General features: G+C 41.0%; 9 protein-coding genes and 1 long non-coding RNA gene across 15 annotated transcripts; 5 read left to right on the plus strand and 5 right to left on the minus strand.

Annotated features, from left to right (window-relative positions):
• Window positions 1-1,410: 1,410 nt before the first annotated feature.
• LOC102704132 (type IV inositol polyphosphate 5-phosphatase 7-like) lies at window positions 1,411-6,926 on the plus strand. 5 transcript variants are annotated; one of them, XM_015834730.2, is made up of 14 exons: window positions 1,411-1,713; window positions 1,836-1,926; window positions 2,293-2,358; window positions 2,472-2,559; window positions 2,654-2,758; window positions 2,881-3,378; window positions 3,560-3,698; window positions 4,279-4,472; window positions 4,583-4,691; window positions 4,802-4,950; window positions 5,052-5,303; window positions 5,420-5,499; window positions 5,847-5,881; window positions 5,980-6,926. In XM_015834730.2, exons 1-11 carry the CDS (start codon window positions 1,684-1,686, stop codon window positions 5,278-5,280), a joined length of 1,698 nt encoding a protein of 565 aa, XP_015690216.1. In that variant the 5' UTR covers window positions 1,411-1,683; the 3' UTR covers window positions 5,281-5,303; window positions 5,420-5,499; window positions 5,847-5,881; window positions 5,980-6,926. The 5 variants fall into 5 exon arrangements, with proteins under 5 accessions (XP_015690216.1, XP_015690217.1, XP_015690219.1 ...); XM_015834731.2 differs by having other exon boundaries at window positions 5,983-6,926; XM_015834733.2 differs by having other exon boundaries at window positions 3,563-3,698.
• Window positions 6,927-10,119: 3,193 nt separating this feature from the next.
• Window positions 10,120-12,408, minus strand: LOC102704406 (63 kDa globulin-like protein). Its single transcript, XM_006650318.2, has 5 exons — window positions 11,886-12,408; window positions 11,615-11,790; window positions 11,438-11,518; window positions 11,023-11,310; window positions 10,120-10,936 (listed from the first exon to the last, which is right to left on the minus strand). Exons 1-5 carry the CDS (start codon window positions 12,406-12,408, stop codon window positions 10,355-10,357), a joined length of 1,650 nt encoding a protein of 549 aa, XP_006650381.2. The 3' UTR covers window positions 10,120-10,354.
• A 716-nt stretch (window positions 12,409-13,124) lies between these two features.
• On the minus strand, window positions 13,125-16,288 carry LOC107303915 (leucine-rich repeat extensin-like protein 3). The gene is made up of 3 exons (XM_040522699.1): window positions 15,853-16,288; window positions 13,902-13,973; window positions 13,125-13,796 (listed from the first exon to the last, which is right to left on the minus strand). Exons 1-3 carry the CDS (start codon window positions 16,220-16,222, stop codon window positions 13,534-13,536), a joined length of 705 nt encoding a protein of 234 aa, XP_040378633.1. The 5' UTR covers window positions 16,223-16,288; the 3' UTR covers window positions 13,125-13,533.
• Window positions 16,289-25,306: 9,018 nt separating this feature from the next.
• LOC102709916 (non-specific lipid transfer protein GPI-anchored 15-like) lies at window positions 25,307-26,583 on the plus strand. Its single transcript, XM_040521788.1, has 2 exons — window positions 25,307-25,401; window positions 25,537-26,583. The coding sequence occupies exons 1-2, from the start codon at window positions 25,307-25,309 to the stop codon at window positions 26,234-26,236; spliced, it is 795 nt and encodes a 264-aa protein (XP_040377722.1). The 3' UTR covers window positions 26,237-26,583.
• A 1,643-nt stretch (window positions 26,584-28,226) lies between these two features.
• Window positions 28,227-29,354, plus strand: LOC102710196 (non-specific lipid transfer protein GPI-anchored 15-like). Its single transcript, XM_006651599.3, has 2 exons — window positions 28,227-28,789; window positions 28,880-29,354. The coding sequence occupies exons 1-2, from the start codon at window positions 28,438-28,440 to the stop codon at window positions 29,212-29,214; spliced, it is 687 nt and encodes a 228-aa protein (XP_006651662.2). The 5' UTR covers window positions 28,227-28,437; the 3' UTR covers window positions 29,215-29,354.
• A 331-nt stretch (window positions 29,355-29,685) lies between these two features.
• On the minus strand, window positions 29,686-33,120 carry LOC102704687 (protein CDC73 homolog). 2 transcript variants are annotated; one of them, XM_006650321.3, is made up of 4 exons: window positions 32,120-33,120; window positions 31,083-31,165; window positions 30,876-30,997; window positions 29,686-30,007 (listed from the first exon to the last, which is right to left on the minus strand). In XM_006650321.3, exons 1-3 carry the CDS (start codon window positions 33,069-33,071, stop codon window positions 30,911-30,913), a joined length of 1,122 nt encoding a protein of 373 aa, XP_006650384.1. In that variant the 5' UTR covers window positions 33,072-33,120; the 3' UTR covers window positions 29,686-30,007; window positions 30,876-30,910. The 2 variants fall into 2 exon arrangements, with proteins under 2 accessions (XP_006650384.1, XP_006650383.1); XM_006650320.3 differs by having other exon boundaries at window positions 29,686-30,225.
• A 207-nt stretch (window positions 33,121-33,327) lies between these two features.
• LOC121053999 (uncharacterized N-acetyltransferase p20-like) lies at window positions 33,328-33,960 on the plus strand. The gene has a single exon (XM_040522818.1). The coding sequence runs from the start codon at window positions 33,354-33,356 to the stop codon at window positions 33,915-33,917; it is 564 nt and encodes a 187-aa protein (XP_040378752.1). The 5' UTR covers window positions 33,328-33,353; the 3' UTR covers window positions 33,918-33,960.
• Window positions 33,961-35,752: 1,792 nt separating this feature from the next.
• LOC102710483 (uncharacterized N-acetyltransferase p20) lies at window positions 35,753-36,657 on the plus strand. The gene is made up of 2 exons (XM_015835114.2): window positions 35,753-36,162; window positions 36,307-36,657. The coding sequence occupies exons 1-2, from the start codon at window positions 35,809-35,811 to the stop codon at window positions 36,529-36,531; spliced, it is 579 nt and encodes a 192-aa protein (XP_015690600.1). The 5' UTR covers window positions 35,753-35,808; the 3' UTR covers window positions 36,532-36,657.
• Window positions 36,658-38,183: 1,526 nt separating this feature from the next.
• LOC102710774 (FCS-Like Zinc finger 8) lies at window positions 38,184-42,226 on the minus strand. Its single transcript, XM_006651601.3, has 3 exons — window positions 41,724-42,226; window positions 40,688-41,606; window positions 38,184-38,538 (listed from the first exon to the last, which is right to left on the minus strand). The coding sequence occupies exons 2-3, from the start codon at window positions 41,587-41,589 to the stop codon at window positions 38,460-38,462; spliced, it is 981 nt and encodes a 326-aa protein (XP_006651664.2). The 5' UTR covers window positions 41,590-41,606; window positions 41,724-42,226; the 3' UTR covers window positions 38,184-38,459.
• Window positions 42,227-67,678: 25,452 nt separating this feature from the next.
• Window positions 67,679-68,507, minus strand: LOC121053898. Its single transcript, XR_005811395.1, has 3 exons — window positions 68,299-68,507; window positions 67,901-68,202; window positions 67,679-67,811 (listed from the first exon to the last, which is right to left on the minus strand). It is a non-coding gene; the product is annotated as an uncharacterized LOC121053898 (long non-coding RNA).
• Between the last annotated feature and the right edge of the window lie 583 nt (window positions 68,508-69,090).

Raw genomic sequence — 69,090 nt, forward strand, 5'->3', positions numbered from 1 at the left:
TAGCTTATTTTTTTTAGCAGCCTTTGCTTGTAGTCATTGAGAACACGTATATAAAAGTTTTATCTGTAAATATTTTTTTAATCCAATAAGCTGTTTTGCTTATACTTAATTTCAACGAAACAATGACTCCAACCCACATATGAGTATATCTCGTCATCCACGTTAGTAAACACATGCTTATCACAATTAAAAAAACAAGATCATGTAAGTAAAACTAATTTTGTTATATATATACACATGTATTTGCTCGTAGGTTATGATAAAGTGCACATTTTTTCAAAGTAAATACTTTTCTTTTTTTATAGAATGACGCTGAACCTTATACGTCCGGTTAACATCATATATCTAGAATATTTTAATCTTTATTGCATGAGTCTTTGTTATGTAATGTAAACAGGTGAAAATCCATAAACGAATAAGAACACAGATGTCCCGATAAAATAATTGGTTAGACAAATATTTATGCATTCTAGGTTTACCGTTATCCTATAATAAATAATTATGTCTCTTAGCGATGAAAATACAAGCCAACAACTAACTTTCTCTGCACACTTTTTCCACGGTTTTATTACCTACCTAAAATGGCACCAAAAAATATTTAGCCACATAAAAGTAAAGCTCCCTGATTAGCAGGCTGTTTTCATCGTATAATTAACGAGAAATGAAGAGAAACCCCTGGAAACTCCATTAACCCCAGAAAAAACCACAGGCTTTGCTTTGGATTTTGAGCTAAAGAGCAAAGGCTACATAGACTAGAGAGAAGGGAAAGCGAGGAGGAGGAGCAGCAGCAGTAGCCGAAGAGGAGGCTGGCGCTGGCCCTGTTCGCTTTATTCCCCCTTCATATTTTGGCCTCCTCACTCCTCTACTGGCTAGCTAGCTACTCCCGGCCTCCTCCCTCCTGCTGCTCGTATGCTATACTTGGGCGCAGAGAGAGCTCGCAGCAACAGCACAGCTCGCTCAGTGATTGGTGTCCTTGCGTTGTCCTCTGCACCACCCTGCGGCGGGGCTCCTCCCTCTTTCCCTCTCCGGTCCTTCAAATCCTCGGCCCAGCTGAGCTCCTGGGTTCTTGCATTGCTCGAGGTGGTTGCCTCCTCCTGTGTGTGTCCTCGGCGCCGCGTTTCTTGGATTTCAGGTGCTACGGCCATTTACTTCTGCTGCCCCCTGGCCGGTTTTTTTTTTCTGCGAGGCCGGAGGCATTAACTGCCACTGGCATTGATTCGATCCCCGTCGCGTGGGGCTGACCATTCCTCGGCCATCTTTGATCCTGCTCTTGGTTTGCTCACTGAATCTTGCGATCTGTTCTTGGTGGTTCTGCCCGATTGTTTGATTCCTCTTGCCCCCCCCCCCCCCATCAATTCGGTTTTTGGGCGGCTGCGGCGGATTTCTTGCTCCCCTTTGAGCTGACACTTGGATCATCAGCTCATTACACGATTAGCAGAGGAATTCTTGTAGATTCCTCTGTTCTTCTTTCCATAGCTTGGAATATCAGGAGCTGGCTTGGAATCTTCTAAGCAAGGGGGAAAAGTTCTCTGGGATAGGGAGAAATAGAATCCTGTTCTCCTGCTTTTTTTACCCCTAGAATATACTGCTCTGAGAGGAGCAATAGCGAGGCATAGTTTGGAATTTGGAGGTTTGAGGAGGGAGGAAGTAATCTCTAGAGCTGTATGAGGAGGCATTGAGACAATGAGAGATGAGAATTCAAACAAGACCAAGGTGAGGGTGCCCACCAGAGCCAGAGCTAATCTGTTCATAATCTCTATGTTGGTCTCTGATCTTGTTTTTGTCCTGATTGTTTCTGATCTTGTTTTCTTTTCTTTTCTGAATTGGCCTGGAAGAAGCTGTCCTGGTCCAAGACCTTCGTTAGGAAGTGGTTCAACATCAAAACAAAAGCTAAGGACTTCCATTCAGATTGTGCATGTGAAGAAGGTACAACTTATTGACTTAATGCCACCACTTTCACTTCTGAATTGATGAACTTGAGTTACTAGGTGTTTTTTTTTCTTCTTATTTTCTTCGATATCATTTCTTCTGAATTAATGAGCTTGATTTACTATGTGTTTTTCTCCTTATTTTCTTCGATATCATTTTCACAACCATAAATTATGTTATTTTGGTGTTGAGCAACAGACTTACAGTGACTATCCATTCCAGAAGCAATTCTGGTCGCTTGCTTCCAGTTCCCTTGTACAGTGAAATATTATTTATTATTGCAGAAACAACCACAGTATGTTTGAGACCTACAGAAAGAATTTTGTTTTGGTGTGTTTGTGCTAACTCTTCTGGTCATTTCAGTAGGCGTGCAGTGGAGAACCAGTTTCTCGGAGAGAGATGTATGCAAAGCCAAGAAAAGCAGAACAGGTACATTTTGCTTGCCTGTCATAGTAAATATTGTATTATTACATCTCTCACGTTTGTGAATCACCAGCCACTGTCGTCCTATGCTTGACTGAAATAGTGACATATTTTCTCAGAGAGGTTGCCTAGGAAGAATGCGGATCGAGATTCTCGGGTAGGAAATGGATTTGACCGTGCTTATATCACAAATACACAAGACTACAGGTAAACACATCGTGCATTTGTAGAAGTTAATCAATCCAGTAGTCGTTGTTAAAGAATTTCTCTGATATGACAATCCATATGCTCATATGCATAGGGTCTTTGTTGCTACATGGAATGTGGGTGGAAGGTCGCCATCGAGTCATTTGAATTTGGAAGACTGGCTTCATACTTCTCCGGCTGCTGATATATATGTCATTGGGTATAATCCAAACTCTTGCAATATCTTAATCAGATATTGTTTGCTTTACAAAATAAGATCCATCTCAAAACGATCCGGTATGCAAAAAAGGCATCTGTTGACATTTTTTTTTGTTATACCAGATTACAGGAAATTGTTCCTTTGAATGCTGGCAATGTCCTGTTGACCGAAGACAATGGTCCAGCAAAGAAATGGGTTGCACTTGTTAGAAAAACCCTGAACAATTTAGATCTCCAAGGCTCTGTTGTGTATAACTACCACACCCCCTCACCGGTTCCAGATCCTATTGTTGAGCTCAATGTTGATTTTGAACGATCATCAAGAAGACCAAGGAACTCTTCTTTCTTCCATCGACGCTCATTCCAGTCCTTCAACCGAAGTTCAAGAATTGACATGATGGATCCTCACTCATTAGTGGACCGTCGTTTCAGTGTTTGTGATCGGATTAGCTTTGGGAGTAGGCCAAGTGATGCTGACACCAGTATGAGATATGGTGGGTCATCTGATGATGAGAATATTGACGAGGAATCGCCTAGTGGTATATACTTCTCACCAATGCCATGCGGTTATGGTGCTCCACTATGCTATGATGATAACAAAAGACAGTTCATAAACAATAGGTAGGTTTCCATGGGACTCTGAAGATACAGTTCATTTCTGGTTCTGAAACAAGCTAGCTGTTGTGGTTGTCACTTCTATAGTTCTATGCTATTAACAGTTCACTGAAATTCCTTCCATCATTCATTACTGGAATGATTACATTTTTTTGCACTAAAATCACTTTTTTTTCCTGAAACACAGCAGATATTGCCTAGTTGCCAGCAAGCAAATGGTTGGTGTTTTTCTCATGGTTTGGGTACGAAATGATATTAGGGACCATGTGAAGAACTTGAAGGTTTCGTGTGTTGGCAGAGGTTTGATGGGATATCTTGGAAATAAGGTATTGTTTGTGCCTTGCCTTTTCTTTTAATTGTGTGTTACTCCCTCCATTTCAAAATATAGAGCGTATTTTGTTTCTGCTAGCATAAATTTTTTACAAAACAGAATTGATATTATTATATTGGGGTTTTTGCAAATTTGCCACTGGTTTTTTCTAAATTGCAAGGATGCCACTTGAATGATAGTTCTAGTGGCATTTTTGAAATTTTCTAGTGGCAGTTTTACAATAACGTTTTAAACCAGTGGCAAATTTACAATTGTCCCTATTATATTTGTATTCGAAAGTACTTTGTTATGATTATACTTTTGTGGCACATAAATAATATATTAATAGAGTAATCTTTATTCAATCACTTGTTCTAACGAAACAAAATATGCCCTATATTTTGAAATTGAGGGAGTACTTAGATCTTATATTCATCAAACTTTGCAGCTAATAACATTCCTTTCTGTCAAGGAGTGCACATGAATTCTCATTTATGTTTAAATTTCATTTGACATCCTATTAGCATGTGCATTGATATGTTTGTTTACATGAATATGTAGCTCCTCCATTCTCACTTTTCCCCCTATAATATCAGGGATCGATATCGATCAGCATGTCTCTGCATCAGACAAGCTTCTGCTTCGTCTGCACTCACTTAACCTCGGGGCAAAAGGATGGTGATGAACTTAGAAGAAATGCTGATGTCGTGGAAATTTTGAAGAAGACCAGATTCCCTCATGTTCATGGTGCAGGTGACGAGAGGTCACCAGAGACCATTCTTGACCATGAGTAAGTGTCGTGTTGTAGTACTTTCAACATGGATTAACACACTGAATAGAACAAGATTCAGAAATATCTGAGATAAAAGTCATGGCCTATTATTTATTTTGTTTTCTCAGTCGCATAATATGGCTTGGAGATCTAAATTACCGAATAGCTCTTTCATACCGTTCGGTGAAGGCTCTAGTGGAGATGCACAATTGGAAACAGTTATTGGAGAAGGACCAGGTTAGCTATTCTTATAAAAATGTTAACTGTACCATGTCTTTTAAATCAACTAGTATAGCTACAAAAAAAAATGTTCTTTTTTTTTGTCATGTGTAAATTTTCTGTAACAGCTTCGAATAGAGCAAAGGTATGGTCGGGTATTTTCAGGCTGGAAAGAAGGGAGGATTTATTTTCCTCCCACATACAAATACTCCTACAACTCTGACAGATACGCAGGTGACGACATGCGTCCAAATGAGAAGCGAAGAACACCGGCATGGTAAATCTAATATTGCTACAGCAAACCATCTACCCTCTTTCAGAGTTTACACCTTCATATGTTTTGTTTGTTTTGCTTATTGTAATGATATTTTTGTGAAGGTGTGATCGGATTCTATGGTATGGGAGAGGATTGAATCAACTATGTTATGTCCGCGGTGAGTCTAGATTCTCAGATCACAGACCTGTATACAGCATTTTCACAGCGGAGGTTCAGATACCAAACCAAACCCAATTTAGCACCTTTACTCGTTCTACCTCTCTAATGGGGGTGGATGAACTATCATACCCAACTTATCCACGCAGTTACACAGATATCAATTTTTATTGATTGTGTATCTCGATGGAGCCAAGGTTAGTGTTCTTTATCTTATGCAGTGTCGCATTGTTTGTGTTTGTTGGTCTGACAACTTCTCTGAATTCCATGCGAAAGTGCTCTATTCATCATAACTTCCATGTGTTCATTGCAGACATTCTTCAGTCCCAGAATACACCTGATGAACTTCATTTCTCCCAAGATTCCAGCAATTGGAATATTCTCGGCCAACAGGTGATCCCTGAACTATTATTTATTTTGCCTCCTTCATTTTTTTTGCAGCATCATGTGCAATGTATGAACATTAGTGGAAACGGCATTTGCAAATAAAAAAATAATTTGTGAATAAACCTTTATATATGTATTTTTAGTGATCTAAAAGCAAAGACTAGAAAATAAACTTAGGTGAACCCCTCCCTCACCACCCAAAATCAACTCCAAATTTAAGTTTGAAAATTCAAATTTTGGCTTATAAGCATAAGCAAAATACAAAAATAGGGGGTGTACATGTTTGTCTAATAGGAGAATTATCTTTGGCAAGTTTACTGCAACTGACACCTCAATTCTGACCGTTGTTGCAGATACTCAAGGAGATGCCTTCTAATTGTAAAATTAGGTATGTTCTACAGTCTACACGACTGCTTGGACTACATTACTACCGTATATGCGTGTCAGAAGTATAAGTATGACTCAGTATTTTTTTGCACTTGTCAGCAGGGAGATTTGATCAGTGATGCGGAAGTTTTGAATCTAACGATCCGCGAGTACCAGTTTACAACATAAAAAAAAGAGAGGAGAGTTTTAGTTCCGAAATAAGCTAATCACTAACAACTGAACCTGATTTGCAGTGTGCTTTTCGATACCCCCACCATCATACAGAATTCCTTTTTCCTTAGCCATTTGTACCTGAAAGGCTTAGTTTCCTCTTTTTCTTTGTTTCATTTTTTTTTTAATCTTGGTCTTCTGCTGTAACAAGAGCCCCTTGGCCCTGATATTTAATTGGAAGAAGAAAACGGTGCACTATCATTTGTACAGCATACTGTTGATGCCATCATGGGGGTATTGCAGTGTGCCATGGTTCATGCTTGCCAAGAAATGATCACCAGCACGCAATTTCACTGAGGCTTGTGCACAAAGCAAGGTGCTGAAAAAGGTAGTATAATCTGCCTGCCTGCCTCTGCCTGCCCCATATAGTAGTAGCTGTTTTCTTTTGCCACATACTTTTCCTTTACCATGAGAAGGGGAAGTAAAAGCAGCAGTAGGGAGGAATCACTGTGGGCAGGTTAGGGGACATGAAAGCAGTGGGAGACATCAACCAAAAAGCACAAGGCTCAGATGCAGACGATGGTAGTAGTACACTCCTCTCATCAAGGGGGAGGGTTGCAGCATGCCAAGAAGGCGAGCATGGCATGCATGGCTTGGTCATGGATGGACTAGCAGGCTGCAGGTCAGGCCAGGAGTACTACTACCCATGTATCCGAGACCTGCTTTCTCAAAAGAATGGAAACAAAAAGAGAGGGAGAGACACCCTGGTCCAAAGTCCCAAGTAGCATCTCAGTAGGGAGCTGAGCTTGGACCACCTGTGTTCTTTTCTCCACTCTTTTGTCCCCACTGCTTTTTTTTAGGGGTACTTAGTTGGTGAAATAAAAATTTTACATTTGATCGGATGTCGGAAGGTGTTTTTGATATGAATGAAAAACGAATTTCACGGCTGGCTGGCGTGGAAACTGCAAGACGAATCTTTTTAGCCTAATTAGTCCGTCATTAGCATATGTTAGTTACTGTAGCACTTATGGCTAATCATGCGCTAATTAGGCTTAAAAGATTCATCTCACAATTTTTCACATAACTGTACAATTAGTTTTTCATTTTATCTATATTTAATACTCTATTTAGGTGTCCAAAAATTCGATAGGCGTGAAAATTGTTGTTGTTTCGCTAGGCTGATTTTCTCCAGGTCTGCCAAGCCAAGAAAAAGGGAAGAAAGGAAAAAAAAAACTCACACTCTGACAAGGGGAGGGAGGAGCAGTTGGGTGGTGAAATCATTCCATTGGGATTAGCTATAAACACCTCAATTTCAGCAAGTAATCAGGAGTGCTGGCAGAAGAGAACATCCCGACGCTCGAGGTGTCGTTACACCATTATTCCCTCCGGTTCTGAAATACAGGTCGTTTAGGACAAGGTTTAGCATATCAAAGAGTCATTAATCGGTTCTTAGTTTTTCATATTTACCCATATTAAATACATCTTGGAGCTGCTACCACACAGCACCCTCCATTCACTTGATTGGCTAGCGCAGCATGGTTGAATTGTTGAGATCGCGGGTTCTGAGTCCATGCTGTGTTCTTTTGCGTGCGAATTTTTTTCTCGTTCACGCCGATAGCCCGCTACCGCCGCGAGTTCCCGTCCATGGCGATGGCGAGCGAGAGAGACGAGAGCAGCTGCGACGATAGCCCGCTACTACCGCGACGAACTTCGAGTTCCCGTCCATGGCGACGGCACGCGCGGCGAGCGAGAGAGACGAGAGCAGCTGGCAACGACGCGCAGCGAGCGAGAGACGCGGTGCAGCAAGCGACAGCGTGTGGCGAGCATGAGAGGCGGAGCAGCAAGCAACAACGACAGTGGCAAACGAGAGAGGTGAAGCAGCAAGCAGCGGCAAGGTTTAAAGCGTTTCTGGGAAGAGGAGAGGGCAGCACAACAACCAAGAAGAAGAGAGCAGCACGAGGTGCAGTTTAATGCATGCATGTTACAAGGAAGAAGAGAGAGCCGCACGAGCCTTGAAAATATCAGACGTACATGCATGCTGCATGGACGAGGGCAAAAAGGTTCAAAATAGACTAAAAATCTGAAAACGAACTCAATTTTAAAATCACCCATTTCACCAGGACCCCTTGTATTCTAGAACCAGAGAGAGTACGCAGCACAATAGTACTAGTACGTACTGTGTAGAAGAACTCATCACCTCATCTCATCTACATCGCCGTTGCGTGTGAACGGTGTTGGCGATTGGTGCCGTGGCCATGTCACGTGTAGGCCTGCTAATGGGACGGATGAGAATGAGTTAAATGAGTTGGTTTTAATTTAGATTGTGTTTGGTTAGGTGCAAATAAATTGTCACTTTAAATGATTTGAGTTGGGTTATAGAGACAAATTAATTGGTATGGACTGAATTTAGTTAGGTGATTTTAGGTTCTAAATGGATTTAACCCGTGAAGGGTAAATGGATCGCTTAATTGGGTAGCTAATGGATAAGAGAATAGATATATGTGGGACCCAGATGTAGAAATCGATCAAAATTTGCATAAAGTTACTTTTATACATAATATATCATCCCACCAAATTTTAGTCAAATTCAATAAATTTTTATAGTGTGAATGTGAGTTTTAAAATTTTAGGTCTGAGTTTATACATATCAAATGCTGCATTCATTCCGCAAGAGTGAATTGAATCCATTTTAACCAAATGGATTAGTTAAAATCAAAATTGTATTGATTTTGATGAGATCCTAATGAAGAATAATTAATGTGGATTGGTTTGGTAGATTAATTAGGAAAGAAATAGATTGAAGTGGATTTGGATTGGATTGCAATCCACTAGCAGCATTAGTCACGCGGACGCCGCCACGGCATCGGCAGGGAGACCGCGCGCCGGCGCCGCGGCAGCCGCCAGCGCCATCTCCCGCTCCGTGATCCCGCCGGCGTCCCGCATCGACGTTGGCAGGTTGTGGAAACGGTCCGCGCGGCGGTTCGACCGCACGGCACGAGGACGGGGGCGGGCTCACCAGCAAGCGTGGACCGCGCCGTTGGTGTCTCGCCAACGGGGGAGGTCGATCTGGCGACTCTCAGATTGGGCCTGGTGTGGGCCGGTAATTGCCACGGCCCATCTCTGTTCTCGTAGTTTGGGCCATCTTTTTACGTCCGTTGCTCCACGTGAGGTGACTACGGCCGTCTTCGGAGACACGTTTTACAGAGCGCTAAATGATATATGTTCTTAAAAAAATATATAAAAATTGCTTTAAAAATTATATCAATTATTTTTTAAGTTATTTTGTTAATAATTAATTAATCATATATAATAATCCATTGCTATATTTTTTGAGTAAGTTACTATACCCATAAATGAACACTATGAAAGACAAATGGGGAAATGCGAAAATTCGGCTAAATGGCACGAGTTCCATTGAAAGTTGATTTGCAAATACTCTTTTCTAATTTATTTTGGTTTGAGGTTATCTTCTATCATCGTTGTTCACATATTTCTCGTTGTATTTTTTTTGTTACATTGTATATGACCAAATGCACCTTATGGTCAAATTAATTGGAACATTGCGAACTGCAAAATTTTCCAAACACAAAACATGCAATGAGAGAACAAATAACGTATATTGTCGCATACGGACGTACGTACGTACGTACATAGAGACACCAAAGTCACGCGAGTCTAATTACAAGTACCTAATTAGAATACTTGTTAAGTTATGATCTAAATCTAAATCTTTAGTATAAGAGACCGATTTTGACGGAGTGAAATCCCTAGTATAAAAGACCGATTTTGACGGAATGAAACGAAGGCCCGTTGCCTTGCGGAGTATATCTAATTACATGTTTTGTTACAGTCGACTATAGAAATTATATTTTAACTTGCATATTTATACAGTATATATCTATCTTAATAACTTTTTATATTTTTAGTGACTATTTAGTATACAACAGATGAAAAGTCGATGAGAGGATAACCCTCGAGAGCTTGTACAGGTGATCCTCCACAGAAGTTACAAGTGTTGCCGGCAAAGGAAGGCAAAATCAAGAGCATGAGGAAGATGGAATAGGTGAAAATTGAAGGCTGATATCACCGGCAAACTCTTCTTTATTTACTTGCTTACATGGACACGCCTTATTATACATCATCGCACGTAGAGGAGCCACCCACTTATTTTCGCTCGTTCCCGCCTACTTACAAAAGCTTACAGGCACACACGTCACGCGTCCCAACTCTCACAGCTCGGCAGCTTGGATGGCTCACGCACGCACTCGCGCATCACTCTGCGCGCCGCTCTTCGCCGCGGCGCGGAGGAGCACGTCACGGTCACTCACACCGCACCGGCAGCCATCCGCAGGAACGTCTCCACCGCCTCGCCGCCGCGCCCGCGGTGGCGCCCTTCGTCCTCCTGCTCGCCGCGGCGGCCGCTCTCCTCCGGGCCGGCGACGAAGGCGGACTCCTGCTGGGCATTGAGCAGCTCGTCCACCTCCCTCGCGCTCGTCGCGAACGCTAGCTCCTTGGCCTGCGCGTCCAGCTTCTTCAGCACGCTGTTCGTCCCGGCGAGGTACATCCTCTCGTTGTTCTCGGCGTGGACGTCGAAGCAGACGATCTGGAGCGTGCTGTCGCGCGACGACGACACCACGATCGGGTGGCCGGCGGGGACGACGATCACCGAGCCGCGGGACAGCCGACCGCGGATCGTCTCGTACCCCTTCCCAACTTGTTCTTCCTCCTCCTGCTGCTGCCCTTCCTCCTCTTCCTCCTCACGCCACTTGCCCTTGCCGCGGCGCCCCTCGCTCTCCTCGCCGCCGCGCGACAGGTGCGGGCACACGATCTCGGCCTCCCCCTCGCCGTCCAGGACGTATGCGACCTTCACCGACCGGGTGTTGTAGAACGGCGCATTCATGGAGCCCTGCATGCATTCACGCAAAGAATTATCCAACCTGTCGATCCAACCTCAATACGCCGGCGCCGGTGCATGGCGCAACGACGACGCACCGCGGTGATGTTGACGAGGGCGACGCGGATGTCGTGCTCGGCGAGGTCGTGGAAGCTGCGGGCGTCGGCCTCGTAGAGGCGGCCGTGGCGGTTGGCGAACCGGGGCCTCTGCTCCAGGATGTTGAAAGGCCCGCGCGACGACTCGCCGAACGGCGGCAGCGGCCAGTGCGAGCCGTGGCCGCCCTCCGACGCGTGGCGCCGCAGCTCCCGCACCTGCTCCTCCGACGCACGGATGATCACTCCCTTGTCCTGCTTCCCCAGCAGCTTCTCCAGCCTCTCATCCGAAATCTAGACACGCACCACAACACGTCGATTAATCACTTTGGCTCTCTAGCTAATCATGTGTTAATTGAGTAATTAAGTGACAGATCGATCGGGTGCATGCATGCTGATTAATGCAGAGGTCAATACGTGCCTTGAAAGCAGCTCTCTGAACGCGCTTGCTGAAGCTCGACAGGAACGACTCCGGGTTCCTCCCGCCGGCGCCGAAGAAGAACTGCCAGATTAATTAATTAGAAAGCTTTCAGTAAAAAGTGAAAAATTGAGTAGATTAGAATTTAGAAATTGGGAACTGATCAAATCGTGGTCGTGCCTGGATCTTGCCAGGCACGGAGATGGTGTGGAGAATCTTGGTGACAATCAGCTTCCTCCGGCCGTCGGTGTTGGCCAGGTAATTGATCGTCCCTGCCGGCGCCACGAAGATGTCGCCTTGCCGGATGGCGTACGACCGCCTCTCGCCGTTCTCGATCATTGCCACCACACCCTCGCCTACGCCAAAGTACCAAACAACGCAGTTAGGCGCCGGAGTCGAAACAGATCATCGAAGGCACGCCGGCGATCAGCGAGAGAGAGAGAGCGAGTACCTTGGGCGACGTAGCAGACGCAGTGCGCGTCCGTGTGGCTCGGCACGACGAAGGAGCGGGGGTTCGCCTCGAGCACCGCGACGCGGTAGTTCTTGATTCCGCGCAGGAGCCTCGACGCCTGGTGGAACGGCGGGAGGAGCCTGACGGAGCCCTGGTCGCTGCTGACGACTTGCCGGAAGCTGCGCCGGCCGAACACGTAGGGCCGGCCACGCCTCCCCTGCTGGCGCTCGTCTTCTTCCTCCTCCGACGAAGACCGACCGCCGCGCCGGTCACGGCCGTTGCGGTCGTCGTCATGCCTGCCGTGCTCTCGTCGCCGTTCCTGCTCCTGCTGCTGCTGTTGCTCTTTGCACTCCTGGACACACCGGGCCCGCTCGTACCGCGGCCGGTCCTCCTCGCACCGCTGCAGGCAACGCCCCAGCGAGGTCTCGCCGCGGCGATCCTCCCTCGAGGCTGCAGCTGCTGCCGCGGCAAAGAGGACGGCCGCGAGGAGGACCAGGGTCATTGCTCTAGCTCGGGTCGCCATGGCTACTGTGTGCACCCGCCGCTGTGGTGCTCTGTGCTGCGAGTGAGGAGAAACGAAATTGGCGCCAAAATTTATACTGGCGCGCGGGTGGTACGTGGCGGGAGGGACGCGGCTACGTGGAAGGAGTCCGCCGTGGCTGCGGGCAGCCGAGTCGCCACGTCTCATCGCGATCACCCCGAGTGCTTATCCAGGCCTCGGCTCGGTGCGTGCCAGGGTAGGTGGCCGTGGGTACATGGTGTCGCGTTCTGCGGAGGCAGTGTCGTGGCAGGTCGAGTGGATGACAGTGCGCTGGTCTATGAACCATAGGGGAATCTACTGCGTGACAAATGACAGTGTTACCTTTTGACACGAAACATGGAGCAAGCTGTGGGCAACACTGGGGATCGGAGCTAAAGATATAAGTGGATCGATCCGTTAACTATTTTATAGATTAATTAGACGAATATTTTATCGGATCACTTATTTAATTGATGTATAAGCGGGTTTACGGATTGAACCAGATGATTCGTTGCTGACGAAATGTCGAGCTAGCTGAAAACGCGAAGCTAAGGAGCAATACGACGCTGTGCGCCGTCGAATCGAGCTTTGCCTCCGGGTTGGCAAAATGGCAAGTTAATCCAGAACTGCGCGCACATCACAGATCACAACAGCGCAACACCACCGAAGAAACCAGAGCATGCAGCATCTGAACGACGCAGAACAGAGCAAGTTGGTAGAAGAAATCTGAAACCCACACTGCATCCATTCACTTCATTGCAGAATTCAGATAATATACTTGTTCAGCGACTGGAGATCGAAAGTAAGAAGAACTTAGCAACAATGTTCTCCTCGACCACATTTCATGCTGGGCTCACATCGGCCATGCCAGTGATCGATCAAAAACGGCGGACGCTCTAGAGAGACGACGTGATCAAGGAGACATCGGCATACTACGTACTAGAGCTTACTACTCGATCTAGGCAAACTGGTACGTGCTAGGTGCTACAGCTTCAATCATCGTCTTCCGAATTCACGTGCAGGTGGGCAAGCCATAGAACGAAGCAAAGGAACAGAACGAGAAACACTACGAATGAATCATCGCTGAGGGGCGCGGATGCCGGGGCCGGGGCCGGCGCCGGCCCGTCCTCAGTACTGGGCGGCAGCGATGAGGAGGGTGGTGGCGAGGACGGTCGTGGCGGCGGCGAGGGGCCCCTGGAGCGAGGCGCCGGACCATGGTGGTGAGGGGGCAGCGGTCGGGCCGGTGGGCGGGGGCGGCGGGGGCGGGGGGGTCAACGGGGGTCGAGGGCTCCACCGGTTTGGGTCGTCGCGCTTGTTGTGGTCGGAGTCGTCGTGCTGCTGAGGCGGCGGGGGGAGCTTGTCGGTCGGCGACGGTGGGGGAGGTGCCTCGCCTGCAAATTAAGCATCCAGCAAGTTAATAACAAATCACAATGGTCACAGACTCACGTACAGTACCCAACAATAAGTAGATGATCAGGGGGATTAATCGGACGTACGTGCCGGCGGTTTGCGGCGAAGAGCGGCCGGGGGCGGTGGGGCATTGATGACGGAGGCCGAAGGCGCGGGAGCTGCAAGGCACGAGCACAGATCGATGTATGCGGCATTAGAAGTTAGAACCAGTAAAAAGAACATCCACGCCTAGAAAACATTCAGAACCTCGAGAAGTCCCTGGAAGCTTATGGAAACGAACGGCAGCGGAAGAACAGCTGTGCAGCCATAACTTGCGGCCCACGAAATAGAGGAAGGCAGGGGGTGAAATGAAACGGAACAAGAAAATGTGACAAACAAGGAGCTCTTCCAAAAGAAAAAAAAGCTGCACGATGCACTGCCATCTTTCTGCACGCAGCAGGCAAATGCTGCAGAAGTATAAACCGAGGCTCTCCAGTACCCAAAAAGTTTTGGGATGGATGTACATAAACGTTGGTCGTATATTTTTAAAGTATTAAACTTAGTTTAATTATAAAAAAATTTTAGATTTTAGCTGAAAACCACGAAACAAAATCTTTTGAGTCTAACTAATCTATCATTAACACATATTGGTTGCTGTAACACTTATGATTAATCATGTACTAATTAGACTTAAAAGATCCGTCTCACGATTTTTATCATAACTGGTGTATATTTAATGCTTTATTTAAATATCCAAAATGATATGATGTTTTTAGAAAAAGTTTTTTGAGAAGTAAACAGTAACCGAATCAAAATAGCAAGACTTGCAAGAAAGCAGCATCTGTCATAGAAAAACTGATCAAGAACAGCAGGGGTTGCACTGCCGCAACATTGCGACAACGATCGTGTTGGGGAGGAGCGCAAGCGCGCAGGGTCTTTTTGACGGAGAGCGTGTGTCCAAAAGCTCTGCGAAGGACGGTTCAGGGGCAAACATGCATGCAAGCGAGAGATTCAGATTTGACCCATCCTTTTTCACGAAAGAGGAAACCTCCAAAACGAAACAGAGAAAAAACACTTCAATGCACCAAGAGCGGTTCGAAGTTCGAACCGGCTCCCGAAGATGACCAGCACGGAGAGATGAACATGCACGGCGAGGAGAAGAGGACGAGAGAAAAGAAACGAGAAATTAAAAGGAGAGAGAGAGAGAGAGAGGAGAGGATGAATTGCGAGTAGCTCTGCGCCTCTGCATGCACAGCACGTTCATCGCAACAAGTACTACTGCAGAGCAGGCGCATGGCGATCCGAAAGCGTTGATCACAAACACTATAAGGGAAACGCAAAGATTACACGGAACACAGAACAAAAGGAAAATAAAACGCTCGTCTCATCGGGTGGGGTTTTCTTGCAAGTTCAACACAAAATCCACTCAAGACAACACACTATGCATATGTTAATATGTATGGTATATTGGGAGAGTTTATGAGGCAAAACACCAAAAGAATCACGATGTGGCCCAAAACCCCCTCGTGGCGTTGGTGCTCTCTTCTCTCTCGAGCTTAAACTCGCGCAATGCGTATGATAGATTTGTGCTATAACGGAGTGCAAGCGAGAACACCGAACGCGTTGTTTCGCACGTAACACTGAATCAAAAATCCGAAATAAAGCACAAGTCATCTTTGATCTGTTCGCTGCTGGATCTCGCACGTGTGCAAGCGTTTCGAGCAATAACCACAAGATCAGCTCGAACATCCAGAGAAAGGAACCAAAATCAACCAAACGCCGCTGTTAATCTTCGTCCAAGTTGTGAGTTTAGCAGTGTATATACGAACTCAAATCTCAGAAATAGCATCCAAACCGAGTAAACCCGAGGCCAAATAACACGGGGTGAGATCTAAGCATACGAGAGTGGGTCGACACAGCAAACGTCGGCAACTCGTTAGAAGCTTGGCATACCACACGAAAAAAGCAGCGGACGCAAGGCAACAACTCCATCCACGATCAAGACGAAAAGAGGAAGAGAGAGACAAGGGAGAGAAGGAGGCTGTGCCATATGCGTACCTTCACAGGCGGCGGCGAGGCGAGGGCCTCCCTGGCGGAGTCCTCCGCAGGCGGCGTACAGCGTGAGGAGGTGGGTGGCGTTGAGGCCGGAGATGATGAGCTGCGGCTCGGCCGCCACGCGGCAGAGGCAGGGGACGCCGCCGCCGAGATCGACGGAGGCCACCACTGGCTCGCAGCACTGCGCGGTGGGCATGTCGGGCGCGCAGAAGAGCGAGACCTGGGTGGCGAGGACGGAGGGCTCGCACGACGCCTCCGCCGTGGTGGTGCCCGCCGCCAGCTGCGTTCCCTCGGCGGCGGCGGCTGCGGCTGGGACCCCGGCGGCGAAGGCGAGGAGGCCGAGCAGGACGGCGAGGTGGGAGCGGTGCTCCATGCCTCGCTCCCTACTCTAGGGTTTTGTGTGTGCGTTGCGAGAGGAAGGCTCTGGAGAAGGTAACGGGAGGACGCCGTGGGGAGGAGGAAGCGAGTGCGGGTTTATATAGGCGGAGGCGGCGATGGGGACGAGCCGCGCGAACGTGGAGCGATCTGGTGCGTCCGTGTGAGTGGGGACGGGCCAGCTGTTGCAGCGGACGGTGCCGATTCGGTGTAGTACACTGGCGCGCTGGGCGCTGCGCGGGCAGCGCAGCACGTGAGTGGTTACGATTTGGGTAATAAAAATGGGCAAAGCTGCTGAATTTGTGCGGTGCTCTACACGAAATATGTGTGTCTGCTTGTTTCAATATTCGTGCAGTGTAGATAGAGATGACGGAAGCAGTTTTTTAGCACACGGGTGTATATACATCCGTTGCTTGTATGCCAACTAAATAGTTATAAAAATATGAAAAAATTTAACAAGATAGTTTAATATGAGTTATATCATTTCACCAGCATACAAGTTTAAATTCACCTTATACAAGTTATAGCAAAAATAACAAAAACAATTATAAATATACGTATAGTTAGTTTCAGTTTTATTTGTTTTTTTCTACAACTTGTATAAGTTGAATTTAAACTTGCATGTTTGTGGAATGATATAACTCATATTAATCTATCTTGTCAATTTTTTTTTAAATTTTTTCATGACTATTTAGATGTCATGCAAGCACACAGGTGTAGGTACACCCGTGTGCTAAAAACTGTTTCCCTAGATATGACAACTTAATGGTATGACCATTTTCCCATCGTTTAGAAGTTATTATGAGGTATCACTGTTTTTTATGTAAAATTTGGTATTTTTTAATATCTAAGGTACCAAGAGGTATCAAATTTTATATAGAAAACAGTGGTACATACTGGTATTTTTTAAGGATGGTAAAATTATCTAATAATATACACAGTGCTCTTATATGACAAGTAGTCTTAGCTTACTACTTAGCCGCAATAGCATAACCTCAGCATCTAAACCCCACAGAGCTACTCGCGTCTTTGTGCCCTCGACTCTATGCATGCGACCCGATGAACTGAAAGGAGAAAAGAAAGCACTAGCATGTACATTTTTTAGGTCTATCTCAAAAAACCGCGTTATAGTAGTTATATCTTTACTCGGATCTTCATCTACTTTTATGTAGGTGGTATCTAGCACTACTAGTTGAAGACTTGAAGACCTATAGTATTGTTCATGCCCTTACTCATCCAATTTTTTACCTCATACTCATACCCATAAATTAAAAATTCCCACTTTAACACCCGTATCTACTGGGCGGTGCATGGTTTCTCTCATACCCAAACGCATGCAGTTAATGTGATGTGAGTGGGAGTATTCTCTCTTGGTGGCTAGGAGCTTCCTTCCTTAGCTCCTGAATTATTATGAACTATCTTCTTCACCTAGGCCCTGAACATCCTTTATCAGAATTATCATTAGCTATCTTCTATTCTTGTTCATTATCCATTGTTACCTTTTGGACCTTCTTTTATGGTGCCAAGGGGATACAACAGTGGTTCAGTTGTAGCCAAGTAATATGCTATTACAAGGACCATTTCCTTCATCTTGCTTTTTAGGGTAGCAATTTAATGCACCTGATCATTTCCTATTGACACGGTGTGCGACGGGACTACCGATGCCAAAGGCGGGTGGTAGCCTTACGCAAACTCCTCGACCCTCATGAGCCACACTCTTGGGTATGGATGGAGGAGGTAGCCCCCTACCCACGCCATTGGACATCTGATTGGTGACCTCCACAAGTCAATGAAAACGAAGGGCAAGAGACAATTAACCAAGACTAATGTCGTTTGTCAGCCACCGTAAACTTGGGTGATGATGCTGCCAAGATTGAGGGGACCCGACAAGAGGCACCCCTATTTTTCACACATGTCCAACTAATGAAGGGCACCTTCCTTTCACACATAATGATGTTGTGTGGTATAGACAGTGTCAGGCCCGTGCATGGCAGACACTAAATATGATAGGTGAGGTGTTTATTCGCCTTAAAGCATTATCTTGGCAACACACCAACCAGCCTTCAATAGTGTGTCATGTTGGCGAGCACCGGCTGCCTTAGCGCCAGCTTGCTCCTCGAGGGGATGGATCGAGGCAGTCCAACCCCTCCCAACTAGGCCTAGAACCCTTGGTTTCCACATCATTGATACCCACGTTCCATATTATAACATGTTTTATCTCTATATATAGATATATTCATGAATCAATGAATATAAGATGCACATATATATATATGTGCGCGCGTGCGCGTGTATAAATAATGGAATTAACTACTGCGGAGTTTAAAAATCTACTTTTGAGATAATGAACTGTATATAAGAAGCCTTTTTAAAAAAACGCAACATTTAATAATTTAAAAGACGTAAGCGCAAAAGCTGGAAAAACTAAAAAAAATATAAGAAGAAGAACACATCCTAAATGCACACTCTCATCTTCACTTCTGGCATACCGAGAGAAACTACAGCGATGAAATAAAGCGCATTAAGAAAGGATGGCCGTCCAAAAAACAAAGTAACACTACTACAAAACCTAATGATATTGAAGAGGTTATTTATGACGGAACGCAACAGCCCGTCACAGATCAAATCATCTGTGACAAGCTGAAATAAGACCCGTTGTAGATGACTCTACTAGACTCGGTCCATTACCCAGTCATCTAAAATCAAAATGTAGGCTAAACCCTAATTTTCTCTCATCTAAAACTCATCAAAAATATAACGAGAGTATACCCCTCGATATATCTTTATATCCTCAAGGTGGCTATACAAAGTCCACGTATCTAGTATGAATTAGAACGCTCAATTCCATGGGAAACCCTTCCTTAATCGAATCCAACTCATCTAAATCTCTGGCACAACCAATCTTCCCAAATTTGGACTCCCTTCCGAAGTCGACTTTCTATTACCATACGCACAAAATTTCTCTTGTATGTCATATGGAAACGTCATCACCACGTGCATTGTTGTAGTATCTCGCATGATATCATGATCCCTGGACGTCGACTTCACCCTGGCCAACTTTGATTCATCACTAGAATACTCTCCTGATTCCGAGCACAAGTTCGTTCAACTTGACTCACATTAGTATAACAGTAGTACTCATACGTATAAAAATCATATAGACGTCGAGTACTTGAAAAACAAATCGGAAACCAAAAAAGATATTCAAAACGGCAAACCTCGAGACCAACCAGGCAAAATGCTGGTTAGACCGCAGGCCTGCTGGTCTGACCACCACATATCGTGGTCTGACCACCACCCGTTTGGTCTGATTGTCATGGTTAGTACATCAAAAAACACGTATTCATAAGACATCTCGAACACAAATTATTCATCACCAAAAATTATAAATCAAGATATTACGAAAGGAAGAAAATTTTGAATGGCACTCCGGCAATGGTGGAATATTGTAGAGTTTTCACAAGGGCGTGTTGAAGAACATTTGACATTCCAATTCTTGGATTTCATATTTATAAAGAGACTGTATTTTTGACTTTATTCTGTAGGAGAGGACTAGCCTATCATTTCAACAACTCTACCGGATTAGGGCCAGTTATACCCAAAAAATTATAAAATTATGGTCAGTTATTGTCACGCCCTGAGTTTTACCCTAGCCAAGAAATAATTAAATAATACACTAAAAATAATTTGTTTAATTAAAGTTCAGGAGAAAAACCCGATGTAAATTAATTTAATTTAATTAGAATATTTTTGGATATTCTAAAATGTCCCGGAAGCATTTTAAAATTATTAACAGGATTTAAACTTGAATTACAATCAATAAAATTTGCTCAAATAAACTTAATAAAAATCGGCAAAATTGAAGGCAATTTCTTTTTTCCCTCTTTCCTTTTTCTTTTCTTTTTCTCTTCTTTCTTTTTCCCTTTTCTTTTTCTCTTTTCCTTTCTTTTCCTCCCTGGCCGAACCCCTCCTCTCCCCCTTTGCCCGTGTACGATCTCCTCCCCTCCATGCGTGAGTTAGCCCAACTGCCTCCCCCTACCAGCCGTGAGCCACCCCTTCTCCACCTCTCTCATGTCAAACTAATTCCAATAAATTAGGACTCCAACTTTTATCCCTTTGAAACATTATCTATTCATTTTTAATAGGGGATGTATAACTAGATTTATCTCTAGCTCTCCCCTATAAATATCCCCTAGAGTCTCACCTCTTTTCCCTGTCTCCCTCTCCTGTGCACCTCGAGTCGCCTCTTGCGCCTCCGCTACAGCTGTGCCGCCCCCTATCCAGCAGCTGCGCAGCAAGCCGCTAGTAGCCCTGCTGCATCCCTGTTCCCAGCAGCGAAAGCCGATCTAATATGTCGCCAATCTTCAGGTTCGCATATATTTTATTCTTGCGAATCAATCTAAATTAATCTACAGTTTAATCGTTTTAGTTCTGTTATGCGAATACGTGTTCTATGCGCAATTTCTCGAGTCAGTCTAACCCGCGCTCGAAGTCCCCATCGTCTCCCTCAGCCCACTCCTCCTTTCCCTCTCCTCCCGGCCAGCAGCCCGCTGGCCCAGCCAGTCCTTCCCCCGGCCTAGCTTGCCCCTTCCTCTCTTCTTTTCCCACCTGGGCCGAACAGGCTGCAGCCTGCTCACCCGCGCCCTCCGAGGTCCAGCTCACCTCCCCCCTATCCCTCGGCCACCGACAGGTGGGGTCCACCTGTCGGAGGCATCTTCATCCTTCGACGCCGCGCTGTGTCATCGGTCGCCCTCCGTCGCAAGCGCTGCGCTAGGCTGCATTCGCCGCCGGCCGCGCATCGTCGCCTCGCGCCCGTGCTGCCGTCGCGCTACGCCGCAGACCCATCGCACAAGCATGCCATCGCGCTGCCTCGCGCCGCAGCGTCGTCACCGCGCCCGCGCATGCGCTGTCTCCGTCGCGTCGTGCCGCCCATCGTCCGCGTCGTCGTGCTTCAATGTCGCTCCCGCGTCACGTCCCTCCGTCGCCTCACCCGCGGTAGCACCGCCGTGCCCACGCCTTGCTGTCGCACACCGCCGCCGCGTCAGCACGCCCGCTCACCCACGCAATGCGCGCCGCCTCCTGCAAACCCACCGCCCGTGCCGGTGCAACAGTCGACGCCATTTTTCCCGTGCCGGCCGCCGCCCAATCCGTTTCTCGACGTAACCACCTCCCCGCTTCTCCCGGCGCCATCCCCTTTCCCGCGCCCGCCGCCAACCACCTCCCCGCCCTTCCCGTGAGCGCCGCCTCCTCCCACTCCAACTTAATTCCCCTGGCCGCCGCTCGCTCCCCCTTCGCCTCTTCCTCGCGCTCGACCTCGCCAACGCGCTGTGCCGCATCGCCATGCCACCGGGGATCGTGCCATTGCTTCCCCTCCTGTCTCACTGCCAAGTGGGGCCCAGCTGTCGGTGCCAGCTTCTCCTCTACTGACGTCAGCGCCTCCAATAATTGCGCAATAAATTCGTTAAGGTTTACTGTTTAGTTTAAAAACACAGTTAATTTTCTAAAATTCATAGTTAATTCATCTAGTCTCCGTTTAGGCCCATTCTGGTTTCATTAAATCCAGAAAAATACCAAGAATCCATTAAAAATATTTTCTTTCTCTGTTCAGTAGTTTTATAGTCTGTTTTTGCTTGTTTTGCCTTGTTTATCGTAGGTTTTGACCCCGTCGCAGCGCCGTTCGTTCTCGAAGTCGTCGCCGAAGTTTCTCGTGGGTCCAAGAAAGGCAAGTGGCACCCTTTTTTGAACATATTGATCCCATGTTTATAAAATCCCCGCTTTATTTTCAAACATGCATTGTTTTATGCAAATCTATTTATTTTATTTATCTATGGGCAATTACCAATATATCCGTTGATTCCCACTCATTATTATTGTCATTCCAGGGTTAATTTGACTAGAATTAGGGTTAGTCAATGCTTAGCCATGCTTAGTTCAACTAGCTCACCAATTATTATTTGATTATTGATTACCTTTAATGGTTGTGATCATTATTAATCTCCCGATGTGCAGTAATACAACTAAAATATTGCTTATGGTGGGCTATGGGTGCATGGTTTTGACAGTCGTACCCATAGCAATTAAGGACCGGTTCTCGGAAAACCCTGGAAGTCTTACACGTACTAACCATAAGCCAGAATGGGCAACGGTGAGACTCGTAATCTAACTTGTCCCTATTCGACGTACCAAGGCAAGGGTGAACGTGATGAAGTATGGACGGGCAATCGTGGTGTAACGAAAGTCTCTGCTGCTTCTGGATTCACCAAGGCACAAGAGGGGACTACCCGACTTGGTGTAAAGGAGGGGGTGAAACCTGAAGTTCAGTGCGATTGTCTAGGGAGGGTTAGGTGAAAGGTCTTATCATGGTTTCCGTACTGAGGTATCGTGGTGATACGTTGGGGCATGGTAACATGCTTGGGAGCCATGTCTTGTGGGTAAAGTTGTACACCTCTACCGAGTAAAACTATTCGAATAGTCGTGCCCGCGGTTATTGAGCGAACTAACAGATTCACTGGGATTAGTTGAACCGTTAACTTGATTAATCTTGAAACTGGTTTGACCTTGTCAACGTGGTGTAACGTTGGCAGTGGTTTGGGTCTGTCGCAACATAGAGTAGCGTTGGACAGAGGGTTGACCTTGTTGGAGTGTGGTGTAACGCTGGACAGTGGTTGGGCTTGTTGCAACATGGTGTAACGTTGGACAGTGGATGTTTCTTTACTTTTATTTCAGTCTATTTTATTTACTGTTTTGCTAAATTACGGCTGCTTTTGTGCAATTTAACCTTAGCCTATCCGTGTACCCTATTGCATTCATTATTTCCCCTCTCTTGGGTGTTACTTGTTGAGTACGGTGGTTTGTACTCAGCCTTGCTTAATTTTTCCCCCACCAAAGCAAGTGCCAGAGCCTGAGTCAGAAGTCAGAAGAAAGTTGTTCCTAAGGTTGAAGTAAGGTTCAGTCCGCCGTCGAGAATGGCTGTGGTGTGGAGCCGTCATCGCCAGCTGAAGCTGAAGATTAGATGGTTTAGTCTTGTTTTTCTTTTCCCGCTGCATTTCGATAGATAATTGTTTAAATTTATTTTTAAGTCGTGAAACTGTGTATTAATTTGTCATAGTGTGTACTCGGGCTGATTTCTGGACCGAGATTCTATTGTTCAAAACTTTTTGTAAATTTCTGAGCGTGACAGTTATTGGACCGATATGATAGATACATAGGCCATTCTTTTCCATATACACCCTGTTGGATAGGAGATATATAGTTCCGTGCAAAAGGTAATGGACATAATTACCTTTATTGATATTAGAATACACAGTATTGTAAAATTTATGGTATATACTTCAGTAATAAAATTGATGGCATGTTGTGCATAAAGGTCATTGTTTGGCCTTTTCAAGAAAAAAGTGAAATGACATATTTATAAATAAAAATAATTTATGAATTAAAATTTATATATATGTGTTCTTAGTAATCTAAACTCTAAGGCTGAAAAATAAACTACGATAAACAAGAAACTCAAAATCAACTCTAAATTTAAGGTTGAAAATTTAAATTTTGGTAAAAATATGATGGTGCATCATGTCGGTAATTATAAAGCTTGACACACTTGTTGATATTTAGAGAATATAAAATGAAAGACAAAAGTCCACGTTCGGTCCCTCTACTATGTCATTGGTTTGGTTTTGGTCTACTAACTACAAAAATCTGTCAACTCTTGAAACCGCCTATATTTGTCTATGGATCCAAACAAATGTGGTTTTTGTTGACGTGGTGCCATGTGCCATCGTAATTAATCATTTAAAATATATTATATATAGTATATTTCGGATAATAAGGAAAAGTAGACAAGATATATTTACCGTTGTAATATTTTCTTTGTTTTTATTTTATTTTGTTTGTATTTACTATTTATTACTATGTTGTTTGTATATACTATGGGCATGTTTGGAGGATCTTTAGATTCTGAGAAGCTGCTGCTTGGTAGCCATCTTCTGAAAATCTGAAAAAGCTCCTAAACACAGCTTCTGGATTCTTACTTTATTTTCCAGAATCTGTAACTACAGATTCTCAGAAGTTGTAGACTGTTTAGGTAGCTTCTAATAGAAACATTTTTTGAAAAAAGGTGCAACTAAACATGCCCTATGTCACCGAAGACCACATTGGTTTGGATCTATGGACCAAAAGTGAATGGTTTCGTAGTTGAGAAACCGAAAGCGAACCAATGGCATAATTGAGGACTGAATATGAGGTTTCTCATAAAATAGAAAATTTAAGTTGAGGACTGAATATGGGGTTTCTCATAAAAAAGAAAATTTAAGTTGAGACACTCGGGGTCAAGTTTTTGCCACTGTACCGCTAGTGGAGACATATTTTAATATGGTGTACATAGTTATAAATAAAGAGACTGTTGTCAGATAAGGGCATGATCAAAGGTAGAATCTATTATCGACTCTTATCTGATCCACGTCAGTAATAAGAACCTATTTTACAATGATACGCACAAAAGTAGAATCAGATATGATTTCTTTATTAATGTAATAAAATATTTTTATTATACTAGTTTTCTTTTTATCCACTCTCCTGCAAGAAAATTTTCTTCGCCGACTCTAAGCCATTACCGCTCATGACAACGGCTTTTCTATTTCCTTCGCTCTCTTTTTTCTCCACATCACTAAATTTGCTTACGTGACGATTGAGAGAGTCAGCTAATAAGTAAGTTTGAACCTGCCCCAAGGGCAAGACCATGTATGTGGGCCGGTTGGCAATCAGAGTAGGACTTATGGTAGGTAAAAATACTTAATTGTAATTTCTACAATGATGTGTCCGTATGAGGAGAGTGAGGTGGGGCCTGTTTGGTCCCGTCGAAGAAAAAAATACCACGCATTAACCAACGGATAGAAGGCAACGGTTAAAATAATGTGAATATTTATTAGTGTAAACAGCAAAACAGCATTGTATTTTTTTCAGCTTCTTGCCACGCCGTAATCTTGAAGTCACCTTAGTTGCATGTATGTATGTTATATTTTTATGGTGTACTCTCACAATTGTAACTATTGTTGTGGCAATCATTGTGGATGCCCAAATTCATCGTATGGTAGAGCCACTTCGTGTCTCCATCCATGCATTCTCCAACTGGCCAGTGTCATATTTTCTCACCAAAAAGTCGCTGGGAAAAGAGCGTGTCCGGTGAAAAAGTGCAATCTACCTCTAAACTTTCAGGTACTTAGCCAATGTTAAGAAGTGACAAGGTGCGGTTTGTGTTAGATAGAGCAGTGCACCTACTGCCCTGGCTTGATCACCTATTTTTCCCTCGAAACCCAGCCACGAATTGGTGTCAGTTCGTGCTGGTGCGTGTGCCTCCCAGTTCATTCCGGAGATCTTGGAATTGGTGGATCGATCGATGGCTCGGCGGCAGCGTGGCGCCTCGTTCACGGCGACTGGCCTGCTGGCGCTCGCCGTGGTGAGCGCGGCGATCGCGGCGTCCTCGGCTCAGCCGCAGCAGCAGCCTCCTCAGCCGCCCGGTCAGCCGGCGAGCGCGCCGAGCTGCCCGCCGGTGCAGGCCTCGCTGTCGCCGTGCGTCAGCTACTTCATTGGCAACTCGTCGACGCCGTCGGACGCGTGCTGCGAGCAGATGCGGGCCATGCTCCAGTCGCAGGCGCCTTGCCTCTGCGCCGCCGTGGCGTCGGCGCCGTCGTCCCCGCTCGCGCCGGTGCTCGGCGGGGTGCAGTCGCTGCTGCCCAGCGCCTGCAACCTGCCTCCCAACGCCTGCGCAGGGTCGACGGCCGGCTCTGCCTCTTCTCCGGCCGACGACTCGACGGCGCCGCCGTCCTCGGGGACAACAACTGCCGCCGCGCCGGAGCCCGCTGGCACGGACCCGGCGGCGATGCCTGCCGGTGGTGGATCCAAGTCAGTGCCGACTATGCCGTACTCGGCTGCCACGGGAGGCCACGGTGATGGTGGCGACGCCATAGCCGCTGCCGTCTTGATCTCCTCGCTGCTTGCTTGTGCTTATATGATCTGAGACGATACGTTGATTTGGTTTTGAGCAATTTTATCGTCCTTAAGAAAGTATCAGGAGGTACCACTGTAATATAAAATTTAGTATATCCTAGTACTTTAGATATTTAAGAAGATACTAAATTTTACGTAGAAAACAGTGGTATCTCATGATACGTAGGATAGGAAAAATGCTCTTTGGTTCTATGTACACACGTAAATTGTGAGTTGTGTTCCTATATGGGCATGTGGCTCAGTAGATTTATAGGATTGTTGTTAGCTTAGTTTTCAGGTTAAGAGACTTATACGAGTTATTATGAACCAATTTGTATTTGTTTGTGTGAAACTGATGTATAACGACAATATTATTATGGAGTGTTCTATTGAATTCATCGTGTCCTATGTGTATAAGTATTTGAGTTGATGAAAACTATTGGAATCAACAAAGATTAATATGGTTCCGCTGGGCTCATCATGTCGTCATACGGCTAGTATATATAATTGATGAAAAATTGATTGGTATTTGAAATCCCGTCCAAAACGTCAACAAATATATAACCGGCGTCAGTATTATAAAACGACGGCAGTTTTTTAGCACACGGATATATATATACACTCATTGTTTGTATGTCATCTAAATAGTCATAAAAAATATGAAAAAATTTAACAAGATAGTTTAATATGAGTTATATCACTCCACCAACATGCAATTTTAAATTCATCTTCTATAAGTTGTAGCAAAAAAAACAAAAACAATTATGAATATGCGTATAGTTAGTTTCAGTTTTATTTGTTTGTTTTATTTGTTTTTTTGCTACAACTTGTAGAAGTTGAATTTAAACTTGCATGTTTGTGGAGTGATATAACTTATATTAATCTATCTTGTTAATTTTTTTCATATTTTTGATAATTATTTAGATGACATACAAACATACGGGTGTACCTATACCTGCGTGCTAAAAACTGTTTCCCACCTGTCTATCGGCAGCTTTGACTGAAAATAGTCGGAATTTGTATGGTTGGACGAAAAGACGAAAAGCTATTCGTTTCTCGCAGAACTAGGAACTTTTGTCGGGGCAGACAGACCTGATAAAAGTCTATAATTTTCTTAACAAAATACTACCTTCATCTCATAATATAAGTGATCATAACTATTTTTTCACTATCATATAATATAAGATATGTATATAAACGTACATTAACTAACACAATATCTTTTCTCTAGATTTGATTTATTTTAAATACTTCAACATCAAAACGCTCAACCACATTACATGCATCTAGGTAATCTCAAAGAGAAGTTTATTATAACTATTTTTAATATTTGTGTTAGCAAGAGTTATGCACTAGTGCCTTATATTATAGGATGATCAAGAGAGTAGCATTTATCTTTAAGCATGATTATGTTATTTAATGGAGTTAACCCTGACAATTAATGTTTTCGGCTAGCTTCCCCACTGGCAACAAACTCACGACTCACGTCACTGGTCACCGGGTCGCATACTCGCATCGCGTGTGCCAACGGCCTGCACAACCGCCTCTGCTCGGTTCGCGCCCGGCGCCGCTGTCGCGATCCCCGTAGGCCGTAGCGGCGGAGCCACCACCCGAGCGACCTTGCCGTCGTTCGCTACTAAAAATCGCCGTTGCTGACAAAACAGCACTACTCCCTCTAAACGAGTGAATATATAATCCAAGCAATGAAAGTCGATTTATGAAATGCTCCACAAAACCAGCATGAAAAGTAACCAAGCTGATCACCAACCAAACCGATCGATGTCGTCAAAGCAGAACAGGTCACATGCATAATCACTCCGTCGCATGTAGCATGGCGGCACGCGACGCACCGTACGTGCGCCGTGGGCCGGCACGCGACATTCTCCGATCGGTTCACCGGTAAAGCCTCCAAAAGAAGCCACGTCGCGTTCATCACAGCGTGCACACACGATGACGACACAGGAGCCCTATTACTATTGCTTCGCTACCCGAGAGCTTGATCGAGTTAGATGAACCAGCCTCGCCCAATCCACCCGCCACTGTAACTAACACTGTATCTATCACTCGAGCTTTTCCCTCCCAATCCAACACTTCTCCCTCCAAATCCAACACCAACACCACGTCTCGGTTTTCTTTTTTCTTTCTTCTAGCAGCTCAGCTCGCCGTATATCAGTCCATGTCCCGGTCCATCGTCTACGGCGAAACTAACCCGATTCTTTCCTCGCGTCACTCATGGCAAGAAGCGGGCACGGAGTAGGTCCCGCCGTCGCCCTCGCCGCCGTCGTGGCGGCGGCGGCGGCGCTGTGCGCGGCGCAGACAGCGTCGGTGCAGCCGACGGCGCTGACGATGCCCAGCTGCCCGGCGACGCCGCTAAGCCTGTCCCCGTGCCTCGGCTACGTGTTCGGCACCGGCTCGGCGGCGCTGTCGTCCTGCTGCTCCCAGCTGCAGGGCTTCTTCCGGTCGCAGGGGCCGTGCCTCTGCGCCGCGTCCAAGCTCGCCGCCGCCGGCCCGTTCGGCCTCTTCCTCGGCCAGGCGCAGGCCATCATCCCCAGCGTGTGCAACCTGCCCACCAACCCCTGCGATGGTACGCGCACGCGCCCTGTGCTGCACATATATTTGTACAGAAAAAAAAATGGTTGACATTTCTCGTGGTGCATGATGCTTATGCATGCAGCCATGGCCGCGAAAAGCCCTGAGCCGGTCTCAGCGACGCCGGCGGCACTGGCGCCTGCACCTGTACCGGATACGCCGGCGATGGCACCGTCGGCGATGCCCGCCGAACCGGAGACGTCGGAAGCACCGGGGGTGCCCGTCGACGCTTCCCCTGCCACCGTGGCGGCGCCAGGACAGGCCGTGCCGGGAGACTCTGGATCGAGCACCGGTTCACAAGTTGGATCAAAGATGCCAGAATTGCTGCATTCGGCCGGCGTACGGAGCTCCAGGAAGACGGCTGCTGGCACCGTGCTGATCACTCTGTTTCTCGCTTATGTCTCAGCCATGTATGGGTAACGTGCTTAGCAGCATTAGATACTGTCAGTCATCACGAAACCGGTATGATTTTGCCTCCATGTTGCACAGCATAAACTTAAATAATTGTGGGAAAACTAGTTGAAGTTCTAAATGTCTACACATTTCATGGCTGGTTGTACCTAGAGACTCTTTTTTAATCCTTTATCATATCAGATGTTTTTTGAACGTTAATTAGAAGTATTAAATATAAACTGATAACAAAACTAATTGCATAAATAAAGGTTATTTCATTAGACAAAATTTTTAAGCCTAATTAATCTATGATTAGCAAATGTTTACCGTACCATCACATTCGTTAATCATGAACTAATTAGGCTCAGTAGATTTGTCTTGTGAAATAATCCAAGAGTATGAGTGAATTTTATTAATAGTCTATATTTAATACTTTTAATTAGAGTCTAAACATTCGATATGATAGGGACTTAAAAAAATTTAGAAAAAAATCCAGAGTATCCAAACAGGCCCTTCATTTCATACCTCCGATTAGCTTACATTAGTACTGTTTTCGCGCACTTGCTTAGAAAATGACAAGTGCATGACAACATTCTCCAACAAATATGCGCGTTAACAAGCAAAAAAAAATCAGCAACCTGCAGTTAAATGTTACTACAACTGAGCAGTGTCCATGCACCGCAACTCAGCGACTGAAATGGTACACCGTAGCCGGCTAACATATACTCATGGGTGTAGACAAGGAGGTTCCTGCCTGCCAACGATTTGGACATCTAACGTCACAGGAGATTGAATCAGGATCTCGGGATGGCTGTTCCACCTGTCAATAATTCAACCAGGATAACTTTCACTTCTATCGCGACATGAAACTTAGATCTGCAAAAGTGAGATCATACAAAATAGTATCCATGCCCCGAACTACAAACAAGCCAAGTTCAGGTCCTCAACAAGATACAGGCAAATACTAAAGGTTGCCAAACATAATCTGAGTTATGCAGTTCCATTTCCAGTTGTCACCATCAGGCACAATATGAATATCTGATTATTCAAAAACAAGTTAGTAAAACATAGCTCAATTATTTCGCTTGAATGATTGCAGCAGGCCGTTGGAATGAGTAACAATAATTTTAGGAAATAGCACACACACAAAATCTTGAACTCTTGACCACAGTTTATAAAAAAAAAAAAAGATAACATAAGACATGAACTTTTGTACACAAATGCAAAATGTTCCAAAATCAAATGAAATTGCCAGGGTTCTATCATTAATATAGCAGCCGGACAACAGCTATGTTTACTGACAATGCAAATTACACTCTGCGGTTATTGAAACACGGCAATAAAAAGTCTACTGTGAAGATCAAAAAGGTTGCATAGGCAACTAAAAATACTTCAGTTTTACATGATTAGCATGATAATCTCGGTAGTCTCAACGTCATGCATGTTTCATGTGAAGATTAGTTCTACGCAGAGGAGACTAATCACTAGGCTCTGGTGCAATTTAAGAAATGGTCAGCTTTAGACTAAATCATAAATTCTCTACGATTAGGCGATCCATACTAGATAGGGAGCAGCCATTTATGAAGGCAGCACTAGAACATGGAATAGGAAACCATTATGTCCATCACTACAGAATGCCAAAGAACTCAGCATCTTCCTTTCAAATAAAAATAGGATACAAAGCTTACATTATCCTGCAGTTTCAATACACCGGAAGCTTTGACTATGTGTGTGCCCGCATGAATTCCTCTAGCCGCTCCCATACCTCAAGGGCTGCTGTTCTGTCTTGATGCCTTTTATTCTTGCTTATCTGCCCGGCAGCAGAATCAAGATGTTAGCAATAGCAGATCTTTAACTTGATTAAAACATGAGAAACAAATGCATCTAACACTCACAGATATGATTTTCACATTCCACTGTTTGACCACTTTGGCTGCCTCCACACTATCGTCTTCAAATCGCACATAGAAACCAATAACTGACACAATTTCAAGATGTTATGTCACAGAAATGGTAATCAATATTGTGTCTTTCAAAAAAAATACATCATGCTGATTAGAAACAGGGCATTCTAAAAATTACCTAAGCATTCAAATTTCTAAACAGTTTTTCCCTGATCAACTTGTTAACTGTATCTTGAAATGAGAAAACACATACATCTAAATGATTAAACATGCCCAACATAAATTATCACAACTAAATTGATTTGCAGCAACTTTTGGTAGCTACATTTAAGTATGCACAGCCAAACCAAACACATCACAGTGCAAAAACAAGACTTTCGGTAGCTACATGAAGTTCCCAGACAAATGAAATATAGTAGTTCTACCATACAGATTTTTCAATGGAGAAAAGCATTCTCCTTACAGGCAAAGTATTGACTCCACTTCTAGAAGGAAGCATCAATAGTCATGTTTCTTAGGTAACATAACCTTAAATCTAATGCAAAGGCAAAATGGAGAATTTAACCAGTACAAGCTGCTGTCAATCCTGAGGCAGTAATATATACTACAACACTGCAGTTACTTCTTGATGGATGACAATACTCAGTTAAGCCATCCAGCCCAGGTACAAAAACAAAGTAGGCGTCTATTACTTCCAGAAACACAGAACATTGTAAAATAAACCCAGTATAAAATGCAGGTCAACCCCCCTTGTTTTTCCCATTAGAAATGCCCATGAACCTTAAGTGTTCCACATTTTTAGCAGAACAGAACAATAGCAAACTAAACATCTTCTGCAAAGAAGTTCAATGCTACATTTTCCCCTAAAAAAATACCCATAAATATAATGAATCTATACGCACTTGTATAGGAGTCTAAAAGTGATTTGCTTGTGTTTCTAGTTCCTAGAGCCCTCAAGTCTCAACCACGATGCATCTAAAGTTTTCTAAACACAAAATTTCTATAGTGGAAAAGCAATAAGTTCTTACCCTTGTTGAAGATCTCTACATGATCCTTGAATGGCCAATCCTTGAACTGCCACTCCTTGCCGAGCACAAACACCGCGACCACCCGCGCCCAATCATCAGGTTTGAGTGAAGCCGGCTTGTCCCTAACCTCGAACGTTGTCGCACCACCACCAGCACCGGTCCTCTCTCCACGAATCAGCTTCTTCTGCACCATGACGCAGTCGGGCTTCCCGCTACCCTTCATCGCCCGCATCCTCTCCTCACTCGGCACGAACACACCGTCCTCCAAGAACTCCCTCACGTTGTAGATCGTAACGAGCGTCTGCGACGCGCTCGGCACGAGGATGATGGGCACGAACCCCTCCCCGAACGACCTCTCCACCTTGGGCTTCGCCATGGCGACCGCGGCGGCCGAGGGCGCGTGGCGGGCGGAGGTAGTCACGCTGTCCTTGTTCCGCCTGCGCTCCTCCTCGCGGCGCGTGGCGTTCTGCAGCACGGCGAGGAAGTCGCGGCCGCGGGCGTCGAGGAGCGCGTTGCGGTCCTTGAGCGTCCGCTCGAGGGAGCGGATGTACGCCCCGGACGCCTTGTCGCCCTCGGGCTCCTCGGGAAGCGTCGGCTGGGGCTCCGGCGCGAAGGACGGGAGCGCCGAGGGGAGCAAGGGGTCGGTGGGGAGCGAGTGGTGGCCATGGCGGAGGAAGTCGAGGAAGGTCTTACGGTCGGGGAGAGACACCGGCGGGATGCGGCGGAGGCGGGCTGCCTGGATGAAGTCGGTGTGCTTGAGGTCGTTGTGCTGCGCGAGGAAGACCGCGGCGGAGAGCGGGTAGGGGCGGCCCGACTGCTTGTTGGTGAAGGCGGTCGGCGCGTTGGCGGGGAAGGTGTACTCCGACCCGAAGAGCACCTCGTCGCCGGAGAAGATGATCTTGTCGAGGTCGCCGCGGGCGGCGTAGTCCCGGAGCACGGCGAGGGGATCCATGGCTGCCGCTGGGTTTTGCGGCTGGATCTGTCCCAGCTCCGGTTGGGGAGAAGCGACCAGACGCTTTGAGCCCTAGGCCCATGAAATTTTCAGGCCCAATTGATATGGGCCTAAATCTGGTCAACCAACCAAGCCCATGGTCTCTGACCGCCGTAGCTTTCTTCTCCGTCTCCGGTCAAGTTCAGCGGCTGGTCCCAAGGGTAGAATAAATAAATACCGCGCTGCCTGTTGCTCTTGACACGAGGAATGGGAGGCAGAGACGAGGCCCGGCCGGCGCAGGAGATGGAGGCGGAGGTTACACTGCGGGAGTTCACGGAGGCCGACGCGGAGGCGCTGTTCGCGTGGGCGTCCGACCCCCGCGTCGTCCGCTTCCAGCGCCGCGACGCCTACACGCGCGTCGACGAGGCCCGCCGCTACATCGTCGACAGCGTCCTGCCGCACCCGTGGTACCGCGCCATCTGCGTCGCCGGCGCAGACCGCCCCGTGGGGTCCATATCCGTGAAGCCCGCCGACGACGACCCCCGCGGCGGCCGCGGCAGCTGCAGGGCCTCCCTGGGGTACCGCGTGGCGCACGCGCACTGGGGGCGCGGCGTGGCGACGCGCGCGGTGAGGACGGCGGCGGAGGTGGCGTTCGCGGAGTGGCCGTGGCTGGAGCGGCTGGAGGCCGTGGCCGACGTGGGGAACCCGGCGTCGCAGCGCGTGCTGGAGAAGGCCGGGTTCGCCAGGGAGGGCGTGCTCCGCCGCTACGTCCTGCTCAAGGGGACGCCCAGGGACATGGTCATGTTCAGCCGCGTCCGCCACGAGAGGAAGCCCGCTGAGGCCCATGGGCCGTCAGACGATGTGTAATAATTATAACGATAGTAAGGAGTACTCAGCTAAGAAAAAAAAGTGTCGCCTACGTTTCATATTGTAAGATTCTCTAGCTTAGTCTGAATTTATTAATTAATAAATGTATATAATTTATAGGTATATATATGTCTAGATTAATTAGCATTCATATAAAAGTCTTACACCGTGAAACGGAAGAAGCAGTTGGTTTTTCTTAAACGCGGCATAGATGTAAGAACACAACAGCCTATCAAAAATCATATGAATGGTATTATGGGATTTTATTCATACCACAGTTTTCAGAATAGATTTTTATTTACTTTATGTTGTAAGTTTTTGGTACGGTTTAAATTTATCATTAATTAATATATATAGTTTATATATATGTTTAGACTATTACCGGTACGTTGTGGAATGGAGGTTCTACTTACCTAATCATTGCTTAAGTAAATTGTTCTATGCTAAAGATTTATAATATATAATATTTAGTTCATGCCTATGAACAATGCAGTCATAAAAACGCCCCCTAAATATCTATGCTTCATCGGTCATTCCATTTTGTAAATTTTTCTAAGTCTAATTAATGTAACAGTGTGCTAACTATTTCTTGTTTTGGGCACACCTTTGGTCGTTTTTTTAAAAAAAATGAATTACCTGAATTTTCATAGTTGCTATATACATATATAGAAAACGACAATATACTTGGTCAGCAGTAAGTTTTATTTGCTCTGTAACAGTATTGTACTACCTCTGTCTCTCTGGCTCGTAATAACTTTATTTTTTTATTTCTTTGTCTAAAGTTTAATCATTCGTTTTATTTAAAAATTTTGTACAAAAACTTAAAAGAATTAGTCTCGTATAAAGTATTATTCATATCGTAACATCTAGTAATAATAAAAATATTAATCACAAAAAAATTTAAATAAAATGAAGAGTCAAAATATTGTATCTAAAAAACTAAAAAAATAAGCTTAATGAGAAGGAGGCAGTACAGATGAGAAGGTGTTTGTAACTCTATGGACAACTGTTTAATTACCATGGGTTCATAATATATTGGTGATTAAAATAATTTCCTGATAAAACTTTAATATTTAAAATAGATAAAAATAAACTAGAATAAAAGGCTAAAACAATTTTAAATTTTATTTAGCTCGTAAGCTTAAGGGCAAACAAAATGGAGCATGCAGGGTAAACAGGACTTTTAAGTTATGAACATTATTCTTACCAAAAAAAGTCATGAACATTACGACTGTAGGAGTATTTAACTACGACAATGACATCGTGGAATTAAACTAATGAATTGAAAAGAATAGGTGGCCGGCGAAGTGGGATAAGGTTTTTTATGGTTTGCGATGTTAACAACTAGTAATTAGTAAAAGGTCTAACTTTTGAAATCAGTGATGCATAACATTAGGACTTGACAACTTACAAAAAATTACAAAATGTTTGTTTATCATAATTAAACTTGATATACTACCTCTGTTATTAATATGTGATGCTATTGACTTTACAGTGCTCTCACCATTTGTCTTCTTTCGAATGAACGAGTATACATATATTACTTGTTTTGTTCTGCTTACTTTATTAGTGAACATACTTTCATTTGCAGTAAAGTGTCAATTTTCATATAAGTGGATAAATGGTTAGACACTGTCTAAAAGTCAATAATATCATATCATATATTAGAAAACAAAGATAATATATATTATATTTATCTGTCCAGGTACCTAAATATTTGTGTGGATTTTACGCATAGTAAAACAACATTCTTTTACTATTAGAGTGATCATTAGTTAGGTCATTAGTTGTAGCTAATCAAGATAGGTTCTTATCGAGGCGACTGTGACCCTGACTCGTCTGACCCTGCTTGCTCACTCTATTTGCCTCGAAGGAGAAGACAGCGACATCCATGGAGCAGGTGGACCTCGCCGTGCAGCAGCGGCAGGACGACGCGCCTCCGGCGGTGACGCTCCGGCCGCTCGGCCTGGCGGACGCCGACGACTTCATGGCGTGGGCGTCGGACGAGCGCGTGATGCGGTTCCTGAAGCGGCCGCTGTGCGCGACGAGGGAGCAGGCGGTGGCGCAGATCGGGGACACGGTGCTGGGCCACCCGTGGTTCCGCGCCATCTGCGTCGCCGGCCGCCCCGTCGGCCAGGTCTCCGTCTGGCCGTACGCCGACGAGGGCGGCCACAGGGCCAACCTCGGCTACGCCCTGGCGCACGGCCTCTGGGGCCGAGGCATCGCCGCCGCCGCCATCATCCAGGTAAACGTATTCAGCTCCGCTGTTTGTGTGGTGTGCCGTAGCGCGTCGCCGGCTCACCGTCGTCGTGTCTACGTACGCCGGCGGTGCGTGCGTGCATGGCCTCGCCGCGCCACCGCCGGTCGGATGGATGCATGCGTGAGGCAGGTGGTGGCGAGGGTGTTCGACGAGCTGCCGGGGCTGGAGCGGCTGGAGGCGGTGACGGACGTGGAGAACGTGCGGTCGCAGAGGGTGCTCGAGAAGGCCGGGTTCAGGAGGGAAGGCGTGCTGCGCAGCTACATCGTCCGCCGGAGCGGCGAGGTCATGGACGCCGCCATCTACAGCTTCCTGGCGTCCGACCGTCCAGCGCACGAGAGGGAGCGTCCGTTGTAAGGGTGGTTTGCAAACATTTAAACACCTCATATCGCACGAAAATCGATCAAAATTAAAAAAAAAGTTGTGCAATTGAACTTCTCAACTTGTAATTAATTTGATAAAAAAATAATTATTCCCTTTATTCCAAACTATAACGATTCATGCTCTTTTTTTTCAAATGTAAATGTATTTTGAAAGCGCATATAGATGATTAATGATATTTTAGAACAGAGGTAATATTGTTTGGATATTTTGTTACCTATACTTTTATATTATAAGATATCGGGCTCTCCATATGAAAAATCATATGATTAATAGTGAATTTGGACATATATAAAAACATATTTATTTATTCATGGATAGTCAAAACATTATAAAATGGGGTAGTTTTTTTTTAATACCGAACTCCTACTAACAAAGTTTTGGACCGTTTGATTTAATTAATCAGACGTTATAAAAAAAATCAAGATTCAATCATAGTGGGGCAAATTTTGTAAGTTGGGAGATCGGTTAGATGACCCAGTGCTTATCGTGTCTTAGAAAATAGTGGCAACACGTTAGTTGGGAATTTGGTTAGATGATCCAGTACTATATCTTACTAGAAAATATCCAATATTTAGTAAGAATAATATGACTTTCGATAAGAATATTCATATCGAACGACCAACGACAGTGATCAATTATTTGACTCATTAAAATACTTTTTTTTTTAACTCAAGCCTTGTTTTATGGAATCTTCCTGGCCAATTTTCTACTCCTGCACTTGATAAGGGGATATACGACTTTCTGAGCATGAACATGTACATTATTATTATTATTATTATTATTATTATTATTATTATTATTATTATTATTATTATTATTCAGCACATATTGGTTGTCGACACTTGAAAATATAGCTTAGACAAACCACGAACAATCAGGCAGTCAAAATGACCACTGGCTCCCAATCTCAATGTCTCCAGGAACAGTAGCTCAGGGGTCAATGCTTAAATGCTCTTGCCCGTGATTTCACTAGCAAAGTACAGGTGCTTAATTAATGTGCAGGACACTACACAAACCGATCGATCAATTATGTGGTAACAGCAACCAAAAAGTGAAAGCAAAAGAAAAGAGAAAGGAGAGAGAGAATCACCTACAGTACAAAACTACAGGGCAAAAAGATGATACTGCTAGAAGAGCTCATGAACAATGACACGACAATCATAATCATGCTGGTCCAAACCACTCACCAATTACAGAAAACACTATGATGATTAGGAGCTGTTGAGCTCTCCATTGTTTCTTTGCATGTGGAGCACTTGCTTGCATGCACTTTGGTACAAGGGTTGGAAATGCCCCCATGGCAAAGCTGCTACAACACACTCCACCCAAGCCTCTTGAACCTTTTGAAGATGGCTATTGATCCTAGCTCTTTCTTTTGTCCTGAATCACTGAAAAAAGTTGTCTCTTCCATTGTTCATCTCCCCTTTTTTGACAAGTAAACAAGATGACAAGTCTTGATGGTGATCATACTTACACAGACACGATGCTCCTCTTTTCCTGATAGTTTCTGAGGAACAGAAACTTCTAAACTTTCCTGATGGTTTACTGAGGAATTCACTTCAAAGTTCATGCCACAATTTATACTATTTCACATCATATATAGCCAAAAGCATCTTGCATATAAGGATAGATCAAAAGCATCAGATTGCAACTAACTCGAAAGTCACAAAAACAAGATGCCCCCAAGCAATCAATAATCACCATCTTACAAAAGTGGGCAAAGGTCTTATAATCCGCAGAAGGCTAAATCATTCCTTAATTCCTCCATGGCCAAAAACAGCACCCAATCTTGCGAATTCGAGAAAACGAAAAATAAAAACAAATCTCATCTCAGTTATTTAGGACTATTGTCTTCCTCCTCCATAGAAATACTCCCTATGAATGATCCATTCGTTCAGCAGCTAGCGCAAATTGTCCACTGCTTCGTCGAAAAGCATCTCCTGGTACCGGCACTCGCTGCTGCAGAATGCTTTATCGCCTCTGAAAAAGATCAGAGAAAAGGACCAATTATATCACAGAAGAACAGTAATGGCCTAACTGCTGAATTATATTTAAAAAGCAGAGCTTTTCAGGATAATTGCTCTTCTGCTTAGTCCAAAGCACACGAAGCAAAAGACTGCTGTGATCGAGGGATAACATCAGAAGATGTGAAGCTAAATGTTTAGGGGGGCATCTCCAAGCTACAGTTTAGCACTTCCATGGATCAAAGGATCATGCAGCAAGGAAGAAAACCGACATAACAGGACATGGCACAAATCCCTTTCACCGTCGTATTCAAAGCAAACTCAGCATTTCTTTTGGCATCAAGGAGCTTCAAGGTTGTCAAACTAGCAACAATGATGCAAAAACTTTTGTTTTTTGGTGATGATAGCTGGTCCTAGTCATGGTCGGGTGCAGGAGCACCAGGACTTAGCACGGCTCGGGACATGAACCTTATAATCTTAGGTAGTGTCTGGATTGAGAAAATTTTTAGCAGAAATGTCACGCCAAATGTTTGACCAGATGTCGGGAGGGTTTTTCGGACACGAATGAAAGAACGAATTTCACGGCTAGCCTAGAAACCACGAGACGAATCTTTTGAGAATAATTAATCCGTCATTAGCACATGTTGGTTACTGTAGCACTTATGGCTAATCATAGACTAATTAGACTTAAAAGATTCGTCTCAAGATTTCTTCCATAACTATGCAATTAGTTTTTTAGTTCATCTATATTTAATGCTTTATTTAGGTGTCTAAAAATTCGATGTGATGTTTTTAGAAAAAAAAATTTAGAAACTAAACAAGACCTTATTCAGCAACACCAAACCGGTGCCAAATAATTTAGTCCCTAGGAAACTGTTAACACAACCCCCTGCATTAGTATATTCAGCTCCTTTGCGTAGTTTTCTATGTGAAAGCAATGTGGAATCGAAACATCACATTCTTAGGATTATAAATACTACTAGAAGCTATCCAAGTGAACACAAGGACCTCTTGGTCCATAATGGAACTGTAATCTGAATGTATATGCTACGAGGCTGTTTAGTTCCCAAAAACTTTCCCCCAAAAACATCAGATCGAATCTTTGGACATTTAAATAGAGTATTAAACATAGACAACACGAAAAACTAATTGTACAGTTCTGTGAGAAATCTTTTAAGATGAATTAGTACGTAATTAGCCATACGTGCTACAGTAACCAACATGCGCTAATGACGGATTAATTAGGCTCAAAAGATTCGTCTCGCGGTTTCCAGGCGGAATCTGAAATTTGTTTTGTAATTAGACTACGTTTAATATTTCAAATGTGTGTTTAAAGTTTTGATGTGATGTTTTTGCAATTTTTTTTTCAAACTAAACAAGGCATAAAAATAAGGGACAAGTCTGACAGAAAATAACAGGGCATCAAACATCACAATCTCAAAATAAACAAGTAACGTGTTTACTGTAAACAAGCCTACTATCAACTAGAGAAATAATAGAAGGGAATCAAATTCATTAGTAAACATCGGTTTTATAAGAGGTATTAACATGATTTTGGAGACAAGCACTGAAGTATCACAGTATCCATGCCTCAATCATAAACCATAAATGACTCTGAAATCAGAACAGCTCATCAAGGTCCCAGCATGTGAGCCATCCACAAATCAACAGAGAATTGTGGATGACATAAGCTTGCAATGATGGAAGCCACCTCCATGCCAAACAACAGTAAACAAGAAATCAAAGAACTTGTGCCTTATAAAGCTACTCTGCATCTGCCATATATTCGTTATCATCTAACAAGCAGCTCAGCAATCAGTCAACCCTACTTTAGTTTTCTACTACATCCCTGGTGTGAAAATAGAATTTTGAAAACATGGTGATGTGCTGCTAAGTTCAGTATAGAATCTATTTTCTCACCAATCTGTTTTCTTTCAGCATATATATGTATAATTGTTCCTCAATATTCCACTACACTTCCCAACAACTGCAGGGCTATCACTAATGTTTAAGTACAAGAAATCAGGTTGCCAAACAGCTAACTTGATATACCAACTTTGGACCATGTCATTTTCAGCATGAATAAATCATTTAAAATTGCATTTAGTTTTTCCGAAGTACTGAAAGTCTGAAACAGCATGAGCAAATTATTTTTCTGAACTCACCGATAGATGAAGATGTCATTGCCATGTCCAAGCCGCTTGTTGCATGCGTAGCAAGAGTTCAGGAAACCATTGGTTCGCACCGCGTCGCCGTCGCCGGCGCCGGCGCCGGCAACGCCGTCCATCTTCTCCACGAGCACATCCCCGCAGCTCTCTACGATGCAGTCGTCGAAGATGTGCGTGGTCCTCGGGTTGGGGCCGCGGGAGATCACGCAGGTGTAGTCCTCCGACATCGCCATCTCCCCGGGGGACACGGCGCCGCCGGCGAACACCCGCGCGGACGGCGAGCTGACGACCTCCGGCAAGAACCTCCTCGCCGGTGACAGGGCCGCCAGGTGCGCGTCCCGGTTCTTGACGCCGAACTCGATCGGGGAGGACACCAGCTCGACCGCCCTGCCCGTGGGGACCTGGATTCTGAGCTGCGACCCGAACACCACCTTGCCGGCGCCCACCTTGGTGTCCCTGTGCTCCCGGAGCACGTCGGCGAGGCCGACACTGGCCGGCTCAGGGACGGCCATCTCCATGTGAGCTTTCCTGAGGCTCCTCTCCGACAGGAACGGGGGCATGGCGGCGGAGCAGCAGAACTGCTTGGTCTCAAGAATGGAGGTGGGGCTCATGGACGACGAGGGCCCCTCGGCGGCGGCGCCGTCCAAGAACCCGGCCTGCGGGAGTGCCATGAACGGCCTCGGGGAAGGGAACACAGGAGCTGCCGCCGCAGCAGCGCAAGAAGAAGAAGAAGAAGAAGAAGAAGAAGAAGAAGAAGAAGAAGAAGAAGAGAAACTCTTGCTCCTTGGGGATTGCGCCGTGGTGGCAGGCGGCAGCGGCGGCTCAGGCTGCGCCATGGCAGCTCCTCCTCCTCCTCCTTGCTTGGCACCAACCGCTCTCCTCGATCTGTTGCGAAGCATCGTCTCCGAATGAATCCCTGTGCAGGCCACCATTAATCATGAAAAAGACGGCAACTTCTGCAAAAGCTTTCGCTTCTGTAGCTTTAAAGAATGAGCAGAGACGGGAAACAGCAGCAGAGCCCCCAGAAGCTCACCAGAAAGCGGCACTCTCGGATTGATCAAGCTTCAGCTATAATGGCTGCTTCCGAATCTTCTTCTTCTTCCTCCTCCTCCTCCTCCAGCACATTACCTCACCTTCCGATAGATTTCCATACAAAACCTCCTCTCCATTTCCCTCTCCTCTTCGTCCCAGCAACACGACGCACGCTCGCTCACGTACGCACAAACCGATCGATCGATTGGCACGTTGCGCGTGAATGAAAATGATCGAGCAAAGGGGAAGAAGGTGGACAGCGAGAACGACAAAACGGTGGAATAAAAGAGAAGGGGGAACCGCCCAAATTTTTCACCGGGAAGCCGCGGTGACGAACAAACAAGAGGCTCAGCCTTGCGGTTCTTGGAGTGATGCGAACTGTTCTTGCAGTCGCCTCGTCTCTCTCTCTCTCTCTCTCTCTCTCTCTCTCTATGACTCTATCACTACAGCTAAAGCAGCTGCTTGAAGCTCTCTCTCCCCGGGAGGAAGGGGGGAATGGAGGAGGAAGACGCCGCGGTTATTTAAAACCTGCACACACGCGCAGAGAGGGACTTGTACGTTAATCAGAGCGATAATAATTGATGTGCCATTTTGATCGTTTTTTTTTTCGCTCTCTGATGAATGTGTGTGTCAATTTGGTGGTGATTTTTTTTTTCCTGAAAGTTCAATTTGATGTGATCTTTGATGATGGATGTGCAGTGCCTTACTGCTGCCAAGTTAACTGCAGGTCATGGTTGCGATCATGGCTGTGAAGTTTTTTTTTTAAAAAAAAGGGACAAGTTTCGGCTAATTGACCATGCAAGTTGAGGGAGATGGTGATGCTACAAGTTTCGCCGGATAAAAAAGAAAATAAAATTGGCGCATTATGAGCTGTACAGTGAAGTACGAGCAGAAAGAATGTGTGCGTCCCTCGATTTGGGGCGTTTAGTTGACAAAATAAAAATTTTTGTTAGTCACGTTAAATATTATCGAACGTCGGAAGATGTTTTTCAATACGAATCAAAAAACGAATTTTATAGCTCGTCTAGAAACCGCGAGATAAATCTTTTGGGCCTAATTAATTCATCATTAGCGCATATAGGTTACTTTAGCACTTATAGCTAATCATTAAATAATTATGTTCAAATGATTTGTCTCATAACCGTATAATTAGTTTTTTAATTTATATTTAATATTCCTATTTAGGTGTCTAAAGATTCAATGTGATGTTTTTTGGAAAAAAAATAGAAACTAAACAGGAGGAGACTCTATTTAGTCCCCAAAAATATTGAATCTTTAGACACATGTATAGAATATTAAGTATAGTTAAAAATAACTAATTATATAGTTTGGAAGAAATTTACGAGACGAATCTTTTAAGTCTAATTTATTCATAATTAGCTATTTAATTAGTTACTAAAATAGTCTTCCGACATCGGATAATGTATGTCCAACCAAAAGATTTCAAGGACTATACAAGCCCTAAACTAACCGTAGGAATGCCAGGGGTAGCAGAGCTGAAATCTATCTGGTATATGGGTGGAGTAGATCCTGAAGTATTGTCTGTTTGCATGGTACTACTATTTTCTTTTCCATAACATTGGCTATTACTCCCTCAATAGTAGATTATATGAAATTTGGACTATTCACTTGTAATTTTTAATCATTAGTCTTATTTAAAAATTTAGTGTAAATATAAAAATTTATAAGTAATATTTAAACTACTTTCAATAATAAATAATATTTTCAATTTTTTAATAAGACGAGTGATCAAACATTACAAATAAAAAGTTAAAATGCCATATAATATAGGACGGAGGGAGTAGTAGTATTTTTAGTGTTCCAGTTTGTCCTACAATAAACTTATTTTCGAGTAATTATTACATTAAAGTTTATAAAAAGTAATAATTGATACATTGGAAATAGATAAAAAGTAGAGAATAATTATGTTAGAATTTGATAAAACTATTCTTTTTTTTGTTTTGTATTGGTATGTTGGTGATAAGTGAAAAAATAAGTTATTTTGTTGCTGAGTAAGTGTTTTTTTAAGATACGGTAAAACATAGCACTCATATATACTCCTCACTATAAATACACAAGATGATATGAGTATAAACATTTTGGACCTGCATAAAGATTGAGCCAAGATCATGCCGATATATTTTAAGATCAAGGCGAACTCTGCGTCACTCAACGGATAAATCATCAACATCTGAAAAAAATAATTAGTTATAAATATAAACAACCATCCTAATTTCACAAACTCAAATCGAGTTGGACAGGTTCCATTAAAGAAAAAAAAACATAAGCAATTGTGCTTATTTTCATTACATTGGCTTGTTTTTAATCCCCTAGGAGATTAGGATTTTATACATAACTGGTTTTTGAAAAGGAGGAGGCCAACGGAGGACTTAATTAGAATATGGATTTCAGATTTGTAATGTTTAAAAATTTTAAATCCTCTTTTCCCGTATCTTTAAGATTTGAAATTTTGTTAGATATATTTATCCTAACATTAAATATTTTCTTTTCAGACATTCGACGTGATATTTGGATGATATCTATGCTGTAAATATCATCGGGGTTAAATTGGAACAGTTGTTGCCATGCATCAGTGCAAATTTTGTGCTATCTTAAAAAATAATCTGGTGTGGGATTTTCAGTCTAAATTTGAAATTTATGATTCTTGGGGAAAAAACCAAAATTCAATTTTGAGCATTGTGTTTTCAAATTACAATCCTTCACACTATATCAGTATGTAGGACTTTCAACCTAAATTTGAAATTTACGCTTCCTGGAAAATTTTAAATTTTAAGCATTATGTTTTCAAATTATAACCCTTCACACTACATCAGTCACTATGCGATACATTGAAAAAGTTAGGTGCGGGCTCACCTCATTATTCTTCCGCTTATAAGTCATTATTTAAATTTTAAAACATATTTTTATAGTTGATTTTATGTATTTTTATCGTAGCTTATTTTTACACTATTTATTTTCGCATCACAATGGGCACGCTTATAAAGTTCTTGATCATAATTTTTTTTTTGTTTAGAGCAAATACAATAGCAGGCTATAAGTCAGCTATAAACATATTTTAAAGAGATAAGATGGAAGAAAGAAGAGAAGTAGGCTACTAATTTGTAGGCAGCTGCATATGGATTCTAAGACAAAATATATGACATGTGGGACCATATATGGATGTTTTGTAGGTAACTATTGTATAAATTGTCTATTAGATTAACTATAGATAAAGTAAAGCTTATAGTTGGTTGTACTATTGAACTTACTCTTACTAGCAAATTACATCGCTTATTCTTCCGACATACAAAATCTCAGACCCCTCCCCCCAAAAAAGGAAAAAAAATTGCCGGCAGCCGTCGATAAAAACAGTTCCACTAAAAATAAATTCTTCTTACTTTGCCACAGTGCTCCTCTGTAATTAAGCAGGGGAATCAAACGCCACGTTTTTACCGTGCCTCGCTCGCTCGTCCCCTCGCGTCACCCGGAGATAAATACTATGAACAGTGACAGTGATGGATCATTTTGCGTGGAATTTTCCGACGTCTTCAATATGCACACGCATTTATCTTTGCTAGTAGTATATGTAACGTACTCCTATGTAAAAAAATCAATTCTCTGGTTTTCGTGCACAATGTTTGATCATTCATCTTATTTGAAAATTTTTTAAAAAATTTTAAAAAAATTAGTCACACGTAGAGTACTATTTATGATTTATCATCTAATAAAAACAAAAATATCAATTGCAAAAAAATTTGAATAAGACGTAGAGTCAAAAATTTAGATAAAAAAATAAAAAATTGGTTTATTTTAGGACGGAGGAAGTACCCCTAGTCTATAGGCCGGGTTTAGTTTCCAAAAATCTCTAAAAACATCACATCAAATCTTTAAACACTTAAATGAAATATTAAATATAGATAAAAATAAAACTAATTATACAGTTATGGAGAAAATCGTGAGACAAATTTTTTGAGCCTAATTAGTCCATGATTAGCCATAATTGTTATAGTAACTCACATGTGCTAATGCTAGATTAATTAGGCTCAAAAGATTCGTCTCACGGTTTCCAGGCGAGATGTGAAATTTGTTTCTTCATTCGGGTCCAAAAACTCATTGTGACGTCCAATCAAACATTCGACGTAACTATTTTACCAAAATTTTTTGACAATTAAACAAGGCTTAGCAAACAAATAACAAAAGCTACCCATAAGCATATGGGCTGCCCATAGAGAATAAAATATATGATTTGTCTCCATCTCTTCTCTCCTCCTAATACTATTTGATATCCATATACATTGTGAATGTTACAATAGTTAAAAATTTATATACGTGCGTTTTATCTGTATGGACTAGTTTTACTGTATAAATTATTATTGTCGTTAGTAGGCCATGTCAGACATCTACTGGTCACTACCCATGGTACAGGTGCAGGGATTCGTGTTCAATAATTTGAGCCACATTTCCTTGTTTACGCTCGATTTGGATGCTGAATTGGAAGGTAGAAATTTCAGCGTGCAGCGATGCTGAAAACTATATACTGTTGGGAATGAGTGATTATTGTACGCCCTCTGCATGGCCAGAGCCGTAGCTGTACTGTAGAGGAGCTGGCTCCCCTCAGGCTGGTCCATTGTTGTTTGCTTCACTGGCTTATATATATATATATATATATATATATATATATATATATATATATATATATATATATATATATATATATATATATATATATATATATATTAAAGGCAATTATATTTGTTCATTTGAGAATATCGTAAAATTCATATAGCCCAAATGAGATCTTTAACATGGGTCTCTTTTTTGAACAAAACATATCATTTCAAGTAAACATTAAGCTAAAACCAAAAAAGAATGAGTTTCAAGTTAAAATTATAAAACTCTAAACATTGTCGGATATCACATCTTGAAAAAATAATTTCATAGTTATATTATTTTTTTTGAAAAAAATAATCGAAGGCAAGACTTAAATGTGTGGAATCCATATGTCCTAGTTCCTTTTTTTCATTATGGGTTTTCATTCTCCCAAAAATAGTTATCTTTTCATTATGGACTTAATTTCAATAATATATGTTCATGAAAATCTTAGCACCATGCTGAGTATCCTCTATTTTTCTCCATTCAAGATTAAGTTATCCTTACAGCAAAAGTTGATGGCATCTCTAAAGACTTTCTGTGCTTTGTTTCATTAGTTTCGTGGGGGTGATCTCAGCTGGATACAACTGGAGTTGTTAATTATGCCCTCCATTAAAAAAATCATGGTCCCAGTAATTATTTTTTTATTCGAAGAAGGACATACTATCTTTGTCCCCTGTTAAGTTAATTTTTCGGTTGATACCTACAATATTTTGACTCTTCATCTTATTTGATTTTTTTTACGATTAATATTTTTATTGTTACTAGATGGTAAAATATGAATAATACTTTATGCGTGACTAATTTTTTAAGTTTTTTTATAAAATTTTTAAATAAGACGAATGATCAAATGTTTAGACACATAAATCGAAAAATAAAGTTATTATAAGATGGAGGTAGTACTGGATAAAGATTAAAATAGGGTGAAACAGATTGTTCATATTTTAGATTAAAATGCAAAGGCTTAAAATTTTCTAATTTGATATATAAACTCCATCCTTTCTTTTAAGAATATACAAATTGCCGCTATGCCGAACAAGGCTATAATTGACCCAATAACGATAACGGCTTTTTGGAATGTTAAGTTGAAAAAAGAAGAAATAGAAAAACACATGATTTTTGATATGAATACGAGTGCAAAAGAGAGAATTGTAAATGCACAGGGAAAATTCATTAATTATCGTTTGAGTAAGCCGTGAGCAAAATGTAAGAATCCAACGAGAGAGATCGATAGACTCAAAGAAAATTTTGAAGAGATTGGAGCTCCTGCAACTTTTCTCTAAAATTATGTAGTTAAGCTATTCCTTAATAATTTTATTGTATTTCAAAAGCTCATTTATTTTGTATTGGTACTACTAAATGGGAAAAGTCTACAAAATTTGAATCATATAAAATTCTTCCACATATCTTTTCTTTTAAAGATGGCCTAAATTTGTAAGTGTAGTGGATTATATGGAAATGAGTATATAAAGTAGTCAGTTCTCAAAAGATGAGTTTAAAGTACTCTCTCTCTCAACAAACCTATTTTTATATGCTCCACGTTCATTGCCCAAATTTAGCTATTTTTTTAATCTACTCTATTCGTCTCAACCAATCTTAACCATTTTTCAATTAACTCTTCACATGCATTCTCTTTAAAACTAATCACAACATTACTCCAATCATTTTTATATGTTTCTTAATACTTATGTCTAACTTTATAAATTATATTTTAGGAACAAGGGAGTAGGCAAGTAGCTTGTCATTATAACCGATAATAGTATAAGTGTCCTAAATTAGTACGACTACGTTACACCATCGCTCACATTTGGACGAACCAAATAACACTAAAACTATATATAGCGCTTCAGCCTCACTTTGGTCGCGTTCTTCAAGCTAATTTATTTTTTCTTCTTTTGTGCACAAATCCATGCTGTCAAACGGTACGTGCTTTGTAAAAAATATATTTTTTAATTTTTTAGTAGTTAATTATATTTTTTAAAACATTAAATAACTATTATACAAATAAAATAATATTTCAATGAGAAAGTACATGGCCAAAGTACTCCCACTCCCTCCATTCTTGTTACCAAAATATAATCATTTCTATCACTATATACATTATTATTTGTTATATAATACTTTTTCATTCGAAGTTTTTTCTATTTATTACCATCTACCTCTCGTCCTCATCCATTATTCATTTATCAAGAGATAACGTGAACTGTATTTTTTTTCTTTTTGGCCTTTGAACTTTTAGGTAGTATAATCGATTTGTACGAAAGTATCACCCCATCTTATAACTTTTGATTACACCCACAAGACAAAATTTAAATTCTAACCTTAAATTCGAAGTTGATTTTAAGGTTTTTATGTTAGCTTATTTTCGCTATGAACATATATGTAATTTATTTATAAATTATTTTTTTATAAATATATACCCTTTGGACTTGTTTTTTTAAAAAAAAATCTCAAAAGACGACTCGTATAAGTTGTACTCGCGTGTAGTACGAGTTGTTGGTGATAAAAAGAGCAGTGCGTCGGTCGGCGTCGTAATAAAGGCACAGTGCTTCACCTGCAATAATATTTTTTCCACTGTTTGTCTCAGTTGATCCCATGTCGGGTGGAAGCAAGACACCGGGCGCTCCGCAGCACGGAATCTTTTTTCACTGCCCTTTTCGTCAGGGCCCCACCGCGGGTTTCGCCGCTCGACCCCACCAACGCATTCCCCGCACCACAGACACCGCGGCCCCACAGTCGTATGCCCCACACGTCAGTGGTTAGTGGGCCTACTTACGTGGGATCGAGCCGTTTTTTCACTTTGCTTATGTTTATAAGCCCAAACTTAAATTTTGAATAAAGTTAGAGTTAATTTTAAAGTTTTTTTATTATATTTTATTTGTAGCCTTAACGTTTATATCGCTAAGAGTACGCATATAAAATTTTTATTCATGAATTATTTTTTATTTACAAATATGTCATTTAATCTTTTATAAAAAAGATAAATAATTGTCTTTAGGTTGTCGATGGGGATGTCCTTTTGGCTTTCCAGCAAAAATATATTTTTAATTCTCTTATTACTATTTAGTAAAAATAGGAGATCAATATATTGAGATTTAAAAAGGTATGAGATAAATATATTGAAGTTTGAAGAAATAAATAGCTTGTAGCTTTGGATAGGCGGGAGTATATGTGAGGTGGGATAAAATTAAAATGAGGAAGTACTCCTATGCTCCATACATTTAAAATATAAAGTCAAATTTAATATTATACTTTAACTATTAATTGAATAGTCAAAAAAATCAATCATGTCGGAGTAGTGCTATTATATCCATCCTAAAATATGAGGAATTCTTAAGGTTAATCTAGACAAATGTTTGTTCATATCCAATTCCAGAAGCACGCACTTACATTTCATGACAATGGGAGTACTTAAATTTAACGATAAACAAATTATCATAATATGTAGTATTTGTTAAATAATGTATTTCTATAAATATTATTAGTTAAAATATCATCGAAAAATATTCAGATGTAAAGTGTGATATAATTTGGAATAGAGCATATGCCATTTTCAATATTTGAATGCTAAAACTTAACATTAAAGTTAACCTTTTTCATTGTATTTATTTTAACATTAAATTTTAATGCATACACAAAAGGTTTAATCATAGATTATTTTTTCAATAAATAGTGCTACCTCCATTCTAAAATATAAGCACTCCTAGTTTGTTTATCATACATCCCCGTCTTTTCGCTTGGTTATACTTATAAGTTAAAATTTGAATTTTTAACCTTAAATTTGAAGTTGATTTTAAGGTTTTTTTACCAAAGTTTATTTTTTAGCCCTGACTTTTATATCACTAAGAATACATGTGTAAAGTTTTATTTATAAATTATTTTTCGTTTACAAATATATTGTTCAATCACCCCAATAGACTAAAGAGATGTCAAAAAATTCTCTCATTTCTGTGGCCAATTTGAATTTTGAATTGATTAAATTCCTATTCTAACCATCTGATTGACTCTGACACCAGACACCCTCGTCTTGTCGCTTTTGTTTATGCTTATAAACCAAAATTTAAATTTTCAACCTTAAATTTAGAGTTAATTTTAGGGTTTATCATCTAAGTTTATTTTTACCTTAGTGTTTAGAGCACTAAGAAAACGTATATAAAATTGTATTCATAAATTATTTTTTGTTTGCAAATAGCATTTGGACTTTTCACTAATAAAGCAAAATAATGACCCCCTAAAATCATTGGAAAGATTGAATGGATAAAAAATTGAATCCTATAACTATATATTTTGGAATGGAGCGATTAACACGTTTGGTTTATTGGCCAACCGGATGGGGCCTTAGAGCATATTTAGTCGCTCATTTATCTCATACTCTATTTATAAAATAGAGGAGGATGGAAAAAAAGGTCCAACTGTTTCTCCAATAGATCTTTTATTTTTTACCATCATCCATAATGTGAGGAAAAATCCAACTAGAAACAGATACACAAGACTATTTTTAAGCAGTTCATGGTTAAAGGAAAATGGATGGTTGATATAATTAATAAAGTATAGTTGGTTATGATATAAAAAATATAATATACGAAGATGCCATGCTGAAGTATAGATAATGAAAATAAAAAAATTAATAGAGACATGGAGGAACATACTTATATTTGGACGAGCGGAGATAAGAGCAAGTTCAATAGTATAGCTAACTACTGGCTCCAATTTATCTATAGTCAATCTAATAGTCAATACATATAATAGTTAGCTACAAAACATCAATACATGGTCCCACATATCATACACATATTTTGTCTTGGAGCCCGTGTGCAACTAGCTACAAATTAAGTAGACTATCTCTTTTCTCTCTCTTCTTATCTTTTTAAAATATATTTATAACTAGCTTATTCCCGGCTATTGTACTGCTCTGAGTAGTCTCTCTCTTAGACCGGAGGTTAGAGGGCAGCGGATGGAGACGTCTGGTGGAGCGCGAATTCCGGTGCAGATTAAACAGCGGGTAATTATGCGTCCCAGAGAGGGCAAATGCTGCCTGTCCACGAGACAGTGAGGGAGGTAGCACCAGACTAGCTCTACCCTCTGGTCACTAGCTAGTGTGGTCTCCTCTGATCACACAGCACCGTAGCTAGTGTGGTCTTCCACGTCCATCGGTTCTTGTTGCATGAATAGAAGCAGGGTTGTGTTCGTTTTTATTGAAAGATACTTTTTTTATTATTTTTTATGGCTAGTCAGTAGTACAAACTATGAAATTATCTAACTTTCAAAATCTACCGTACAAAAATAAGACGATGAATCAAGAAATAATTTAGGACAAAAGAACCGTGGTTCAAGATTTGTTTTCATTACTGGGCTATGCCAGGTAGTATTTAAACTTCAAAAAGAAAGATTTGTTTTCATTTTCCATTTCTTTTTTCTAAAATCGAGACTTTCTAAAAGAATGAATGATTGTGTTCTTTTTCTCCGGACAGAAAGGGCATCTCCTTCCGCGTCTCTATTTTCCAAAAATGCAAGTATTGCTTCTCTGTTTTGTTACATACTCCAATAAATTTTCTAAATTTACTCCTCACACCCTATGCATGTAATTTTTATGAAAATCATATAGTGTATAGTGTGCTCTGACTCCCCACATTTGAGGAGGGTGGTAGATGGATCAATAGGGTAGACAAGTGGTTCAAGATAAGCTTTTAGGTGTTTTTTGCTAAAAGAAATAGGACAGATAGGACAATTAGGAGGTGGATTAGATGCCATAAGGGCACGTATAAATGATTCTTATTGTCGTCTCTATCGCTGCATACTCGTTGACTTGGAAGAGAGAGGATAGGAGAGAGAAAAATAGTTGTTTTGTATGGAGTCAGCAAAACATCGACTCTTGGCGCATAAAATAAGGAGACAACCAGAAAATCTGCTTTGTATGTGTGCTGACTTTAATCAGAGACACTGATCAGATGAAATGTGAATGGGGAGTTAATTAGCGTGTAATTATGAATAGTCAGCTTGAAAGACTGTCCTTTATATGAGGAGTTTTTTCTGCTGACGTGGCTTGAGATAGAGCCTATAATAGACTCTACCATTGAACATGCCCTAATATGTCGTAGAACAAAACTGGTTCGCACAATTGAATTGCATATTGGTAATCTAGCATGTATTACTATCCATGTACTGAAGTCTTCATGTATGGAGCCTCGTAATCGAAATTTTCTCTATGTTTTTTACATGCTCCGATAAAGCTCCCTAAATCTGCTTCCTAAATCCCATCCATTTGTATTTTATCAATATCTTACGGGGCACTTGTACTGCAATTTGAAGAGAGAGCATGGAATCCATGGCTCGAGAGCAATGGGATGGGGTGGTGAATTTTGGCTCTCCACATTGGGCGAGGGGATGGATCATCAATAGGATGTTTTTGTTAAATGAACTAGGATAAATAGGAAGTCCATTACTTACAATCAATAAATGATAAACCAAAACTAGTATACATCGGAAGTCCATTATATGTATTACTATTCCATATATATATATATATATATATATATATACCTAATTCGGTTGACGATATCTTTCCACTATCAACACTCATAATTAGGTTTACTTAAATATTTGAAGTCAAGTGAACTTATAAGATTATGATTGATACCACATTATAGTGATGAGGGCATCACTCTTTCGGATAAACACGACAACCCTCCATTGACCATTCAAGGTCCAATTACAAGAGCTCACGCGCGATCATTGAATTTACAGGTGAGTTTGTTCCTAAGTTCTAATTTGTATGATTTTGTGAATAGATTGCTACCTAATGATTATATAATGATTAGGAACAATAGAGAGGACAAGGAGATACTTAGGGAGTGACTTAGAGGTGTGCAGAACCAGCGAGGACGTCTAAATCAACATGGAAGCCCAAACCAAGTCGACTTCGATTACGATTCGGAGTCTAGAACCAGTCTTCACTAAAACGGGCGCCCAGGTCATATGCGAACTCCGGTTGAGGCATTCTTTATATGGATGGAAAGCTAGAAGATAAATTCATTACGAGTCAACGTGAATCATCCAAACAAGTTGATGTTCAGAATCTATCCCGGTGCTGCGTCACTGAATTTTGGCCATTTGGGTCGTGTATCATGTTGGAGTCCATTAAGGTTGTGTTAAGGGGTGTTGAACGACCCTGAACTCCATATATTAGTAGCCGCCGCCATAGATAGAGTTTGAGTTTTGCTTAGATTAATCTATTTAGAATAGTTTTGCCATTTGTCCGTTTTGTGAAACCCTAACTTCTGAGTTTAATCATTCATCTGCAATTTGGTTACGATCTTTCTTCGATTTGCAAGCAAAGATTAGCTTTCTCGGCGAGGTCAACCAGATTACAACACGGTTGATAACCAGATGAGACGTGGTGTTACGATTGCGGGGCTCAACGACGTGTTCGTTCAGAAGCCGGATCTAGTTGTATCGCGACTCCACCAAATCAAGAGATTATCACAACCTTTCGAAAGATCGGGACTAGTCCACATTATATAGCCACCTTCGAAATGTTTAGGTTGTTATATATGAATCTTGAACATTCTATGCGCGAGAACTCCTAATCTTCACAAGTAAATTTAGTTTGGAAAATTTTGTTTTTGTCAAGACCATGTAAAGTTTACTTCTTTTTGTCACTGCATATTGTTGGGCCCATTGATCAATGAAACCTACATGCGGTCAATTAAAAACAAATTTTGAATATATATAGTCGAGTATGATACATCGCTCTTTTAAAAATAGAATTTTCTTTATATGCCATTAAAAATTGACTGGTTTTCCTAATGCCACTCGAAATTGGTTGTTTCCTTCTTTAACATTGTTTCAAATTTGCACACCATATGATGTCATTACCGTCACAGATTCACTAGTTGACTGTTAAGGTAATGGAAAAAAAAGACTCATTTGCCCTATGGTGGTATACAACAATAGATAGCAACTAAATAAAATAAAGCAGTTATATGTATATGTCTAGAATAATTTATTACTAATAGAGTTATTGGATAAACCTATGAGAAATAAAATTTTGACAATCACATACGATTTTTTTCTTAAATGGTACATTACTCTTTTTTTCATTGAATTAATCTTTTTTCATTGACTTAACGATTAACTAGGGGTTCAGTAACTATAGTTGTATCACGGGTTGACAATTTGAAACAATGGTATGAAAGAAATAAAAAAAATCAATTTCATGTGGCATATAAGGAAACCAGTAATTTTTTTGACGTATAAACAATTCTACCTTAAAATGTTATATTCTTCAAGAAAAATTCCCCATGCCATCTTTAGCAATCCTACATTGGGACGATAACAGGTCGGGTTTGGTGAGGGTAAAGCAATTACCCGCCCGCCAACTTGAAATCTACGGGTAGAATTCCATATCCGTATCTGTACTCGTAGGTAAAATTTGATATCCGTACCCATACCCGTACCTGTCAGGTACCGGACGGGTATCGGGTACTTGTCGGGTCTACCATTGTCAAAAGCACATCAAAATAACTATTCCAACATATATAACAAACTAAATATACTGCTTATAATACAATATTGCATCACACATAAGAAATTCAACAAATACAACATATTGCTCATAATATATAAGTCATATCAAAGTTTTTAGTTAAAAGAGAGTACATCAAAAATAATATTACATAAATAACATAATAAGTTTTTAGACAAAATTCAATATGTGAGGTACGTACGGGTACCCTATGGGTTACCCGCGGGTGGAGAAAAATACCCGTACCCATACCCGCATCGATTCGGGTAGGGTAAATTGTACCCATACCCGTCCCCGTCGGGTCGGATACCCGGTGGGTACCCGTACCCAAATTGCCATCCCTAATCCTCAACGCACAATTTATTTTCTGTTGGGCTAAGATAAAAATAGAAAATGGTACTGTTCATTTTGATTTCCTCTGTTTTCAAACAACTGACACTGGGCACTGTCATTTTAAAACCTTGCACACTCTGTTTTTTTTCAATGATTTTGCAAATACTTAGAAATAATGCCATGCTATCGGAGTGTATTGCATCATAAATATAAGATTGATACCTTCATTCATTATAGTCTAATTATTTAAGGGTAATTAATGGTCAAAGTCGAAATAGCGATAGTCCACTATGTCAGTTATTTGAAAACGAATGGATTACAGTATTTGCAGTTTTGCACTAATTAAATGTACGTCTTGAAAGAATTAAAGTGATTACAGTATGTATATTTACTTGAAATATAGTACTAATTATGGAAGTTTTCACTATTTTTTTTCTTGTGGTCTACTGGTTTATGAGCATAGTATGAACTATGGACAAATATATACTGAGTAGATATCACAACGGTAGTTGGAACTTGGAAGTACTATGGTTCGATTGGTCGGATGCACTCTCTTTTACTATATGAATAATTTCAGGGACACACATAGATCACACTGTTCGGAGAGCAGGTAGACATGTAGGATAATTATCTAACCACCTTAGTTAACCTTCTCTCCCTCCGTTTCAATATAATTTCTAGTATTGCAAACAAATCAGCCGTAAGAAAAATCATTAAATAAGAAGAATACGAAGTAAGAGATAAGTAGAAGTAAAATGGATAGTTATTTAAATATGAGGCGACCGATATGACACCTAATACTCCACCAATACACTCTTTATTGCATAAATTTAAATTCTAAAAATACAATTACCATGGAACATAATTAATAGTTATGAAAGCACAGCATAAAGTGCCGCACACCACATCTCACTTTTACATACCTTAACCATCCGTGTAGAGGTAGAGGGTGGCATTTCATTTACTCCCTCTGAATATAAGCGGTTTAAATTTTATACCATAATATAAATATTTATGGTACTATTTATAATATTATTTATCTCATAAGTTATTTTTCATTTAAAATTCTTTATATTTTTGTTCCCACTTATGATGTCACTTTCAACAATTACTCATTTATTAAAGAGCAGTAGAGTATTTTGTTTTTAATCTTAATCTCTGTTAAACAACTTAAAATTCCTAATATTTTAGAACAGAGGCATGAACTCCTACTCCCTCATTCATAATAATATAAATGTTTATAGCACTATTCCTATTACTGCTTGTCCCATCAATTATTTCTTATGAAATATTATTTCCATTTTACCCACCAACCTTATCACGACATATATTCCCCCTTATTAAAGGGCACAATAGTCATAATCCTGGCTAAACAATATAAATGCTTATATGTTTATATTTTTTTGGGATAGAGCCAAGACTAGGCACTAATGTCAAAAGAAAATAATGAGAGAGATTATATTGATTAGGCAATAGGCACCAAACAATCACTAATATAACTATACTCTCCTCCTAAACACCGTGACCAACGCTAGCAGTACTAGTGCCTAGTAATGTGTATAGGGGCAACATCATTTCTATTGTGGCTATATTCAACTAGCTTTAAGCATCAACTATTTTCTGAAAATGAAGCATCAATTATTGTTTCTTAGAGAATTGCAGTACTGACGAGTTAGTGAACTAAACTATTCTTGATTCTTTAGGAAAAAAAAACTAACGTGATTCTTCATTATAGTGTGAGATAATGCTGTTAAGCTGTAACCACTTTAATGTAGGCTATACAGCAACAAAATATTGCAAACCACTCTGTCGGCAGTGCTTGGTCTATATAATTGCACACAGGTATAGCCTGTAGACACTGTAGTAGGGAGTTGTTATCATAACTCTTTGACACACAATGCACTGTCTAATTAGAAAAGTTCACATGCTTTGTTGCCTCAAATAGTTGGCAATTTATATGTTGTTGGGATGCTAGTTGTTTTGTTCTAGCTTTGTTGTGTTTTCTGCATATTAAAATTATACAATGCGCACATGAATAGCTAGCGCATTAGTTGTCATGTCATCACCTTTTCCTCATCTCATGCATGCATGTTACCAATTGATTACTAAAATGTTCCATTAAACAAGTTACTATATGTCCATATATCTCCTCCCACCTAGCAGCAGCTCTGCTAAATTACTAGTATCATATAAATCTTATTTTTAACCAGTGTTTTCAGTACAAAATCATAATGATCAAAGGGCCGAATTGATCTGTGAGATCTGCTGATACTGTGATATGACTTTCAGCTATTCTCCACATCATTCTACCCCAAGAATGTAATAGCTCCAGCAGAGAGAGCAAGAGTGAGACCCAACAATTCTGTAGGAAATTGAAAGATGGTGCACATCTTTGCTGCTCATCTGCAGGAACTCTGGCCCCTCTAGCATGCATGAGCTAGCTAGTATTTATTTTCTAGTGGAAGCAAAAAGGGATAGGGCACCCTACAGTGACTACCACCAAGTGGTGTCTTATCTAGTGTTTTTGCTTACTGCTTTATGGTAGGGCCAGCAAGGACAAAAGCTAGGTCAAGTGGATTAATTAGGATCAATATGGCTACTGATGTCTAATGCTAACAAAAAGCCATATCAACCAAAAGGTAAGAGGAAAAACACAAGCAAACACCACATGATCCGGAGGGATAGGGGGGGGGGGCATAAAAACCTTAAGCCTACATATGAACAAACCCTATCACAACAATCCACCCAATGCATGCTATTGAGATGCCAGAAATTAAAAAGGTAAATCTGGCTAAAAGCTGGTCTTGCATATAGTTGCATGAATGAATACATGCACAGTGGTAAAAGGTTTCTTGGACAAAAGCACAAAGCAAGCTATATGGCGAGATCTTTGAGTCCACCACATGCACCATGCATGGCCCATGGAGAAACTATGAATGGGATGGGGGATTAATCATGCTACTCCCTCTGTACCTTTTATATGACGTCGTTGACTTTTAGATCACGTTTGATCATTCGTTTTATTAAAAAAAATTATATAATTATTAATTATTTTGTTATAATATAATTTATTATTATATAAACTTTAATTATGCATTATAATTTTGTATATTTGGATATAAATTTTAAATAAGACAAATGGTCAACCGTGATTTTAAAAATTAACTATGTCATACATAAAAATACATAAAAATAATACAGAGGGAGTACTATCTTTTACTGAATGTGCCTGCATGTACATGTGCCATGTTGTTGAAGGATGATCAGATTCATTAAACCTATATATGATATGTGTAAAGTGCCCCAAAGTCAAAGATGAGGCAAAATGTCACCACCATGGCCCACAGATCATCTGAGGTGAGCACCCGGTAAAACAACGCACTCACTTACTTAGCATAATGTCATGTGTTGATCATGAGATGAGAGTAATCCTTAATGTTTGTTAATTATACATGTAGAGCGTTGTTAATGTAAACTGTCCTAATCAGTGTACACGGGATCAGAAGAATCAGACGTACAGCTACCTGAATTATTGTAGCTAGGTAGCTGTTAACTTTATCCTCACAACCACAATAGGTGAATAGGATTAGTAAGTACTCTTCTTTTTTTTTTTTCTAATGATGATACCTACAGCACGAAAGGTTAAAAGTTACTCCCTCCGTATCATCACCTGAGATATAACGTGAGATGTTTGATTTTTTTTATAATGATTGAGCATTTGACTTATTTAAAAAATTGTGGAAATACCATTTATTTTGCCTGTGACTTACTTTATTATCAAAAGAACTTTAAGTATGACTTATATTTTTTATATTTGTACTAAATTTTTAAATTTTATGAATGGTTAAACGTTACCACTAAAAACGTTAAATATCTTACATTATTAAACGGAGGTATTAGCAAGCAAAGGAGAGGGTCCTGACTTGACATCGATAGTTCGTCAGTAAGGAAATTAACCATATGTATATATGGTTCGTTTATCTCACCAAGAAATGAAACAAAGATCCTGACGACGTGTGATATACTCCATCCCATAAAAAATATTTATGTTTAGGATAAAATTTAATAAAACTTCTAAAATTCCAAAAAAAACAATTTTGTGTTGTCATATATTTATAAAATGTAACAAGGTTATGATATTATGATATTATTTTTCAATGAGAATCTACATGTATAATTTATCTTATATTTAAACTAAATATTTAAGAAATTATCGATGGTCTAAATTTGGAAGTTTTAAAAAAATTGCTATATATTTTTGACCAAGTAGAGTAGTATTAATTCGGTAGTTCCATGCACGATTACATCCATGGATTAATTCAGTAATTAAGAACGTGAGTTATTTCGATTCTTCTGATCGAACACTGGTCAGAAGCAAATAACTAAAGGCATCAACGAGGAGAAGACGATCATAGCTGTTTGGATTAGTCACTTTTTTTTTCCTTGTCCCATCGGATGTTCGATATTAATTAGGAGTATTAAGGATAAACTGATAACAAAAATCCATAGTATCCAAACAGGGTCTAGTATTGCCAACTGGAGTGCTACTGACACTTGTCTTCAGGTCTCCTGATAGAAAGAACACTGTAATTAGAAAAAGGAAACCAAGTACAAAACAGAGGAAACAAAACCAGGGGAACTGACATTATGGAATGTTTCGATAGGTACATGAAATTCATATAGGAAATGAACTGTAAATTATTATTATTATCCATATATTCGCTATGTTATTTCTTGATAAAGAATTTCATATAGAAAATAAGCACTAAATTATTATTATTCATATTGTCTATGTACGTTCTTGATAAAAAAAATTAGAAGATTTTCTGATTTTTATGAGTCATGTGGAAGTGAATCGGGCTGGCTTGCGGGCTACTACCTCTGTTTTATATTATAAGACTTCCTGGTCTTTTACATTGTTTTGTATTTAAAAATATAAAAATTTGTCACATAAATTAACTCTTATTTCTATAATTAGTTTTATAATTAGTCTACGTTTAATATTTATAATAAATATCTAAACATCCGATATGACATAGGACTAAAAAGTTTAGCCGCATCTAAACACCCCCTAGTTGATAAAAAATATTGCGTAAAAATATCACATCAAATCTTTGACATATGCATGGATCATTAATATAGATTAAAAAACTAATCGTACAGTTTATATGAAAATCGTGAGACGAATCTTTTGAACTTAATTAGTCCTTAATTAATTATAAGTACTATAGTACTAACCTATGCTAATGATAAATTAATGAGAAAAAATAAATTCTTTTAATTTATAGTCGAGTTATAAAATTAGTTTTTTATTCATATCTAAAAATACTCAGATCAAACATCTTGACTATGACGCGCAGCTCATCCAATAGTACAAATGCGACACTGGAGTAGTAAAATTGAATTGCTGATGTGAGATAACTTGAATCAGATATCACATCACAATGCCTAAAAATAACACAATCAACGTAACACTGATGCACTTTGAGAAATGGGAAAGATTCCCTTCTTCAGGGTTAGCCCATTGCCCCATTGTCTTGTCAATTTGGTACTAACTCCATCAAAAAAAGTTATTTTTATCATAAAACTAAAAATAAACTTAATATAAGGGTTAGTATTTATGTTTTATCATCTGATAATAACAAAGTATATAAATTATTTTTGAATAATTAAATCCTTTGTTTACTCTAAACTAACAAGGCCTTAGAGGTTAGAGGTTAGAAGAAAGGAACAATAGAATACTTTTCTGATAATTGAATTGATTCTCGTGGGTAAGGCAAAGGACCCTATACCGAGAGAGGAAAATCGGTTACCCTAATCTTCTTATTTTCCTATATCTATCTCTTCCATTGGTGTTGGTTTTGTAAATAGGGAGCCATAATCATAGGGCCTAAAACTTGTTTACATGTAATTAGGGTACAACCGAAACCATTAATGATTCTTTAAAAAAATCGCAACCATGGAGGTGAGTGACATCATGGAGGTGACAGATGCTCATGAAGGGCGAGTAGAGAGCAAGAGGACAAGGATTGGTCACTTTACATGACCTCACTTCAACCACTACATTTATTGGGATTTGCAGATCACGCCCATTTCCTTTTGGCTCCCTTTCCAGGATCCAGAGCATCTCTCTCACACTCTCTATCTCTCTCCTCATGAGCTTTGTGAATAAGAGAGAGAGACAGAGGTTTGCATTGCTGTGTGCACACAAAGGTGGCAATGGACTCATCATGGTCTCCTCCCAGTACAACTTCTGTTGCATACTTGCATTGCATCCTCTTTTAAACGAACCACTTGATGCAGAAGAAAAAACTCTCACAGCCTTTTGTTTCAGGGGTGTTTAGACAGGAAAATAAAAAATATCACATCAGATGTTTGATCAAATATTGAAAAGGGTTTTCGGATACAAATAAAAAAACAAATTTCACGGCTCGCCTAGAAACCGCGAGACGAATCTTTTGAGCCTAAGTAATCCATCATTAGCGCATGTTTGTTACTGTAGCACTTATGGCTAATCATGGATTAATTATGCTCAAAAGATTCGTCTTACGATTTCTCTCATAACTGTGTAATTAGTTTTTCATTTATCTATGTTTAATACTCTATTTAGATGTCCAAAAATTCGATATGATGTTTTTGGGAGAAAATTTTTAGGAACTAAGGGGTTGTTTAGATGGGGCTAAAATTTTTTAGCCCATGTCACATTGGATGTTTGGATACTAATTTAAAGTATTAAACATAGACCAATAAAAAAACTAATTTTATAAATGAGAGCTAATCCACGAGATGAATTTTTTAAGTCTAATTAATCCATAATTAGCATATGTTTGTTGTAGCATCACATAGGCTAATCATAATTCGTCTCGTGAATTAGTCCAAGGTTATGGAATGAGTTTTGTAATTAGTCTACGTTTAATACTCTAAATTAATGTTCAAACATCCAATATGACAGAGACTAAAAATAAATCCTTGTTTCCCAAACACCGCATAAACAAGGTCTTAGTAGAAGCAGAGTTGGTGCCCATCTTGCTCTGTCTGTCTTTGGTCTGTTTGGGGAGGTTTAGATTCTGAGAAGCAGCTGTTTGGTAGCTAACTTATGAGAATCTGAAAAAGCTACTAAATCCAGCTTCTGGATTCTTAATTTATTTTTTAGACTCTGTAACTACAGATTCTTAGAAACTGTGGATCGTTTGGAACAATTTATGACAGAAACAGTTTATAGGAAAAGCTGCATAGAGAAGAATGCATGTAGAAGAAGCTCCCCAAATATCCTTTGCAAACGCAGAGGCAGAGGACAGGACGGCGGTGCGATATTTGTTAAGACGCGCCCGTGGTACGTACGTGCAAAATGCAGCACACGACGACTTCAAACGGGCACAAGTCCTGCCAGCCGCATGCGATTTGTTATTTATTTATTTATTTATTTTGGTCTTCCTCCTCCTTTCCATCCATCGACTGTAAAAAAGGCACAGGCAAGATCATGGAGTATAAGCAGGGGGGCAAGATCGTGGAGTTCTTTTGTGTAGAGCCAGACAACCAGTGCCGATCACAGGGTCCAAACAAAACATTTGGCTTTCGTTGACATATTTATAAACAAGAAATAATTTGTGAACAAAATTTTTATATGCATATGCATAGCAATCTAAAGACCAAGTCTGGAAAATAAAATTAGGTGAAAAAACTCCCAAAATCAACTCTAAATTTAATGTTGAAAATTTAAATTTTAAATTATAAGCATAAGCAAAAGAAAAAAGATAAATGTGGCAGCTATGTTAAGATCTTATACTTTAACCAGTTTTGTAGAAAAATAATTAACGTAGACAATACTAAATAAATACACCATCATGACATGTTTTACGATGGATTTTAAAGAATCTAATATGATGATATATATTTTAGTATATTTTATACAAGACGAATTTACGGTCCTCTATCCAGTTACCACTAAGTTTTAAAAAATGTGATACTTCTAAGTATTTATCAAAGATGGTAAAATTATCTTTTTTTTAACTTAGTCAAAGTTAAAAAAAATAACTTGGACCAAAACTAATACTCCTATGTTTCATAATGTAATTTAAGATGTTTGACTTTTTGTTTTCAAATGTTTGACCATTTGTCTTATTAAAAATTATCAAAATATCATTTATTTTGCTTGCGACTTACTTTATCAAAAGAACTTTAAGTATGACTTGTCATTTTTTATATTTATATTAAATTTTTAAATAAAACGAATAGTCAAACGTTATAAAAAAAGTCAAGCATCTTGTATTATGAAATGGATGAAACGAAGGTAGTAATGAACAGAGGGAGTACTCAATGCAGTTGCAAGGCAAAAGGGATTGAATGGCAAAGCAGCTTGCACTGCCGTCGCAATGGCTACAACCCAAGCAGCATTTAGCAGGCCCTTAGAACATCTTCAACCGACTATATAGTTATCATACTAGTCATCTTAGATTTTGCTACCCTAGCAACAAATAGCACACCTTCAACAGACTAGCTATCTAGCTCGGCTAGCCATTTCACCGGCCAAATGAGCTGAGTAGCTAGATAAATTTGGCTAGCCAAACTAGCTAGTTAGGCTTCACCTCGATTCATTTACTATTAGGGTCTACGTAAAATAATAGTCGTAAATAATAGGATTTGGCTAATCTTTCAAAGTGTATAAGAAATATACCTAGCTACGAGACTATTTGGTTAGTCTCTTGAAGATACTCTTGCATCCCCTAATATCTTGCAATGTTCTTTAGAGTAATGGACTCCAAGTTAAACCATACGAAATTCAATTCTTTGTGAGGAAAATTTTGTGTAGTCATAGAGACTTTGTTGGGGAGCAAAGTGAAGTGAGAGAAGAATCTGAATTTTTATTTTTTATTTTATTTATTAAATAATTCACAAATTTAATTTTGCATTTCGAAAAATTGAACTTCTAATCTCCTGCTGCCCTCTGGGAGAGTGAAAAGCCTACGTGGCTAACGTCTCGGTGGACATGAGTAGAGGAGATGATGTCCGGGTGAGAAAAATTGCGTTTAGGCCCTAGGTTTTTTTTTTTGCAAAACCTACAGCCTCAGCCGAGAAAGGAGGCAGGGGGCTGAAAAATTCGTAAAAAGGCCCTTGCCACCCATACAGAGGACGGCAATGGTCTAAATGAATATTTTCGCCGTGCCGTCGTCATCCCCTCCCCTCCCCTCCCGTCCGCCAAGCCGTTAGCCACGTAGGCTTTCCACCCTCCCAGAGGGCGGTATGAGGTTAGTAGTACGATTTTTCAAATGCAAAATCAAATTTGTGAATTATTTAATAAATAAAATCCAAAATCCAAAAAAATCGGAATCCGTTTTTGTTTAGGCCTCCATAGTCCATAGCCCACCTCCCTAAAATCTCCCTTAACTGCAAGGTCTGCAGCCCACGAGACATGGCAATGCATTTTTTTGGGATTTTCTGTTGGGCTATGGGCCTCTCATGGCCCACCAACGGTCATGAATCCGCGACAGACTCGGCACTAGCAAAGATGTGAACTTTGCTTTCAGAGCTGCTCTAAATGAAATTCCAAATCCGTCATTAGCATGCTGCAGAAAAATAACTTATAGGGGCAACGCAATCAGCACAACTGTATATATAATCTATTGACTCTGAAGGAAGGGCAAGTGGGTGATGGCTCAGAGTGGAGAAAGCACTCCTACATATCGTCATGTTCCAGATTTCTTGACACAATCTTAGCAGCCAGCAGACCACAGCATGAGCTGCTGTCCTGAGGTTCAGGCCCATTTGGAACTATTATGGGCAAAAACAACAAAAATACATCACTTGAATGTCATGAACAGTAAGAGTCATTATTAAACAGTTCCACTAGCATACGTTGATGAAATCGGTATAGAAAGTTCCTGACTATACCGATACCGTTCCCAAAAGCTAATATAAATTATATATTTACTGGCTGTTACCATTTCTAAAATTTAGTCTTGCTAATTTTTTCAGTGTTATATTGAAGTTGGCACTAAATAGTTGAATCCATAAATATGAAATTTTTTCTGACTGTTTTCAAAATATAATAAAATAATAATATTGTTTCAGACTTTTTTTATTCCTATATGTTGTTGCATTCTCTGTCCATTGTGTTATATCTTCGGGGCCCCTTTGAATCACAAGAATGAAAAAACAGAGGAATAGCAAAACATAGGATTATGACAGAAATGTATGTGTAAAACAGAAGATTCCAAAACATAGAAAAAACATAGAATACCATTTGATTAGACCACAGGAAAAAACACAGGAATTTAAGAGGGGCTTAGAGTCATGAGAAGAAGAAACACGAGGTCCTACCTCATGTTTATTTTCCTCCAAAATCTCCATAGGATTGCCCAATTCATAGGAATTTCAAAGAAAATAGTAGGATGCAATCCTTTGTTTCAAAGGCTCTCATATAAATTTTTTCCATAGGATTAAAATTCTCTAAACTTTCTATGTCTTTCCTACAAATCAAAGAGGGGCTCAGTTGCTCGCTCTCTCCGTTGAAGGAAAATCAAATAATTTTTTAGTATTAGAATCCTTAGGAATAGGGGTGGATACAAAGCTTGTGGCTCGTTAGCTCGCTCGACTCGTGACAAACTCGGCTCGGCTCGTTTCATTTTTCTAACGAGTCGAGCTAGTATTTTAGCTCGTTAGAGATAACGAGCCAGCTCGAGCTAGCTCGTGAGCTACTCGCGAGCTTAACGAGCTAGACCAAAGACACACAATTCGCCGGCGTTTATTGATTTCACCCCGGAATGCATGTGTCCAGTACTTCATAGGTTCATTATGTGATATGTTGGTTTAGACTTTAATATTTAGATACAATTTCATATGATTTTCATGTTTGAATTGAAAATTTGCTTGTATAATCTATTGAAAAATTATTTAAATTCACTTTCAATGCATGGCTCACGAGCCTAACGAGCCAGCTCGAGCTTTGTAACGAGCCGAGCCGAGCCAGGTTTTTAGCTCGTTACGATAACGAGCCGAGCCAGCTCGTTACGATAACGAGCCGAGCCAGCTCGTTATCTTAACGAGCTAGACCGAGCCAAGCTGGCTCGTTATCCAGCCCTACTTACGAAAGTAGGAAATGTTTCCCTCCTTCAGTTACTCTCTCTCTCCCTCCCGCTCTCTTTCCCCCTCTCTCTCTCACACACACAAAATGCTAGGATTTCCTCCAAAATGAAAAAAAAAATCATGTGTTTCAATTCATATGAACCATCCAAAGATATTATCTCTTCAGATCTTGTGTTTTGAAATCTTAGTATTGCATAGCATGCAGCAATCGATTTCTACGTTTTTCATGCCCCTTTGTTCAAAATAAGTCCTAAGATTTTCTAGGGTTCAAGCTTTGCACACAATACAAGCATTTCTATAATTTAAATTTCCTCCTATCCTATCCCTAAAAACCCTCTCACCCAAATCCCAATCACTCATTCTTAGGGTTAATTAGATCTATGTCATTACAAATATGTCTGCCATGTGGGTCCAATAGCCTTTAATACGTAAAAAATGATATGTCTATAAAAGATGAGTAATTGTAATGGCATATTTACAATTAGGTGAATTATAATAGTAGTTTTCTAAACTGGTATATTTGTAATGGCATGAATCTTTTTTTAATGACTCGGTCACGTCGTCTCCCACTGAAAGCACAAAGCCGTTAGAGTCTCAGGTGCTACTAAGGCCTTTATAACCATTAGGCTACATGCTCTTTCGTGTAATGGCATGAATCTAATTAACCCTTTTTAATAAGGGCACTGTAGTATTTTCTTCTCAACATTAATTCTTGCTAAGAAACCTAGAAATGTTTATATTTCTCTTAATCTAATCTTTGCTAGATAATCTAAAATTGCTTATACTATTACATTTGGCATGAACAGACCGTATCTGTGGCTGTGTAGCAGGAATATGAAACTACTACCAATCTACCATCCAGCATCCAGGCGGCCGGGTTGCCAATCAGTCAGTCAGGGTAAAGCAAGAGCATGTGGGAGATGCATGTGGCAAGGCACTAAAAAAACGATTAACACGGCACACAACACCGAATCACCAATATGTGCAGTTATCTAGTGTCAGACCAGGTAGCTGCAGCAGCAGCAGCATCTGTTTGGTTAGGACGAAGACCTCATCAGCAGCTCCCATGTGCCAAATCATTGGCCTTCGCATGGAAAGCATCGGATAATGCCAAAGCCGAATCGGCTAGAGAGGCCGGGAGCTGATAACGAAGCAGATAAAAGAAACTTATCTCTGATTCAGGAGGGGAATTTGCAGTGCAACATGATCATAGGGTAAGCCCCTGGTATGGAAGAATAAGCACAGTAGCTAGGTGCAACATGCATGGATGATCATTGGAATGCGGTGTGGATTATTCACTGATTTCTTTGAATTATTTAGCTGTGAAATATTTAAGGCTAGGGGTAGAAAAATACCGTAGTTTCCAACAGAAGCATAGCTTCCGTTGCCATTGATCTGTCAGCAATGACCCAGCTCAAGTTCAGAACTCCAAGAGATATCATGCAGCCTTTCCTACAGCCATGGGAGGACAGGGGATCAGATCACCGGTATCTTGTGAACCTGTGACCACATTATTCATTAGATACCTCACATAAAAGCGTACTGAGCATGTGACATGTTTGTCGGTCTCTATAGCAGCAGGAACTGACCAAATGGAAAAGAAGGCACACAGAGGAAATAGGTCAAGAGGGTGTCCATGAGGGCGATAAGATATCCACAAATTTCATGACAATTTATCTCCATATCTATCCATAGCACTATACCACCTGCCCACGGTTTCAGAGAAAACCTGCCTACTATACTGAACAATCCTGCAAGTTTTATCAATTCATATCAGCCGCTTTATTCAGCCGCCAAGGGGGGTCACTTCGTCGGCTCACATGGAGGCAAGCATGACACACACAGCCAGCAATCAGCCAGTGCCAAATCGTCCCAGTGTCCTCATGTGTTCCTGAAATGGAGATACGGCAAGAGGTGAGACTGATTCATTACACATGCGATGGTGTATGCAATACAAAACATTGGCAGTGGCGATCATAGAAAGTACGTGCAGTGCACCAGGATGTAGCCATGGCTACGTGTCTGGTCTTGCTTCTGCATCTGGCACATTGATTGCCTGGAAGGCATTTTCCATCCTTCTTTCTCTCTCTTTTTTTTTTGTGGTGAGAATGGAGAGTCCTGGGATGAACATGAGGTAATGGCCATTAGAATTGGACAGAATCATAGGATGTGTAGAGCAACCGGTAAGGAAAAGCCGTGTGGCATTGGATGACGGTGAAATGTAGCCACCAATATCCATGGCCTGCTTCATTCATGAAGTTCCCTGTCACTGTGTCTGTGGTTCCACCCCATCCAAGCAGAACAATGCAAAATGAATGGAAAATGACATTTTGAATTGTCCAGATTGACTGGGATGGATGGGGTAGGGGCCACTTTTTGACACATAGGAGGTAATAATAATTGCTTATTTGTTCATACTGATAAGGATACCCTCCAAAATGCAGATTCAGTGATGATAGTGAAGATCAACCAATCAGGTTTCCTCCCTGATTTGCCCTGTCAATTAGGGGGACAGAAGGTTTCGAACGGGACCATTGGGTTCAAGGTTTTCAGATTTAGCCACTTCGTAGCCTTTTTGACTTACTATCCTAGGTGATCAAATCACAAGTAAAATATCTTTAGCCTAACTCGTTTTTTTGTAGTTTGCGTTGGTGTACATTTACTTCGTTTTATTGGAAGTTGGAAAAGAAAGATGCTCATTTGAAAATAAAAGAAATGTTAGCTTACGTACCTACCAAATGCTCAAGCTGTTTGATAGCAGCAGCATATGCTAATGAGA

Source organism: Oryza brachyantha, chromosome 3 (assembly GCF_000231095.2).
Source record: "Oryza brachyantha chromosome 3, ObraRS2, whole genome shotgun sequence".
Classification (NCBI taxonomy): domain Eukaryota; kingdom Viridiplantae; phylum Streptophyta; class Magnoliopsida; order Poales; family Poaceae; genus Oryza; species Oryza brachyantha.

Excerpts from the sequence above, each read along its gene's own strand:
- LOC102704132 (XM_015834730.2), top strand. The coding sequence starts at position 1,684 with ATGAGAGATGAGAATTCAAACAAGACCAAG. Across the intron at positions 1,714-1,835 it reads AGAATTCAAACAAGACCAAG|AAGCTGTCCTGGTCCAAGAC; the intron begins GTGAGGGTGCCC and ends TTGGCCTGGAAG. Across the intron at positions 4,951-5,051 it reads AAGCGAAGAACACCGGCATG|GTGTGATCGGATTCTATGGT; the intron begins GTAAATCTAATA and ends ATTTTTGTGAAG.
- LOC102710774 (XM_006651601.3), bottom strand. The coding sequence starts at position 41,589 with ATGCTTCGCAACAGATCGAGGAGAGCGGTTGGTGCCAAGCAAGGAGGA. Across the intron at positions 38,539-40,687 it reads AATGACATCTTCATCTATCG|AGGCGATAAAGCATTCTGCA; the intron begins GTGAGTTCAGAA and ends GATCTTTTTCAG.
- LOC102709916 (XM_040521788.1), top strand. The coding sequence starts at position 25,307 with ATGGTAGAGCCACTTCGTGTCTCCATCCATGCATTCTCCAACTGGCCA. Across the intron at positions 25,402-25,536 it reads CTGGGAAAAGAGCGTGTCCG|CCACGAATTGGTGTCAGTTC; the intron begins GTGAAAAAGTGC and ends CTCGAAACCCAG.
- LOC121053999 (XM_040522818.1), top strand. The coding sequence starts at position 33,354 with ATGGAGGCGGAGGTTACACTGCGGGAGTTCACGGAGGCCGACGCGGAG.
- LOC102704687 (XM_006650321.3), bottom strand. The coding sequence starts at position 33,071 with ATGGATCCCCTCGCCGTGCTCCGGGACTACGCCGCCCGCGGCGACCTC. Across the intron at positions 31,166-32,119 it reads TGTAGAGATCTTCAACAAGG|TTATTGGTTTCTATGTGCGA; the intron begins GTAAGAACTTAT and ends AAATTGTGTCAG. Across the intron at positions 30,998-31,082 it reads GGAATGTGAAAATCATATCT|ATAAGCAAGAATAAAAGGCA; the intron begins GTGAGTGTTAGA and ends GCTGCCGGGCAG.
- LOC102710483 (XM_015835114.2), top strand. The coding sequence starts at position 35,809 with ATGGAGCAGGTGGACCTCGCCGTGCAGCAGCGGCAGGACGACGCGCCT. Across the intron at positions 36,163-36,306 it reads CCGCCGCCGCCATCATCCAG|GTGGTGGCGAGGGTGTTCGA; the intron begins GTAAACGTATTC and ends TGCGTGAGGCAG.
- LOC102704406 (XM_006650318.2), bottom strand. The coding sequence starts at position 12,408 with ATGGCGACCCGAGCTAGAGCAATGACCCTGGTCCTCCTCGCGGCCGTC. Across the intron at positions 11,791-11,885 it reads CGTCTGCTACGTCGCCCAAG|GCGAGGGTGTGGTGGCAATG; the intron begins GTACTCGCTCTC and ends ACTTTGGCGTAG. Across the intron at positions 11,519-11,614 it reads CCGTGCCTGGCAAGATCCAG|TTCTTCTTCGGCGCCGGCGG; the intron begins GCACGACCACGA and ends TTAATCTGGCAG.
- LOC107303915 (XM_040522699.1), bottom strand. The coding sequence starts at position 16,222 with ATGGAGCACCGCTCCCACCTCGCCGTCCTGCTCGGCCTCCTCGCCTTC. Across the intron at positions 13,974-15,852 it reads CCTCGCCGCCGCCTGTGAAG|CTCCCGCGCCTTCGGCCTCC; the intron begins GTACGCATATGG and ends CGTGCCTTGCAG. Across the intron at positions 13,797-13,901 it reads TCGCCGCAAACCGCCGGCAC|GCGAGGCACCTCCCCCACCG; the intron begins GTACGTCCGATT and ends CTTAATTTGCAG.
- LOC102710196 (XM_006651599.3), top strand. The coding sequence starts at position 28,438 with ATGGCAAGAAGCGGGCACGGAGTAGGTCCCGCCGTCGCCCTCGCCGCC. Across the intron at positions 28,790-28,879 it reads GCCCACCAACCCCTGCGATG|CCATGGCCGCGAAAAGCCCT; the intron begins GTACGCGCACGC and ends TTATGCATGCAG.